Source organism: Thalassophryne amazonica, chromosome 16 (genome assembly GCF_902500255.1).
Source record: "Thalassophryne amazonica chromosome 16, fThaAma1.1, whole genome shotgun sequence".
In the NCBI taxonomy this organism is placed as follows: domain Eukaryota; kingdom Metazoa; phylum Chordata; class Actinopteri; order Batrachoidiformes; family Batrachoididae; genus Thalassophryne; species Thalassophryne amazonica.
Window position 1 is genome coordinate 11,014,943 of NC_047118.1, and position 60,948 is coordinate 11,075,890.

Consider the following 60,948-nt stretch of genomic DNA (forward strand, 5'->3'; position numbering starts at 1 on the left):
ATGTGGGTGCTCCCCTGAGCTGTGACAGATCAATGGGTGGAATGGGCAGATGGTATGCCTGGGTGGTTGCCAATCAAGACCCAGGCCAGTTACCTAGTATGGTGTGGTGCAGTGGTGTGTAGCACCTGAAATGCTCCCAGACCTGTATACATCAACTGCACTCCAATACTGTAGGAGCACCCACATGCACAGAATAATAACTAAATAATAAAAAAAATTACTGAGGTGGTTTAATGACAGAAGAAATTACATCATCCTGGGCTAATTGTAATTTTGTAGGAATGGCATGAATTAGGTCGTCACACACAAGCACTTTAAAACCCAGTGAGTGTAAATTCTTCAGAAGAGGATGATTCATATCCTGTTAGGCAATATTTTCAGAATGTGAAGTGACAACACTATATATGTAAAGGATTAGCCTACCATGTGTCCAACTGTATGTATGTCACTCACAGAATAGGTTGTTGTGTGTGTTTTAATGAAACAGTATGTGTTTGGATCAATAGTGAAGTTGAAGTGGCAGTTTTGGTTTACTGTCACAATCAGTCTTGAACTATTCATGATTTCCAAAGAATACTATTGATATATACGTATATATATTTTTAAATGGTGTTTGGTCATTATTACAAACAGTGCTTATTATTATTATTCAAATTCTCATTGAATAGACCAGTAACATGTGTACTTTCTAATTCAAATGTTTAGGCAAAAGTAATTGTAGTCTATTGTTTTCATTGTCAATTGATGTGTCTATTCATTTTTCATCAATGTTTTTAGCTGCTGAAATGGTGGAAGAACGGAAAATATCTTCTTTTGTCTGAGGAAGATTAAATGAAAAATCTTAAATCTACAATATCAAACATACAGTGCTGTGCAGATGTTTTATACACATTTACTGTGCTCAATTAAAAACTCCCAAAAGTAGCTTAGTACCTAATTAACTCAATTGTTTAACAGTAAACAAAAGTAAAAAACACACAGGCCTTGTGCTTAGTATTGTTACTTCAAAGAAATTAGAAACGTTTTCTGTCTATATTATAGTTTAAAGTTGGGTATTACTGTCAAGAGTATAAGTTGTGGTTTTAACGTAGTACCAAAAAAGAGAACATATATAAAAAAAGAGAAAGTATGTACAAAACTGTGGATATTTCAGTGGCAGTGGATATTGCACATAACTACTGCACTCATTTCAAGTGTGGCATGTGACATGGCTATCTGATTAAAGGGGTCAATGTGTGCAAAATCAGATTTTAATAAACCTTTGAAGGCCCTATCTTAAACCTGGCACAAAGCTGCATATGAGAGGAGGAGTTGCAAGAATGACACACTCACTGTTTCACCTGAACTGGAAGCTGTGATGGACGAATGCTGCTCCTCTAACTGTTGAGTGCTTCAATACTTTGTGCATAGAACGGTTTTCCTTGCCAGAAAACCTCTCCCTTTCCACCATCTAAATAGCAGCACACCGGGTTCCAATACACACCACGTCTAAAAGGCATTGACAGATGACAATATGACTTGTGTAATCCATGTTACACCTCACCTAAAACACCCGCACCCCAACATGATTTTTAGGGGGGCCATTCGGTCAACGACACCGGCAGTGGTTTTTGTTGCCCGGCAGCCCGTGGAGCTTATAATATTGTTGGAAGAAACACTGCAAAATAATTTTCTTAAATAATGGCAACCAAGACATCATTGATCCAGGATGGTCCAACATGACATGCATGAGGGGCGTGGCAAGCAGCAGTTTCCATTAATTTAACACCAGAGAGAACAAGATCTGAAAATTACCACAGCTCACTCTCTCTGAATTATGTGTCCACAAAATTTCAAATTTTTTGCACATAACAACAACAACAACAATGTCAGATTGTACAACTCCTCACTCAGGGGGAGGAGCAGTAACAGGAAGACAGAGGACAGGAAGGAGAGGAACAGTAGTAGCCAGTAAATAGAGCATGACACGGGAGTGGATTTTCACTCCCGTCCCATCCCGCTCCCAGAAAAAAAATCCCATCCTGTCCCAATCCTGGACTGGAGTAAAACAATAAATCCCGTCCCGTCCCACTACTGTAAAGATGACTCCCAATCCCATCCCGCTCCCACTCAAAGTCAGTCCATTCTCATCCCACTCCCGTATGTCTCGCGCCTTGATGATCAATCAGGGACTGAATATGTAGTGATGTGGAGATGTCTGGAGTTTGACTAAAGATGTGAACATGTCCTGTATCTGGTAGCAGCCTGTGAGCAGGACTTATGTCTCTTTTGTCCTTTATTTCACAATTATGACAGAGTTTTTGGAGCGAGCAGCAGCCCCACAGCAAGCAGCGGAGTTTCTTTTTCTTTTTATGTTACGTGCGCGCGCAAGCAAATGGAGATTATTTTACTTATTAACTACACAGATGTATAATAAAACAATGGTGACTGGTTTCTAAACACAATTATGACAGAGTTTTTTGGTGAAGAGCGAGCTGCAGCAAGCAGCGGAGTTTCTTTTTTTTATTGTTTACATGTGCGCGCTTGAATGGGACAGTTGGTCCTCAAGTTGGGTCCTGCAGAGGCGGAAGGACCACTGAAAGCAGCCGTCATCCAGACTCAGCTCCTGCAGCAAATAATGATACTCTCTGTATTGGGAGCTTTTCACAACAACTCGCTCCGTGTGATCAAAGTCCATCATGTTAACTTGACTGACAACTGGAGCCGGCGAGCGGAATGGAAGCTCCTCCTATTTGATGACGCACCGGGGCGAATTTTCGCAGCAAAAGCAGAGCGACACACCGGGCGAAGGAGGCGCGTCCGTCGCCACGCGACCCCCACGAATTTGTAGCGTCTGATTGCACCCGGTGTGAACGCGGCATTAAATAGATGAAAATCATCATCTATTTTTGGCATTCCCGCTCCTGCCCGCTCCCGTTCATTTTTATTCCCGTCCCATCCCAATCACAGGATTGATAAAATTTTGACTCCCATCCCACGGGAATCCCGCAGGAATCACGTGACCCACGGGAATTCCCGAAAATGTCCGCAGCCTCTACCAGTAAACCAGTAGTCATCACTAGGGGAAACCAGGGCACGGTGAATCACGGGGCACAGTGAATCAGTAGATATATCTGCAAAACTACATATATATTTATAGCACTTATGCCATATTTTTATGCATAAAGACATCAACTTTATAAATTAGTGTTTTGTTTTTGGATACATTAAGGGTAAAACTAAGTGGCAAGTGAAGTCAGTTTTCCTATAAAAGTAAATTTTGTGGATGTCAGTGTCTTTGTATTTTTTTCTCACAACAGAGGAAAGGTGGCCCCAAAAAAGTATTAGTTAGAAGACTACCCCGTCCAACTGATGAGCATGTGTTATGTCTTCTCCAGACTATCAGCTATTTGATAACATGACTCATATGTGTCACATGCACCCGGGGCACAGTGAATCGGGGCACACTGAATCAGTCTAGAAAGTGATTTACTAAGGGCCCTGTTCCACTGGCATTTAGGAGGATTTGCGTATGGACTGCGCACAAAATTGGCCCATATTCGCCAAACATCCGCAATATCCATGTAGCATGCCTGTATGAGTCGGCCGTCATCCGAACACGCCCGTGATCATCCGCAGAGGCACACATGTCCGCAGCCAGGATTTTTGAGCTGTTCAAAAATCTGGATGCGGATAACATCCGCCTTACATACGCCATATATACTCAATTCATACACAATACATACTCTTTGTGCTGTATATCTACCGTTAACCGCTGATATCTGCAACTGACGGGGATTTGCAGCTTGTCAGCGGACTGGGACAGTGCGTAAAACAGATATATTGCGTGCCCATTGCGTGTCCACATCACAAACTAAAACATGTTGTACCGAATGCATACAAACTGGCCACGAATAAAGCGTTTTTATTACATCTGCTTTGCGGACAATCTGTGAATGCATAACAAACACGTCACGTAAACCCAAAGTACTATATGTGGCAGAAAGCGACATACCTGCCAGTCAGTGCCGGTCCGGCTGAGTAGATCCACAAAGACGTAATAGCTGCTGCAATCCAGGACTTTTATTTAACACCAACAAAAGACTGCTGTTTAGCCACAACTCACGCTGAAGACTGTTTTCTGTGACACTCTCAAAAAAAAAACAAAACAAAAAAAAACACTGTCTCACACCCAGAGTGGCTTCCCCCCTCCCACTCCCCAAACTCATTAACAGTTAACCCTCGCATGACAAAATGAACATTAACTCTGTGATCAACTTGTCCAAGTCCAGCAAATGCTCCAGAGGCTGTATTGTTGGTGTGAACAGTGATGCCGAAAGGAGCGAGTGCGCTTATTTTATGACCACAATGCAGATGCCATGCACGCGCAACATGTGTGCGATGCATTCATAATACACCCATAATACTGCTGTGATAATCTCAATGTGTCGGATCAGTTTCCTCACTACATGTTATATAACCATGATTGTTCATCATATACTATTCGCTATATATTATTAATATATCCGTAATTCAAACTGGGACATTTGTCACTTTTGGCCATTTTTGTTGTGGACGACAACGAACGCCCGTAATTTGTCTACTCAGTTTATTACTTGTTGAAGCTTATACATTTATTTTTCCATTAATTATTTCTATAATTTGTGTATATAAACAACTGTTTTCATGTTTGAACAAAAATTACGACAGTTGTATTTATAACAGTTTCTAAAGGACTACATCACTATATAAGACCCTCACACATTACATAGCTGGTTTGCTGGATTATATTTTGTATATGCATCAGCATATATTTAATAATCTTGAAGAAATCTTTTTACTGTGCCCCATGAATTAGTGTCCGGGGCACAGTGAATCAAAAAATTTAAAATCGATTTTAAACACCTGTAAATTACACTTGGGGAGACATAAATAACACACCCTTATAAACAATAACTTGCTGTATTAAATCCACAATAGAATGACCTAAACCTATGCATAATGTGTTTATGCTGCCACAAAACAACATTTCTGATCCACTGTGCCCCAGCTTCCCCTATGTCTGATATTTATATCTGTGTATTTATATTGATATTTGCAAACTGTTTTTTTTGTGTGTGTGTGTTTGTTTCACTGTTGATACAACCTCAATTTCCCTGAGGGAGTCTTCCCAAGGGATCAGTAAAGTTCTATCTAATCTAACCTCTAATCTAATGTAACAACTATGATGTTAACAAAGATAATTATTGAATTTCAACAACTAAAATAATCCATCAGTACTAGTACTCCGAATGTCCGAGTTTTACTACTGCAGTGTCACACTAAACTATGGAAGCGTATTGCATTCACTAGATTAAAAAAAAAAAAAAAATTGACCGCTGATGTCGTAATTACAAGATCTCATAATTACGAGAAAAGATCTCATAATTATGACATCAGGATTTTGTAATTATGAGATCAAGCTATTTTTTATTTATTTATTTTGTGTGTGTGTGTGTATAATCGCTTCCGTACAATGTGCTTCCGTACATCCAGTCCCTCGGTAAAAACAAGCGTGAGAATTCCCGAGTCATAATCGAAAATCGGCCAATTTGTAACCTCCGACACTGCACTGTGATCCACACCACAGCGCACACAAAGTGTGGATTTCCCACTAAACTGTTCCTGGATGAATGAAACTCCTCCAGCGAGGCGGGGCACAGCTCAGGCACACAGACTGGCATGTGCCCGGGTGGGAGTGAGCTCCACTGTGTCTCTCAGTGGTCGGTGGGTCTGTGTGAGTGAAAGCTGGAAGTCGCCCCGTGCTCCTCCCTGGACATTCATCCGGGAGCACTTCAGGGGAAAGCGCTTCTTTACTGAGGGACTGGAACTATGGACGTATATACAACCCCTGGCAATAATTATGGAATCACCGGCCTCGGAGGATGTTCATTCAGTTTTTTAATTTTGTAGAAAAAAAGCAGATCACAGACATGAAACAAAACTAAAGTCATTTCAAATGGCAACTTTCTGGCTTTAAGAAACACTATAAGAAATCAGGAAAAAAATTGCGGCAGTCACTAACGGTTACTTTTTAGACCAAGCAGAGGGAAAAAAAATATGGACTCACTCAATTCTGAGGAATAAATTATGGAATCACCCTGTAAATTTTCATCCCCAAAACTAACACCTGCATCAAATCAGATCTGCTCATTAGTCTGCATCTAAAAAGGAGTGATCACACCTTGGAGAGCTGTTGCACCAAGTGGACTGACATGAATCATGGCTCCAACACGAGAGATGTCAATTGAAACAAAGGAGAGGATTATCAAACTCTTAAAAGAGGGTAAATCATCACACAATGTTGCAAAAGACATTGGTTGTTCACAGTCAGCTGTGTCTAAACTCTGGACCAAATACAAACAACATGGGAAGGTTGTTAAAGGCAAACATACTGGTAGACCAAGGAAGACATCAAAGCGTCAAGACAGAAAACTTAAAGCAATATGTCTCAAAAATCGAAAATGCACACCAAACAAATGAGGAACGAATGGGAGGAAACTGGAGTCAACGTCTGTGACCGAACTGTAAGAAACCGCCTAAAGGAAATGGGATTTACATACAGAAAAGCTAAACGAAAGCCATCATTAACACCTAAACAGAAAAAAACAAGGTTACAATGGGCTAAAGAAAAGCAATCGTGGACTGTGGATGACTGGATGAAAGTCATATTCAGTGATGAATCTCGAATCTGCATTGGGTAAGGTGATGATGCTGGAACTTTTGTTTGGTGCCGTTCCAAAGAGATTTATAAAGATGACTGCCTGAAGAGAACATGTAAATTTCCACAGTCATTGATGATATGGGGCTGCATGTCAGGTAAAGGCACTGGGGAGATGGCTGTCATTACATCATCAATAAATGCTCAAGTTTACATTGATATTTGGACACTTTTCTTATCCCATCAATTGAAAGGATGTTTGGGGATGATGAAATCATTTTTCAAGATGATAATGCATCTTGCCATAGAGCAAAAACTGTGAAAACACTCCTTGCAAAAAGACACATAGGGTCAATGTCATGGCCTGCAAATAGTCTGGATCTTAATCCAATTGAAAATCTTTGGTGGAAGTTGAAGAAAATGGTCCATGACAAGGCTCCAACCTGCAAAGCTGATCTGGCAACAGCAATCAGAGAAAGTTGGAGCCAGATTGATGAAGAGTACTGTTTGTCACTCATTAAAAAAGCCAGAGGTGGTGCAACAAAATACTAGTGATGTGTTGGAGCATTCTTTTGTTTTTCATGATTCCATAATTTTTTCCTCAGAATTGAGTGATTCCATATTTTTTCCTCTGCTTGGTCTAAAAACGTAACCGTTACTGACTGCCACAATTTTTTTTCCTGATTTCTTATAGTGTTTCTTAAAGCCAGAAAGTTGCCATTTGAAATGACTTTAGTTTTGTTTCATGTCTGTGATCTGCTTTTTTTCTACAAAATTAAACAACTGAATGAACATCCTCCAAGGCCGGTGATTCCATAATTTTTGCCAGGGGTTGTACATAAAACAATTTAGATACCTGATCTTTTCTCATAATTATGAGATCTTTTCTTATAGCAGGGGTGGTGGCCAAGTGGTTAATGCGCTTGGTTTCAGTTCAGAAGGCTCCAGGTTCAAATCCCACCCCTGCCACATTTCTCCATGTAATGTGGGGTTGCGTCAGGAAGGGCATCCGGCGTAAATCCTGTGCCAATTCAACATGCAGATCCACCTTGGATTTGCTGTGGCAACCCTGAGTGCAAACAAGGGAGCAGCCCAAGGGACTGATGAGCTCTTTTCTCGTAATTACGAGATCAGTGGTCAAATTTTTTTTTATCCAGTGAATGCAATACGCTTCTGTACTAAACAGAACAGATGCTGGAATTTATTTACTTTGCAATTTCACTTTATCAACACCTGACTAGTGTTATTAACTCGGTATAACTGGTCTACTTTAAACTATAACAAATTAAACTTAAGTTATTTACCCTAATGCTTCGCAGCACAAATATGCAGTCAAAATAAAGTCTCAAAAGAAAAAAAACGAGACAGTAAATTAAACTATTTTAATATTTGTCAGCAGGCCCCGAGAGTCAATCCAGAAAGTCTGACGAGGACAGCGTGGACGATACCTGTCAGTCTTATGTTTATTTATTTATTTATTTATTTTGCATGCGTTCTTGCGCCGCAGTGTGCGCCCGATTGCGCCTGTTGCCGCGCTGTACCGTGCGCATGCACCGCCGCAGGTCCGTTATGACAGAATAAAAGAGGACAAACTCACTTTTGACAGCAAGTCAAAATAATCCCAAACAATAAATAAAATAAAATAAAATAAAATAAAAACGCTGCAGGAAAGTCCAACACCGACAGCTTTTTTTTTTTTTTTTTTTGCTGTTGTAAACAAATGCGCGAGCGCAGTGCGCTCGCGCATTTGTTTACAACAGCAACAACAAAAAAGCTGTTGTTTGTGAAACATACGCACACGTACCTCTGAGAAGTCGCTCCAGCAGCTCTCCGTTAGGTTGAAAAATCGAGGAGAGGTCTGCACACAACCAGCAGACGAGTTTACAACACTTTTCCTCTCGCTCTCTCCCTCTCTCTCCCCCCGCCCACTTCCGCCGGTACTTATGACAGCTGTCACAGCTTAGGCCCCGCCTACATGATATCTGTCGCTATTGACCTTATGTTTACGTCATTTAAATATGTTTATGAAGTCTATTAAATTTATTATTATATATTATATATTTTATATTATTATATTATATATTATTATTTATGAATTAATTTGCTTATCAGGTTAGTTTTTGTTTAAACAAAACTTTCCATGAATTTTGTTTTAGTTTTTTTTTTTTTTTTTTTTGCTTTTTAAAAAAGTGCTTTACTGTTACTGCAGACAGGAGCAGATCCAGGATTTTGTGAAGGGGGCGGGGACTTGTGGATGCCCCCAACCCCAGAAAAGTTTGAATTTTTAGGTGCCATTTCATGCATTTTGGTGCATATTTCACCACAACATACAACCACAGAGAAAATATACTTTATAGTCTGTTTATTATTATTATTATTATTATTATTATTATATTGTACAATCTTGAAGGGGATGCTATGATGTTTTATGACAAGAACATTTGAAATGCCTGTGCTTAAAAACGTTAACACCCTTGCTACACCTTGCTGAATCATGGTCTGGTATGAATGTATCTAGCTGACTCGTTGCTGAATAGAGGGTGCAGAAACAGCATTCAGCAGGGATGCTTTTTGCTGTACCTGCCAATAATGGTGTCATCATCAAGTAATCACACTGCAGCATCCAGTTTCTCACACTTACTCATCTTCAACCGCTTACTCCAATTAAGGGTCACGGGGGGGTTGGAGTCTATCTCAGCAATCATAGAGCGTGAGGTGGGATTCACCCTGGACAAGACACCAGTCAGTTGTAGGGCCACATATAGACAAACAATCACGTACACACCCCCATGCACACCTACGGACAATTTAAAGTTTCCATTCCACCTAACCTGCGTGTCTTTGGATGTGGGAGGAAGCCCACACAAACACTGGGAGAACATGCAAACACCACACAGAAAGGCCACAGGTGGAAACTGATCCCATGACCTTCTTGCCATGAGGCAACAGTGCTGACCAATAAGCCACTGTGCTACCACCTCCAGTTTCTTTTCTTTTTTTTTCATAAAATAATTATGCCCCCCAGATCTGTTCCTCAACCAAGAATATGCACAAATATAGATGAGGTACAGTTGTTAAAGATTTTTTTATATATATCACAACCAGAACAACTTATTAAATTATTAGACCTAATTCTACCTGTTTTTACTAGTATGTTATAGACTCTTTTAAGTAAGTTGTTTCAGAATTTTTATGTCCTGAATTTTAGTCAGTGAACATAACAGTTTTATGTATTTTACATCTATTCCCTAACCCTTAATTTGTTTGTTTTCTATCTTGATTTTTCCTTTTTTTTTTTTTTTTGCTTTTTTTTTTTGCCTCTCTCCAGATGATTGCAATGGAAATACATTTTATGCTTTACTGTGCGATCCTCTGCAGTGGTTGTTTTATGCATTTTTATTGCCAAGTAAATTCAATCCTGTCCAATACAGTTTATTAGGTACAAAGCTTTTTGCCTACAGTAAGTGCCTCCATATCGTAGTGTGTTATATTTTGCCATATCATATCATGTCATAATATATCGTGTCATATTGTATCATGTTACATGATATGCAACTGCATCATATTACAACATATATCATATACCACATTATGTCATATAATATCATCATATTCTGTCATGACATACCTTATTGTATAATACTGTATATTATCATATATGAATATTAACAAATGAAAATATACATGGAATTTAATTTTAATCTATTAAGTGCATTTACTCTCGGTTGACCTCCTGCTCCTCAAGATGATGCTTGTTGCTAGCGCATATGTCAAATTCATCTTCAGTTGGATTCGTGTCTAACCTCCAACAAGAACAAACAGGGTTTACAAACATTTTTACCATTAAAACTTATTTTTCAAAAATGTTAGCTGCTTTAAAATGAGCAGAATTAAATTTAGTGGAAGCGGCAAATGGTTGTTGAAGTTAGCCTAAAAGCTAATCCGCTAACAAAAAAGTTACCACCGCATATTAGCTGTCTGCTGACTAGCTGAACTGTTCGCACCAAATACATTTTTCAAAACTCAATAAGAAGTTTTATCATTTAATTAAAGTCAAGCTCACTAAAATAATGTATAAAGTAACAATTTATGACTAAATATGCAAAAAAAAAAAAAAAAAAAGACAAATGTGGAAGTTTAAATCTTAAACAGCATTTTGATCAAACAATATGCGCAGACAATCTATATGTAATAGTAGTACATCTACAAAATGGAAAAACAAAAGGAAACAAAAGACGCTATATTCATATGGAGCCTTTTTTGTAAGATTTGCACCATGTTGTGCAATTTGATGTTGATGTATGTAGACATGTATATATGGGTATAAATTTGTATGACAGTGTGGGTGGGTGAAGATGGGAATAACTTATTTAATAAATAAAAATAAATGATATGATGGTTTGTGCTATGTTAGTCAAAGTTATAACCTACAGAAGACTGTTTGAAATGCACTTTTGCTGGGAAACTACTGACAGTTCGGTAATCAGATTCAATTGCAACCTACAGTTACAATATGTTCTGCAAAGTATACTGGATAAATTATTTTTGCAGCAATATTGTATATATTGTCTGTCAGCAATCAGACCAGTTGTTTAGACTTACAGTAAATATGTTGCACAAGTCAATCTGCTTTCTGCTGTAGCATAGCGCCACCTTGCGGTGTAAGCAACAAAACAAGATTTGTACAAGGAAAAGGTCATTTTTAAGTATCAGAATGACATAAAATAGTGATTATGTCAACTATAACTGTCTTTAATATATATATATATATATATATATATATATATATATATATATATATAAGAACTTATTTTAAACAATTTTGAGTCTAACATTCAGAACAACTGTTTTAACATACTGGCGGCTACATAAGCATTTGGACACGGACCATTTTTGATTAAATGAAACAATCAGGGTGTTCTTGTAGTGTCGACAAAATATATGAGACAGTTTGGAGTTACTGCCATTTTTATACACTGATCAGCTATAACATTGCGACCACCTGCCTAAGATTATGTAAGTCCCCTTTTGGCACCAAAACAGTCCTAACCCATTGAAGTCTGGGCTCCAATAGACTGTAGAAGGTGTGCTGTGGTATCTGGCACCAGGTCTTTAGCAGCAGATCCTTTAAATCGTATAAATTGTGAGGTGGAGACTCAGCATCACGTTTGTTTAGCGCCTCTTACAGATGCTCTATTGGATTTTTCACAGATTTTCATTACTTGGACCACTTTTGGTAGGTACTGACCACTACAGGCTGGGAACATCCCCCAAAAGCAACAGTTTTGGAGATGGTGTGGTCCAGTCATCCATCCATCGCAATGTGACCTTATCAAATTTACCGTACTCAAGTCAAATCGCCATGCGTTAACAATACAACCCGCCCACTGACAGGAGTCATTGCAGCCATAACATTGTGCCCTGTCAGTGGTCACGATGTTATGGCTGATTGGTGAACAGAACCATTCCGTTTTCAGAGTCCATACAAGTAACTGAACAAACTAAATACACTCACCGGCCACTTTGTTAGGTACACCTGTTCAATTGCTTCTTAGCACAATTAGCTAATCAGCCAAAAACATGGCAACAACTCAATGCATTTAAGCATCTAGATGTGCTGAAGATGACTTGGTGAAGTTCAAACCAAGCATCAGAACGGAAATGAAAGTGCATTTAAAGTGACTTTGAACGTGGCATGGTTGTTGGTGTCAGACAGGCTGGTCTGAGTATTTCAGAAACTGCTGATCTACTTGGATTTTCACAAACAAACATCTCTAGGTTTTACAGAGAATGGTCTGAAAAAGAGAAGATATCCAGTGACAGGCAGCTGTGGGGACGAAAATATGAAAAAGGGGGTGTTCACAATAATAGTAGCATCTACTGTTGATGCTACAAACTCAAAACTATTATGTTCAAACTGCTTTTTTAGCAATCCTGTGGCTCACTAAACTAGTATTTATTTGTATAACCAGTTTTTCATGATTTCTTCACATCTGCGAGGCATTAATTTTGTTGGTTTGGAACCAAGATTTTGCTCGTTTACTAGTGTGCTTGTGGTCATTGTCTTGTTGAAACACCCATTTCAAGGGCATGTCCTCTTCAGCATAAGGCAACATGACCTCTTCAAGTATTTTGACATATCCAAACTGATCCATGATACCTGGTATGCGATATATAGGCCCAACACCATAGTAGGAGAAACATGCCCATATCATGATGCTTGCACCACCATGCTTCACTGTCTTCACTGTGAACTGTGGCTTGAATTCAGAGTTTGGGGGTCGTCTCACAAACTGTCTGCGGCCCTTGGACCCAAAAAGAACAATTTTACTCTCATCAGTCCACAGAATATTCCTCCATTTCTCTTTAGGCCAGTTGATGTGTTCTTTGGCAAATTGTAACCTCTTCTGCACATGTCTTTTATTTAACAGAGGGACTTTGCGGGGGATTCTTGCAAATAAATTAGCTTCACACAGGCGTCTTCTAACTGTCACAGCACTTACAGGTAACTCCAGACTGTCTTGGTTCATCCTGGAGCTGATCAATGGGTCAGCCTTTGCCATTCTGGTTATTCTTCTATCCATTTTGATGGTTGTTTTCCATTTTCTTCCACGCGTCTGATTTTTTTTTGACCATTTTAAAGCATTGGAGATCATTGTAGATGAACAGCCTATCATTTTTTGCACCTGCGTATACGTTTTCCCCTCTCCAGTCAACTTTTTAATCAAACTACGCTGTTCTTCTGAACAATGTCTTGAATGTCTCATTTTCCTCAGTCTTTCAAAGAGAAAAGCATGTTCAACAGGTGCTGGCTTCATCTTTAAATAGGGGACACCTGATTCACACCTGTTTGTTCCACAAAATTGACAAACTCACTGACTGAATGCCACACTACTATTATTGTGAACACCCCCTTTTCTACTTTTTTTTTTACTAATAGCCCGATTTCATAGCCTTAAGAGTGTGCATATCATGGATGCTTGGTCTTGTTGGATTTGTGAGAATCTACTGAATCTACTGGTCCCTTGTTTCCCATGTAACAATAAGAAATATACTCAAAACCTGGATTAATCTTTTTAGTCACATAGCACTACTATTATTCTGAACACTACTGTATGTTTATTACTACAAGACAAAAAGAGACTTATGAAAAACATGCTTAATGATTATCCTCGTATTGATGTATCTTTATATGGTGACCACATAGTTTGTGTTGAGCATTGTAAATACTTGGGTGTACAGATTGATAAGCATATGAATTGTAGTAAACACATCAAAGACCTTTGCAAACAACTCTATAGTATGGTATGGACATTTTGTTGACTTAGAAAATGTTTTCCTTTTGATTCATTAATTCAGTTATATAAGAGAATATTGCAACCAAAAGTAGACTATGCCATTACTGTATGGGTTTCCGTACTGGCCAAAATAGTGCTAAGGTACAGAGAATGCAGAATAGGGCTACACAAGCTATTATGAACAATTATGATTATGTAAATTGTAGAGGTATTGATCTTGTAAAGGAATTGAAATTTTTAAATGTTACACAAAGAAGAGATTACTTTATGTCATTGCTGATGTTCAAGAGTATTTATGGACTCGCTCCCCACCATGTTTGTAATGAAATATTAATGGAAATTGAAGTCAATAACAGAATTTTAAGAAATGCAAGCCCAAATTATCTTTTTGTTCCCACAGTAACTAAAGAGGTCAGTAAAAACATATTTTCTTTCCGTGGGCCTACTATTTGGAATTTCAAGCCTGAGAGGTTAAAGGAGTGCACAAACAACAAGTCATTTAAGTATCATGCCAAACTACATTTTCTTACTTGTTAATACTGTTTTATTTGCTGTTGTTGTTTTTACCCATACAGGGCCACATTGTAAAACAGGCGTTACCTGAATTGTGTTAGCCTGTATAAATATATTTTAAATAAATAAATAAATGTTTGTACGTTTCTGCAAACTCTAATCTAAAAGGTCCCGCCTCATTTTGCAGAAAGCAAAGTGTGAGTAACTTCACTTTCTCACAGCCCTGTCAGAAAGTCCAAATTTACAGCAGCAGTTTCACACACAGTCCAGTGAACACACCGCACCCTGCTGGAGCTTCATCAATCTTCCAGGCTGACTGACTGCAGGCCGCAGCTGAAGCATGACAGCTGCTCTTACAGAAAGCTGAGTCAGCAGGTGCTGCACATTTCCTCACCCACTCATCTTAAAACCTGTTCATTTCCTATCAAGAAGACAAACAAGGGCCACAAGACACAGTGAGCGAGTGCGGCAGAGCGAGGCGGAGGCCTGAACACTTCCTCCTTTTACTGCTCTCACATAGTATCTCAGCAGTCACACACAATATATCACTAATGTCACACTGCTGATTGTGCTTTAAATTTTAAATGAATGCAACAACAGGTCAAGCCACCTCTTTGACATGAAACCCATTTATATAATATTGCAAATTCCTTCTCAGTGAGACTCCAGAGGGACAGATGTGCATGCGAATGAGTGGATTCAAAGCAATTCTGCACTAAACTGAATGTGACAGCTTCAGCAGTGTTCTGCATTTTTTCCCTGATCTGGTGATCATGCAGCTTGTTTTTGTCTTTGGTCCAGCCTGATGCATCCAACCTAGGGATATAATCCACATCTAATCCACAGTGGATGCAGGCTGGACGGCACAGTGCCCCCATGTTGAAAGCAGGGGGCACTATAAATTAACATCAAGCATGTGTAACACATCTACTACTATCTATACACATCTATTACTACTATAAGCAACAGGTTTGTTGTCATGTCCCACAGCAGCCTGTACTCAAGGTTCATGAAATGGAGCAATATCTCCACCTGGTGGACATTTACCATTTATGCAGGTACAATACAATTTCACCAAGAGCTCTAGTATGAAATATAGAAGAAAAAAATGTGATATTGTGAACATCAAAAGTACAGCTAGGGGTGGTGGATGCAAAGTTTAACCAGTGTACCACATTCGGTGGGCACAAGCTTCATTTAGAGTTACGTTTGAGTGCAAACAATCAAAGATAACACTGAGCCCCATTCCCAAACAACTAAGGCTCCATGCCACTTAGCGTAACAATAAACCTAAATCAATGAATTTGTTGATACATTTAAGCAATTATTATTTCTGTGACTTATGTGCAGCTCCACCAAGAACTGAACTCAGCTCTACCTTTAGTGCTAGCTTTTTATTTATTTCATTCAAATAATAGATACAACATATTTTACAGAAAATCTGACACGATGTACAGTGAAATCAAAGAAAAGTATTTCATGGTGAGAGACAGATGTATGGTCTACATAGCATGAATTGATTATATCCAGACAGAATTACTTTACTAATCACACTAAACTGTCTACTTTTTCTCAGCATTAAATATGTTTAGGTAACATAAGGAAGGAATATTTTATAGAAGAAATTTGGCCTAGAATTGCTCATACAATGGAGAGGAGGCTAAAAAAAAATGAAATTACATCACAAATTTCAAACAGGATGTGCATTAGATGAAACAAATGACAATATTTCAGGGTGGCGTATCTAACAAAAAAGCTTCAAAGCACCTAAGTTACATCACACAACCATTTACAAAACAAAGACAGATGAGAACAAAACTGATTACAGGGAAGAGAAAAAAAAACACTGTAAGCAAATGTGTTTTATGATCATGTCTGTGTGAACGATATGTCAACCATACCATCGTGGGTCAAAAATAACTACACGTCAGAGTGAAGTATTCGGAACCCTTTGTCTGGTATGAAGTTTACAATATGTATGTATATTTTTGGTGTAGGAACGGAATCAGGAAAGAGGAACGACAATTAGCAGAATGAAAACAGAAACAAGACCACTTTTGTACACACATACAAAAACTGTGGCGTGAAAATCTTTTAAATAGAGACAGAAACATGGGCTGTTCTAAAATCATTTCATAAAATCATTTCAACATACCCAATGCTGGGATTGTTAAATTCCTCACAATGTGCTTAAACAGCACAAGCCTTCATAACAACACATCTCATTTGGCATTACAGCTTTAAAAAGAAAAAATCCTTCAAAAAGGTAGTAATTACAAGTGAATCTCAACTGTGAAATCAACTGATTTACAATGACTGTACGAAACAACATACAGAGTGTCCACAGCGTTAACACATTAACGTAGAACTGAGTTAAAGGGTTTAAAAAGAATAGCACAAAAATAAAATGATCTGAAAAATATAAAGTAGAGGGAGTTGGATTCTGCTTAAAATACAACATGACTGAGTCAATCAACGCTTTACACAATAAGCTACAGGTTAACTGTCAGAGCTAAATGGCTTTGCCTTTTTTTCCTGAAGAAAAGCTTTTAATATCAGTTTTGTATGAAAGACACTGATTTCACATATTCACCATCAAGAAACATCTTACAAATATACTGTACAGTGCAGACTGTGCGCGTAGGCAGAGAAAAACCTGCAAGTCTTCAACCACAGCATAAAGTGGGAACCCCGAAGGAGATGTTTAAGAAAAAAAAGGACCTGTACGTGTCCTTACATAGGAGATGCTACATCCATGTCCAATGTGAGTGAATCTGTGGAAGAAATCCAGATGTAGATGTTAGTTAAGACATTCCAGTGCATTTCAGATTCTGAGCTGCAGAATAAGGATTTTTTTTTTTTTAAAGGTTTAAGGATTAAGGGCCCCATACTTTTGTCACCATCCAGCAGCTGTTACAGCCAGTGCCCACGTCCTTTAAATACCTAAACCATTTGCTCTCCTCTGGGCTTATGGATTTAAAAATGAGGTTTTGTCTGGCGGATAGCTGGTGCATTCATCGTCAGTCATCAAAACGCCCCTTGTGCTTACATCAGCAAAAACCAGGTCTAAACAAAGAGCATGTTGTACCAAGAGGCAACGCTCCAGTGCATTTTAGACAAGAGCCACTGGTGGCGCTGTGGAAGCGCTGCCGCCATCTTGGACTGTTGATGTTAGCGTCAGCAGCGCAGACAGTGTAATTTAACATGCTTATGTTGTCTGGGTGGGTCATTAATGAGATTTCTTTTCATCAGAATGCTGAAGAGGTGACAGTCGGCTGCGGTGAATGGTTACTGGTTAATAGGGTTTTTTCATATAATGCATAGTTATCACGTTAGGGGCTAACATACGTCATATGTCATAGAATCCAGTGGACATCAACCTTGTTTGAACTTTACTTTGGAGACTAAACATTCAACACAATAACAATTATTACATTTATTAATCCTATTAGCGAAACCAATAATTTGCATCACTTTTTTTAATACCAAAATTGGAGCAACTTTAACTTTTTGAGCCCTGTACAAAATGAAATTGACCTTTGTCCTAGTTTTTGCTGTTTTTACTCCGTAACATTCACCCACAGTCTTATTTTAATAATAATGTTTTTATTTTGAAAACTAGCAGCCATGGATGACGTATTGAAAATTCACGATGACACAACATTCAATTTTATTTGGAATGCCTTTGGCTATCTGCGTAGCAAATTTCATGCTTTTATCACAAAAACACAATTATTTTTCTGATGCATTAAAGGAAAACTCTCTAATCGCAGTTATTACATAATGAATTAAAAAAAAAATCAGAGCATGATAATGGTGTCTTTTCAACATGGGCATTTTTTAACAGGATAAGTGCTTTTGGGAAAATGTAAACATTTACATACAGGTTGATATTTATGCATACATAGTTTATTAGAGTGTTTACCCATTCCTGCTCTCACCACGCAGATTTACCTTAGTATGAGTTCGGTAAAGTGCTATTTTTCAAGTATTTCAGCATGAGTGTGCATGGATCTGGCTTACCCAAAGGTCCTGGATTCTGGTCTGGTTCATTGTGTATCAGGGAGTCCAGTGTACGTGGTGACATTGGGAACAGGTCACTGGTGTTTCCAGAGTTTGTGCTGTGGAAACACACAAAAAGACAAGTGATTATTAGACATTATAAAGTGTCACACAGTTGCATGTGCACAGTGAATTCAGGCAAATAAAACAAGGGAAGTCTGTCAAGTAATCCCATATCTGTCATCCCACTCCCAAAACTACAACACGTATGTCAGTGTCTTCACCACAGCATGTCTGCTCCAAGTTCAAGGGGTAATGCATCATTCAATACAAAAACCCCCACCAAAAACAAAACAGTGGTTAATAATTGAAAATACAATTCCATCACGACCATGGGCTGTCCTTGATAATCTAGCCTCATGGATAAAGGAGCAATGCTCATGTTCGTGCCCGTGCAGACCCTGTGCTGAGTGTAGCCATTATGTCACTTGTGTTTTATGTTTCAAAAACCAGAGGGGCAAATAAAGTGGAACGTTTTGAAACAGTTGTTTGAAACAGTTGGTAGAGTCAAGAGGCTAAATTTAGTACAGCACATGATGTCATCTTCCTTTTGATACGGGCTCCAGAACAATGTTCTGAAACATGGGTATTGCAAAGGTTTCAACATCCACGGAAACAGTATTTTGGGGTTTTCACTAATTTGCAATACTGAAAAAATAAAATCAAATAAAATGTTTGCATCATCCCCAGTCACACATTTCACTCATTCTTTATCAATCAATCAATCAATACGTTAGTTGTCACTTTAATTGCAGTTTTACTTTCCTAGACCATTATATGTTTAATCTCTTATCTACCCATGTAGTGGACAGCAAGTTTCTACTCACAGGTGATCGTTTAGTGTATTAGCTCATGCTAATGTGACAGCAGATGGCTGTTACATTCATCTATATATTAACATGGGCAAAAGTAAGTTTTGTTTTCAGTTGATCTGGTGCATCAAAGTTAACCATCTAATGACTTCATCCTCATTATGTGCTCTTTGAATATGGTGACTTACAAGATGATAGCATTCATTGTTTTTGGACTTTTGCTTGGACAAGCTGTGGAATAGCTCAGACACCCACTAATCTAGAGTTTTTTAAATGTGCAAACGCTGTTACCAACACTGGGAACAAGGAACAACGGCCACCTGGACCCTGCAATTAGCAACACAGCTTCATAAGTAAGTTGACAGCCTGTTTTTATTTTCGTTTTCATGTTAAAAAATGTCAACATGCACCAAAATAGTAGGTTCACTGGTTCTCACCTGTATCAGTCAGAACTCAACATTTCAGAGCTGAATATGCAGCATTTGTTAAGTTATGGAAATGTTGCAGACTCCATTGAGCCTATTCTTGCCCAACTAACTGCAGGGAATTTCAATACATATGCAGACAATGCAGATTAAGTGCCTTGTCCAAGGGCACAGGCAGATAGCACGAGTGTGTTTGGAACACAGATCTACATACTGGCAGGCCAGCTCCATATCAGGTCTACACCACACACAAAACATTCATTATCACCACTAAAGAGCTGCCATTTCTGCACCAGGCTTGTCATATTTCAGTCTCTTTGTGGACAAGATAACTGATGCTTTATTATTTTTTTGTTTGTTTTGTTTGGTAGAATTTTGGACTGAAAATATTTAATCAGAATTTGGTAATGATATATTTTCTTCCTCTTGCTTTAACCTCAGCAGAAATATGCACTGCAGTGACAGCCTTTCAACTGTTTACAATGGCAGGAAAGTGACAAAGTTGTTCAGTAAGACATCCAATTAAAAAGATTGAACTAACTGTGAAGCAGCTCTCTCACACCAACGTTTCCCTGAGTAGTAGCTCAGCACAAGTTGTATACAACTCGGTGCGAAACTCTACATATTACTCAAGATAGTTTGGGAAAGGTCTGTCAAGGTCAGTTAAATCTGTACCAGTACTGAACATGGTCAAAATTTCCCGGAACTCTGTCAAACTCCTAACTAACTCGGTTTACCTTTACTCAACTTGGGATACTACAGGCCTAGTTCAAAAATAATGAAGCCAAAGTGTGACATAACCATCAAAATTTAAAAGTGGTATTTTTTGTGAAATGTTATTTTAGGTGTGGTTATATATCAGAGTTTCAATATTTCTATTGGTCTCGGTTCAGTCATTGCTAGAAATTATCAGTGCATATATACTATAATGTGCTAGAGCGTAACGCTTGCGACAACAGTTGGAGGTATCTTCTTTAGTCTGGAGAAGCCTGAAACAAAGAAATTCTTTCCATTAGTTCCTGGTATTATTGAACAAGTAATATAATTATTCTATTGAAGCAGAGTGGGAGATATAGCTAAGGTTCTGACACAAATAAATCAAGGACTTATTCTCAGCGTTACGCTTGCGACAGTTTTACCTTGCTTTAGAAACATGATGTTTGTTCTCGGAAATAACATTTCTACCTTTACAAAAATGTATTACTTTGTGTTAGTATGAAGCACAAACAAACTGACAAAATACAAGGTTATTTCTTTAACATTCAACTTTAAATGACAATGCTAAATATCTGTCACACAAAATTGATGAAAAAAGTGCTATTTTTTAGGGGGTAAATTTCACGCATACCTCTGGAAAAGTGTGGAATTTTTCCATGAAATTTTCACTACCTGTCAAAGAGACTATAGGCAACTCACAGATAAATGTGGATGGTGCTAAATAAAATAATGGCTTGTTCGTAACAAATGCAATGCAAATCAGCAGTTAGGCTTCATTATTTTTGAACTAGGCCTACAGAGTACAGCAAGTTCAGCATAACTCAGCTTCCAATCTTCAGACCGAGCATGTAACAAGTTACCCCGAGTTGGGCACAAGTTGTCCAAAGTTGACAAGGAGCTACGAGTTTGGATGCCGTTCAGGAATTTGAAACAAGTTCATCTGCAGCATACGCAGTTTACCTGAAGTGTACACAGAGTTTGCCAAAGCTGACTACAAGTTAAGCCAAGTTATTTAGGAGTTTGACAGAGTTCCAGACTGTATTTTTATAAACATCTTCAAACTGGTCAGAGTTAAACCAACCTTTTCTGACTTGTATGCTAAAAACTCTGCCGGGTGCAAGACGTGCTCCACGCCCAATTGGGGAAACCGGTCAAGACGCAAAGAGTTGTAATTCAACACAATATGACCCAAATTGACTCCAAATACATCCAACTGTCACAGCTGCTTTAAGGGTGTCAGTTATAACCTACACATAATTTTTGTTGTCTTATAGAATTAAGAATTCTTAGAACAAAAGTAACTACTTTTGTGTGTGTGTGTGTGTGTGTGTGTGTGTGTGGGCACTGAATTCCCTTAATTGCTGAATATATAAATGTATTTATTTGATACCGTTTAATCCATATAAGAATTATAATAAATGAAGTTACAACCAAGAAAAACAAGTGGGAAAGGGAGTGAGACTTTGAGATGCAAACTACAAACAGGAAAAATATGTTTGGGCCATCACACCGCAGTTACTGAAAGTCCCCAAACAAACACACAGACAAAGTGAAAATGTGCACACACAGATCTACATGCCACCTTCCCCCAGCGCCTACCCTGGGAATCGGTTCCCAAACAGCTCACTGTCCGGCAAGTCCATGAACACGGAGGGACACCTACGGAGAAAGGTCAGGTGACTACACCATTAAACCCACACATGGCGTACACTCGTTTGATTTCACTGGATAATATACAACACACCTACAAGCTCAACTCTCGCCCTGACTTACTCTATAAATCTCACATCTACAATGACTATATTTTAAAATAATGCTCTGAAATGCATTTTAATTACATAAAATTTTATTGTAATGTTGTTTAAGCCATTTCAGATATAAAGATGGCGCTCTCTCAGTATTGACCATATTGACAGTGCTCACAATTGTCTTTTGTGTGATTATACCAAAGCCTCATTTATCATTATTCAGAGATGTGATAATAGTAATCGTGGCAAATATTAAGAGGTAATAAGCTGAGCAGAACATACAAAATGCCATAATTACGTACCTCCGCCAAGGAGGTGACGTTATCGGTGCTGTTTGTGTGTTTGTTAGCAGGATTACACAAAAAATACTGAATCAATTTTCTTGAAACTTAGTGGAATGGTGGGGTACAGGCCAAGGTCAGAAACCATTAACTTTTGGAGTGGGTTCCATTAAGGGGGCAGAACCAGGAATTTGATATTTAAACTTTCTTTAACATTAGGAAATAGGATGACTTAACAGATTTTCATTAATTTCTTGGAAGTTCATACACAGCCAATCATAAAAAAACTATTCACATTATGAGACATATCAATCATAAATTTAATTTGGTGAAGGTCCAGATTTTAACCGATCAAAATATGAATTTCCAGGGGGTGCATTTATATTGGGAGAGTGTAAGACAATAAAATGGGCCTGAAACCTGCAACTCTACATTTTCTTAAGTGTGTGTTTGATCCACTGAAATATAAGGAGATGTGTGTCAAAGAAATTGGAAGCCGATTGTCATTAATAGCAGTTCCACGTGAACAGGATGAGTACAGAACCTGGACTTCTACAAATGTTAACACAGTAGGTATGAATAGAGCTTTAACTCAGAGTGAGAAGAGGTGTGTTCTGCTTTTTGTGAAAACATTTGGCAACACTTGTGACAATTTTCTTTTGACAAGAAAAGGAAGTGCACAGAGAAGGAGTTTCTCAGAACAACCAGGAAGAAGTGCCAAAATAAGTGGAGGCTAATAGGTGGCATGAGATCTTCCAGTATACAAGAATGACTAAGCTCAAGAAGGAGGAACACTCACGGGGTAACGCAGATGAACTTTGTCTTCAAATATGGCTGAATAGCTGTGACGGGGAAAAAACAAACAAAACAGAATAAAATAATATCATATTACTAAGCCATATTGGTATTTTTTCCACATGTGCCGTACATGACCAAACAACTTACTGCTTGTTGAGTCACCTCCCATCTCAGGCTCAGGAGCAGCTTCCGGCCTGCAGTATTTCCCAAAGGCCTCCTCTTTGGGAATATCAGGGTACAGATAGACAAGAGGTGACACCAGAATGTTGGTCGCATCCATAATCTTGTAGCCCATGATGATGTCAGCAAAGGACATGCTGTTAAGCTGCTGTTTGGTGTATGGTTCCACTGACTGGATCTGTGTCTTTCCTACAAAAACACGAGGAAGCTCAGTGACACACTGTAACAACTTCAGGTTCCATCTCGCACAACAACACACACACACACACACACACACACACACACACACACACACACACACACAGTCACTTACAGCAAGAAAAACTGAAATAGTGAAAATTTTAAAAATAAATAAAATAAAATACACTCAACAAAAATAGAAACGCAACACTTTTGGTTTTGCTCCCATTTTGTATGAGATGAACTCAAAGATCTAAAACTTTTTCCACATACACAATATCACCATTTCCCTCAAATATTGTTCACAAACCAGTCAAAATCTGTGATAGTGAGCACTTCTCCTTTGCTGAGATAATCCATCCCACCTCACAGGTGTGCCATATCAAGATGCTGATTAGACACCATGATTAGTGCACAGGTGTGCCTTAGACTGCCCACAATAAAAGGCCACTCTGAAAGGTGCAGTTTTGTTTTATTGGGGGGGGGGGGATACCAGTCAGTATCTGGTGTGACCACCATTTGCCTCATGCAGTGCAACACATCTCCTTCGCATAGAGTTGATCAGGTTGTCAATTGTGGCCTGTGGAATGTTGGTCCACTCCTCTTCAATGGCTGTGCGAAGTTGCTGGATATTGGCAGGAACTGGTACGCGCTGTTGTATACACCGGTCCAGAGCATCCCAAACATGCTCAATGGGTGACATGTCCGGTGAGTATGCCGGCCATGCAAGAACTGGGACATTTTCAGCTTCCAAGAATTGTGTACAGATCCTTGCAACATGGGGCCGTGCATTATCCTGCTGCAACATGAGGTGATGTTCTTGGATGGCACAACAATGGGCCTCAGGATCTCGTCACGGTATCTCTGTGCATTCAAAATGCCATCAATAAAATGCACCTGTGTTCTTCATCCATAACAGACGCCTGCCCATACCATAACCCCACCGGTCTCAGACGATCTTGGAGGTGAACATGCTGGATGTGGAGGTCCTGGGCTGGTGTGGTTACACGTGGTCTGCGGTTGTGAGGCTGGTTGGATGTACTGCCAAATTCTTTGAAACGCCTTTGGAGATGGCTTATGGTAGAGAAATGAACATTCAATACACGAGCAACAGCTCTGGTTGACATTCCTGCTGTCAGCATGTCAATTGCACGCTCCCTCAAATCTTGTGACATCTGTGGCATTGTGCTGTGTGATAAAACTGCACCTTTCAGAGTGGCCTTTTATTGTGGGCAGTCTAAGGCACATCTGTGCACTAATCATGGTGTCTAATCAGCATCTTGATATGGCACACTTGTGAGGTGGGATGGATTATCTCAGCAAAGGAGAAGTGCTCACTATCACAGATTTAGACTGGTTTGTGAACAATATTTGAGGGAAATGGTGATATTGTGTATGTGGAAATAGTTTTAGATCTTTGAGTTCATCTCATACAAAATGGGAGCAAAACCAAAAGTGTTGCGTTTATATTTTTGTTGAGTGTAAATAGCTCACCGCTGATATCCTTCTCTACCCATGTGAATGTGATGCCGCCTTCCTTGCTGCTCTCACTGAAGCGTAGCAAAAAGGTTCCTGGAGGTTTTGGGCTCAGAATGGCCCTCTCCCTCTCCTTACTGATAAAGCCCATGATATACCTGCAGAACAACAATGCAATGTAAAAAAAAAAAAAAAAGAAAACACAGAGTATATACCTTGGCCATCACCTATGTTCTCTCCATTAAAGAATGGAGGTGGGCATTTTGTTTTTTGCCTCCTTCCAGCCTTGAATGCACTTGTGGGAGGACTTTAGTGTTGATTTACTGTGAATACCAAATGACAACGTAGTGGAAATGATGATGCAGTCTTCATACACCCACTGTATGTTACTACAGATTACCTCTGTGTGAACACCAATACAATGGAGCGCAGATCAGGAGAGGCACACAGTAGGGCAGTCACAATTATTACAATATTCGCCAATCGCGATTATTTTTCATATTCGTGAATATTGTTCATAATCGCGATTACAGTGAATTATTTATTTTATCAACAAAGTTGCATAAACGACTTGGAATCTGACGTCATCGTGCAGCAGCAGCCGCACGCTGCCTCACTCACTCTGTTTCCTCTTGTCTTGGTCGGATGGTTAGCGAGGCTCGATAATAACATGGAGCGTGAAGAGGTTCTGGTTCCAAAGCCACGCACCGCTGTGGATGCATTTCGGTTTTGTAGGGCTGGCTCGACTAGTCACGACTACGTCGACGATTGAAATTGTTAACAACTAATTTAGTAGTCGACGTGTCGTTTATTTTATTTAAGTCTTTGATTTTTCTCTCAATTCATAGTTTTAGGCAGCGAGCCGTCCTGCCGTCATCAGGACGTTCAAATTTTGAATAAGACGGCCGAATTAAAACAGCAGCCGTCTTGTTCAAAGCCTTTTAAAATGCGCAGTTTACCGAAGGAGCTGTGTGTGTGTGTGTGCGCGCGTGCGGAGTCAACTCGCTGCAGACTGAGGGAGCGAGATTCCTGAACGGAGGCACGAGACATTACGTTCTGCTGTGAACCATCACGTGAGACAGCGAGCACGGAGCAGAGAGAGAAGATTTTAACCCGAGTGAACATATATATAAAATACCAATCCGTGGAGCTGCCTTTACTCTCTGTACTTTCTCTACCGGTGCGGTTCTGACGGCACAGTCCTGTTCACACCATGTGCGCGTTGTATACTGAATTTATGAGATCATGAGATGAAATAAATGGTCAAATATCCTTTAAAAAATCCTTAAAAAATGAGAATATATAAATGAACTGAGCAAAAATTACAGAAAAGCTGTGCAGTGATGTTCAGAGGCACAGATCACAAAAAGCTGAACTTTAACAGCTGTTATTTTCCAAAGGTATGTATTAAGCACAAAACGTGACTGATGAGAAAAAAAGGATGACTTCATGACACTAAAATGAACTGGAGTCAGAATAAAAATATAAGCTGCTGATTTCTGTTATTTTTCAAAGTTATTAAGCCGTAGCTATGTTTTATTCATTCTGATTTATTTATACAAAAAAAAAAAAACATGGGGAGTCTAATCAGCCTGCATTGTTCTGTTAAGTTTATATCAGTTTTCCTGCATGTCCAGGTATTTTTTCCTTCTTTATAAGAGTTTGGTGTTTGCGTTTGCTCCACAAAGTTTTAAAACACAATAAAATGTTCACACTTTTCTTTATAGCAGTTCTGTAATTTCAGAAATGCAACAGAAACAACCAGAAATCAGAAAAAGTTGGGACTGTATGTAAAATGAAGATAAAAATTAAAATGCTGCACTATTCCCAGTTTCTCCACTCAGAGAAGCCAAACATTCTTCCAGAGTTGTGTAATCATACTACGATAGTAGAATATAAAGAAGGGAAAAAAGAAAAAAAAAGACAATATAATCGTCAATCGCAATTATTTGCCTGACAATTAATCGTCTCCAGAAATTCCTAATCGTGACAGCCCTAGCACTCGGTAGAGTGTCTTTCATCGCCAAGACATGTGAGGGCTTTCTGTCACATACCAGTGGTGGCCTATACATTTGAGAATCAGCCATGTGGGGATTTCAGTTGGGCTGGGCAACTAACTGAAAATAGGAGGTGGTGGCCAAGTGGTTAATGCGCTTGGTTTCAGTGCAGAAGGCTCTGGGTTCAAATCCCACCCCTGCCACATTTCTCCATGTAATGTGGAGTTGCGTCAGGAAGGGCATCCAGTGTAAAACCTGTGCCAATTCAACATGCAGATCCACCTTGGATTTGCTGTAGTGACCCCGAGTGCAAACAAGGGAGCAGCCGAAGGGACTTACTGGACAGCTAACTGAAAATGTGTCAACACTGACACAACAGCTTCATGTTTAACTTGGTTAATACTAGAGGGATCTCAACAGGTGTTTGATGTTAGCATATGATGTATACTCTACAGATTTTGATGTCTAACAACAAAAAAAGTACTCCATCACACCACCCATTCCACCGATCAATAAATAAGCAACCCTACACCTCCCAGAATAAATTTTTGCACTACAGATGTCTTTTATCATGAAATGCTCCCTCATCAATCATGTGCCATCCAGTGCCACTGACCAAACACCAACCATTTAGGCGCCGAAACAAAATGTCACTCAATGTTTGTGAGTTTTTAATTTTACCAGGAACTAATACACGAACTGTATTCAATAAAATCCATCCAATATGGACGGCAGCAAAGAGGAACAGTATATTGTCAGGGGTGTAACATCAGTTACATCCCAGTGCACAAGCCAACGAACGATCTGACTGTAACAGGATATGACCTCTCACCCTTCATTCCACAGTGCCAGGATAAACTTCTTCACCAGGTCAATGATGTTGTCGAGCCACACCCAAAAGGAAAAACCTTTGCCGGCCATGTTTTCCTACAAGGAGAAAGAAATACTGACTTAACAAAAGATGGTGAGATAATGAAAGCAATCACAGCCGTGTGGACAGGTTAAGTACCTTACAGAACTTGGCCCAGGTGATCTGACAGCCAGAATAGTTGACACAAGGCCCTGGTTGCAAAATGAAAGGATAAAACATTATGAAATCAATTAGTGAGAGAGTATAAAGTCACATAAATATAGGTTCAGGTACATCATCTCACCAAGTAATTTCTCAGCCAGTGTGGTAAGCTGTTCGATGGTTAGGCCTCTCTTGGTGGTGGAGGAGAACTGCCAGCTTAGCACCTCAGCTACCTGATCCCATGTGCCTACTGGAGGCTTGGTGAAGAAGTTCACATTCTGCAGATATAGCATAACAAACAGTTAGTGAAATATGTCAACTTTTTACACACTTTATTTGATTATAAGAGTTCAGCTTCATTCCACCACAGGGTGTGTTCTTACCTTTGGGTGGTTGGTAAGCATGTTGTACCACAGGATGGAGGCCCAAGCATTGGGCATCTGGCAGATGTTCGAAATGACCACCACAGGCAATGAGTGAGTCTACACAAGCAGAGAAAATGCATGATTTGTGTATAGTCAATATTGATCTCCCCACCCCCCAAACTGTGTTTCTATCTTCACTGCAGCATGTTTATATCGTTCCAATGTAACTAAATGATTGTGCAAATAGCTACTTTCTTATTCCTGTAAACAGTCCTTCCTCTTTCCCAATAATTCTCTTACAGAGAAAACAAATTACTGTTCTTCACACCACACAAGCCCTTGTTCTACTTCCAAGCTCGCCGTGTCGATAATCGCCGTGTCGATAATCGCAAGATCAGTGTAATTAATTACTTATTAATACTAATACAGACGGCATGGAGCCATTATACAATATCATTCCTGGCATGGAAGCACTGTATATGATCAGCCTGGCAAAAGAAACTGGTCTTTTGGTACGTAAGGTATCTTAAACACTATACACTATCTTAACACTAGTGGACATGTTATGTTTCTGTACTCAGAATGTACCCATTTTTCATACGGGGCAGCATAAGACTTTTTTTTTTTTGCTTGACATCTTTAACCCATATTTGTACAGGTTCAAAGTGAAAAAGTACACCAAGGTTGAGCAGTGTTGTTCAAAGACATTTTTATACTCCACCACAATCGTGTCAAACCTGCCAATGTTTCTGGTTCATGAACAACCTGCTCTACAGGTACTGGTACATGACAAAGTGTTACATTTTTTTTCCCAAGACGTCAATGTTGTGCAGAGAGCACTGTCCACATGTTAATTTTATTAATAGAAAAATAATTGTAACTGCAAAGGTATGTTGCAACACTAGTACTATTAAGGAGGAACAGATGGAGGGTATCTTGAACAGTTTCATGTGTGCTTCCTCTAGGAGGTGGTGGGCTGACATTCTCAGGAAGACAAACATGATAGTGACGCATGGTGACTGTCCTGTCAGATCAGAAAAGGTTTTTTTTGTTTGTTTTTTAGGTTTTCACTTCATAATGTGTTGAAAAGTGCTTGACTGACTTCTAGAGTAGGCATAGTTAAAGTGAGAATACAGAAACTCGTCAGTGACAAGATACTCACCTCCAGGTCAATTTTCAGACCTTGGTGATACACTTCTGTCTCAAAAGTGATAAGATGAAGCTCCTCTGTGACGATCAAAGATGCCTAGAGGAAACAGAACTTGATCAAAATCCGACTGTAAAATAAACTACATCTGCCGTTCATGTTTGACACACCAGAAAACTCAGCTTTCACACACAGAATAACCTTCAAATTGCACGTTCAGAAGCACTAAACAGAGCTTACATCACTATTGGTCCTGCCCCCATTACCACACCTCTGCTCTTTCAGGGTCTGTAATAAACAGGAAGTCAGAACCCATTAGCTCTTATTTATGAGATACTTGAGGATTTTTACATTTGCTGCTGTAACTCACCAAATGTTTAAACTCTGCTGACAAGCTGCCATTGTTGGATTCCTCCATATTCATAACTTTTGTGTTGGTACCAAGAATGTTAAACTTTCTGGATCTAATAGTAAAAACATAAAGCAAATTATGAGTTAATGGAGAGCATTTTTTTTTAACAACAATCCAAGTACAGGGTGGAAATACTAACAAAAAGAAAAAAATGAAAACATTCTATAAATTTTACCCTCGAATTGCCGCCACATCCCCAGATTCTCTGAAAAATAAAAATAAAAATTATAACGTTAAAATCTGTGACATCAGTCACACTAATGCCTTACTGGCATTTCTTTCAAATGTTAGAACTCTTAGAAATTAACTCACTTGTCAATGTAAACTTTAATTTTCAGCTGGTAATTGAGTTCAGGAAATTTCACCAGCAACCTAGAAATGCAGTGAAACTGATCAGTACATAAAATAAGTAAAATCAGTATGATGGAAACTTTGTGCCGTTCTGTGTCACGGAAATACTAACCGGATTGCCTTAAATAAATAAACAAACAAACAAACAACCTAACGCATTTGATTGCCAATTCTTAATAAAGTTTCATGTTTGCATCATACCGGACTTTATTTGTGAACTGCACTCCTGTTTTGATGACCAGCGGTCTGTCTGGATGCATGGGCATGCAAGGCTGCCTTTCAACCACAAACGCACTGTGACAGAGAGTAACATTCTTATTCCATCGCCAGAAAGTACAGAATCACAAACTATTTGCTGAATATTTAATATAGAGAAACTCAGAACTCATGACTTTACCTCTTCATAAGGTTTCTGAATAAGTCCACAATTTTCTCCTCCAGGGCTGGTCGGTGCTGGATGATGGGGTCTCCTTTGTAAGAGACCTTCTGCTGCAATTCCTCCAGCTTTTTGATCTGCTGACGAATTTGGAGCTGAGACTCAGCTAATGAGGTGATCCTGCGTAAAGAGCCATGTCAATTTAAATTCAACCTGGACTTGACCCGAAACGTGTACATAACCATTATTTTCATCATAACAGACACTTAGAATTAGTTTTTTGGTATATTTGCAGCAGACAGCACAGCACTAGATTGATCCCTTTGGCTAGCGCAAGCACTGGAAACCTATTTACATGTATCCATGTGACCAGCTGGGCTAGCACTGTTCACAGTGCATTCCTCATTACCAGGTTTCAAGGCGGTCCAAGCAGATGTTGGGTGGCCCTCCAATACAGGCAATTTGCTGTCTTCGTTTCCACTCTGCCAGTTCGTCATCTGTCAGGTTCTTCTGTACATAATCCATAGCGGTTAGCAATCCTCCCATCTCTGTCACGATTTGCTAGAAGACAAGGAGTCCAACATACTTTATGTTATTCACAAGTACTTCTCATTCCCTTTTCTTTATAAATCCCTTCAGTATACACTAAGATTCCCATTACTGTTACTCCCAAACAATGAGACACGGCCCAGCATGTTACTTCAACTGTGATTATCGGATAACTTTAGTTTCAATATACCACTGTGAAATAAGTGAATATAATCACTGCTAAAGTAACAATGGCTGACAAAGTTGTTATTTTTACTATTCTGTAGTGCTGTGGTAATTTCTGACAAACGCCCACTCTCTCTGTTTGCAAAGCTGCGGCACTCAGTACTATCTGTCCTGCCAATGATAAGACCACTGCCTTATATTTTACTGCACAAAGCAAACCAACAATTTCACAAATAACCCTGCACTAATGTTGGATGCACTGATGCAGGATGCCCGAGATAAACAGCCTATGTTGTTCCACTTGTTTCTAAATGCTGTAATATTTCTTTGTGGCTGCTACCTGTAGCACATAAGCATAAACATTATTTCAATCAGACAATTCACATTTGAGAATATTTATTGCAACAGCAGCCCACAGCCGGAGTTTGGCATTGAGTCATCAATCCCCAAAGTTTATTACTTGTGATACTGGGTCATCACTCGCCAGTCATACCCAGAGGTGGATGCTGGGGAAGAGACGGGGCTGACAGCAGGCAGAGACATAGAGGAAGCAGGGGCGTTCACAAGCAAAGGGGAGAACGGGGAAATCTGCGTCTCAAATAGCCCACCCAATTTTGAGGGAGTGTTTAGTAGAATGTGTGCAGAGTGTGTGGAGTATGAGGCATGTTAAGTGTATGTGTAGAGAAGCAGCTCAATTTGCCTGCGGGTTCTCTCCATTTCTCCAGCATTCTTGCAGTCTTTGACTTTTATTTCATCTTTACTCCCCAAAATATGTAAAAAAAAAAAAAAAAAAAAAATAGTTTTTCAAATGTAAATAAACCAAACTTCTCTTTTATTTCGTGTACTTCGATTTAAGGTTCTTTTAAGCCTAATGTGAAAAGGTTTAGACACTCACCCTCCTGAGCTGGTCCAGGGCACTGAGCATGTGCTCCAGCTGAGCCATTTTCTGTCTGGCAGCAGATGCCTGGCTATTTCCGTTTAGGTCCTGAGACAGTTCTGAACACAGAAAGGGTATGTAGTGTGTCAGAAAGCACAGTCAATATTGCATATGTTTCATACAGTTCATTCAGAAGGTATTCACAGCACTTCACTTTTTCCACATTTTGTTGTGGATGAAATTCTCCCCCCACCCCCACCCCAAACTTTTACACACAATACCCCATAAAGACAATGTGAAAAATTTTTTTTTATTTTTTTTTGGAAATTTATATACGAGGTCTGTGAGAAAAGTAACGGACCTTTTTATTTTTTCAAAAACTATATGGATTTGATTCATATGTTTTTACGTCAGCCAAGCTTGAACCTTTGTGCGCATGCGTGAGTTTTTGCACGCCTGTCGGTTGCATCATTCGCCTGTGAGCACACCTTGTGGGAGGAGTGGTCCAGCCCCCTCGTCGGATTTTCATTGTCAGGAAATAGTGGAATGATTTGGGCTTTTTTTCCATCAGAATTTTTTCAGAAACTGTTAGAGACAAGCATCTGGAAACCATTCGAAAAATTTATCTGGCTTTCGGTGAAAATTTTACAGGCTTCACAGAGAATAAGGACTGTTACTACAGCTTTAAGGACACCCCACAATGGCGCACGGCGCGCCGCGCTCCGAGCCGCCATCGAGAGGCAGAAACCACCACATCATTTTTAAACGGGACCATTGTGAGCAATTTCTCTGATTATCACAAGAGCTGGACAACAGCCATTTTCCGTCAGATTTCACTTTTAACAAGAGATTTTGTCATGGAAAGCCGCGCAGAGGCTTCGCGCGTCACAACCGATTTGCTGATCGAGCGAGACAAAGGAACACGTCCGTTTCGGAGTGCCAGGGGACAAGTTGGGACATGCCTATCTCGGCTTTCAATGCTTACCAGTCGAGTGAGTATAAGAGAAATTGTGGAGAGCTGGGAATGTCCCAACTTGTCCCCTGGCACTCCGAAACGGCGGTGTTCCTTTGTCTCGCTCGATCAGCGAATCGGTTGTGACGCGCGAAGCCTCCGCGCGGCTTTCCATGTCAAAATCTCTTGTTAAAAGTGAAATCTGCTGGAAAATGGCTGATGTCCAGCTCTTGTGATAACCAGAGAAACTGCTCACGACAGTCCCAGCTCCACACAGCCATCCGTTTAGAAATGATGTGGTGGTTTCTGCCTCTCGATGGCGGCTCGTGCCATTGTGGGGCATCCTTAAAGCTGTAGTAACAGTCCTTATTCTCTGTGAAGCCCGTAAAATTTTCACCGAAAGCCAGATAAATTTTTCTAATGGTTTCCAGCTGCCTGTCTCTAACAGTTTCTGAAAAAATTCTGATGGAAAAAAAGCCCAAATCATTCCGCCATTTCCTCGCAATGAAACAACGACGAGAGGGGTGGAGCAGTGCTCACTCAAAGCCTGCCCATAGGCGAATGACGCAACCGACAGGCGTGGAAAAACACGCATGCGCACGAAGGTTCAAGCTTGGCTGACGTAAAAACATATGAATCAAATCCATATATTTTTTGAAAAAAATAAAAAGGTATGATACTTTTCTCACAGACCTTGTACACAAAAACAAACAAACAAACAACTAAGAAATCACATGTACAGAAGTGTTCACAGCCTTTATCATGAAGCTCAAAATTAAGCTCAGGTGCAAGAGCCTTAGTCAGGGAGGTGACCAAGAATCCGATGGTCACTCTTTCAGAGCTCCAGCATTCCTCTCTGCAGAGAGGAGAACCTTCCAAAAGGTCAACCATCTCTGCAGCAATCCACCAATCAGGCCTGTATGGTAGAGTGGCCAGACAGAAGCCACTCCTTAGTAAAAGGCAAATGGCAGCCCACCTGGAGCCAAAAAGCACCTGAGGGACTCTCAGACCATGAGAAACAAAATCCTCTGGTCAGATGAGACAAAGATTGAACTCTTTGGCATGAATGCCAGACGTCATGTTTTGAGGAAAGCGGGGACCATCCCTACAGTGAAGCATGGTGGTGGCAGCATCATACTGTGGGGATGTTTTTCAGCAGCAGGAACTGGGAGACTAGTCAGGATTGAGGGAAAGATGAATGCAGCAATGTGCAGTTATCATTACAGGGTGTTGTGAGTAGAATTTGGAGGGAAAAAAATAACTTTATTTCATTTTGGAATAAGGCTGTAACGTAACAAAATGTGGAAAAAGTGAAGCACTGTGAATACTTTCTGGATGCACTGCATATTGGTCAAGATAACCTTTTTTGACCAGGAATATTTGCAGTCACCTCAATTGCATTTAACCAAGCATATTTATTTGGGCTGTAAATCTTCAACTTAATCAGATTTTATTAGGTCTGTTCCGTCTTTTAATAAACCAGTTTCTTTAATAAAATCTACAAAATTCTCAAATAATTTTCTTAAAAAAAAAAAAAAATTAATATGAAAATTTCAAATGTTGCCTTAGATACTAATATTGGGAGGCGTGTAAAAACTACATTTATATAAAAATTCCCAGGTGTTAAACAATTTTGAACTGTGTGGTACTTTCCACAGATGATGACACCATTTGTTGTAACCAGGCAATTTTGAAAGTGATGCATTTACAAAAATATTTATCACAAATAAATGTAGTAATTAACTAAATGTTATCTTGAACATCTATATAACATTAACCTTTAACTGTAAAATGTGATAATATGGCAAAGTAAACCACACTCTGCATCCATAACTTAAATATACTTTAAAAGTGATTACTTCTATCCTTTCACACTACCATCACCGTCAAATACAAAATGTTATGCATTTTCCTTTATTTATTTTCACCCGCACAATGGACTACAATAATCAGTATTATGTTATTATGGGTAACAGTTGCATTTCATCCACAGAATTTCAGACCCGTGTATTTGCCCAGATTTCCACCAGGAGATGATGAAATCTGTTTGTCATCCTTGTGTATTCTTGCTCCAGAGTTCAACTTTGACATGCAAATAGCAAAAGTACAATTTTATATAAACTGTGCCTCACTAAAGTATCTCTACTCTACCAGTAACCCGTAGCATCTTAGCGTGCTGTGGCTGATCAATCAATCAATCAATTTTTTTATATAGCGCCAAATCACAACAAACAGTTGCCCCAAGGCGCTTTATATTGTAAGGCAAGGCCATACAATAATTATGTACCACCCCAACGGTCAAAACGACCCCCTGTGAGCAAGACATGCTGTGGAGGGGAGCAGAGATCAATCACTAATGATTAAATGCAGAATGATGCATACAGAGCAAAAAGAGAAAGAAACACTCAGTGCATCATGGGAACCCCCCAGCAGTCTAAGTCTATAGCAGCATAACTAAGGGATGGTTCAGGGTCACCTGATCCAGCCCTAACTATAAGCTTTAGCAAAAAGGAAAGTTTTAAGCCTAATCTTAAAAGTAGAGAGGGTGTCTGTCTCCCTGATCTGAATTGGGAGCTGGTTCCACAGGAGAGGAGCCTGAAGCTGAAGGCTCTGCCTCCCATTCTACTCTTACAAACCCTAGGAACTACAAGTAAGCCTGCAGTCTGAGAGCGAAGCGCTCTATTGGGGTGATATGGTACTACGAGGTCCCTAAGATAAGATGGGACCTGATTATTCAAAACCTTATAAGTAAGAAGAAGAATTTTAAATTCTATTCTAGAATTAACAGGAAGCCAATGAAGAGAGGCCAATATGGGTGAGATATGCTCTCTCCTTCTAGTCCCCGTTAGTACTCTAGCTGCAGCATTTTGAATTAACTGAAGGCTTTTTAGGGAACTTTTAGGACAACCTGATAATATGAATTACAATAGTCCAGCCTAGAGGAAATAAATGCATGAATTAGTTTTTCAGCATCACTCTGAGACAAGACCTTTCTGATTTTAGAGATACTGCGTAAATGCAAAAAAGCAGTCCTACATATTTGTTTAATATGCGCTTTGAATGACATATCCTGATCAAAATGACTCCAAGATTTCTCACAGTATTACTAGAGGTCAGGGTAATGCCATCCAGAGTAAGGATCTGGTTAGACACCATGTTTCTAAGATTTGTGGGGCCAAGTACAATAACTTCAGTTTTATCTGAGTTTAAAAGCAGGAAATTAGAGGTCATCCATGTCTTTATGTCTGTAAGACAATCCTGCAGTTTAGCTAATTGGTGTGTGTCCTCTGGCTTCATGGATAGATAAAGCTGGGTATCATCTGCGTAACAATGAAAATTTAAGCAATACCGTCTAATAATACTGCCTAAGGGAAGCATGTATAAAGTGAATAAAATTGGTCCTAGCACAGAACCTTGTGGAACCTTGTTGAACAGCCAGTGATTTCAACTGTTAAGATAGCAACAGTCAGACATTACTGGATAACACAAATGCTTTCCTTTTCATAATTCTTAATATTACCATGATCAAGGTAATGGCCATGCTGCAGGGGATCTTTTCTTGGCAAACAGCATATCAACATTTTGTAAGTATAATATTCATAAAACTAATCAATACAACACATCCCCTGCCATGCATTTCAAAATAAGAACTTTATTTGGAAATGGTTAAGGATTCTAAAAAAAACCTTACGTTATTAACTGAATTTAAATGGATATGACCACATACGTATATATTGTTGAGGTATCATATAAATTCAGTGAAAGTAAAATGTGTTTGTGTGTGTCAGGTGCTAAATGTGCAGCATCGTAGCTGGAACCTGCTGAATTATAATTGTTTTATTTGTGTTTATGGCATTTTTGCTTGCTTGGTGGATGTATAAGTAAATGTGGCTAACTGCTGTGACTTTTCTCGTGTGTCTTTGGTAATGACAATGATTTGGGATTCATGCAATGTTTATTTGTTGATGCTACATCCTGTCATACTGCATCTTATTGCGGGAGGATAGCTCTGGAGGCTTGGGTATAAAATGCACGACATGATAATGGGACTGTTACCTTGGCAATACGATTTGCTTGTAGCTGTTGAACTTGTTTATGTGTTGAATGGTATGAAAAACAATGAATATTCCAGCTGGAATACAGAGTGAAAATTGTTAATTATGCTATGCAGTACCTCCTTGGCTTTTCAAGGTCTTGTAATTAAAGTCAAAGTCATCCTGAAGGTTCTCGAGCATTTTCATCTTCTGCTCCATATCCTGAGGGGAAGATTATAAGAGATTTGAAGGAAATATTACAGAGGCAAAGACTCTCTACCCCCATGGAACCACAGCTGCCCCAAGCTGGTGCAACAGAGATCAAACAGCAAGCACCATGTTACTGGATGAGTCACCTCATTCATGTATGCACAAACATGCCTACCCCCCCCCCCCCCCCCCCCCCCCACCCACCCATCCAATATCGGATCTGCTGTGGTGACTTTAAGCAAAAGTCAAGAGAAGCTGAAATACTTACTCCGCATTTCTCATGATTAAAATGCTGTTATATTCACATAGACAAGATACATGTTCACAGCCATTATACTGCACATTCAAACACTTATTCAGTGAGACTCAAACAAACCTGCACTCGTTTTCTGATGTCTTGAAGGTTGTGCTCCAGCATCTGCTGCTTCTCTGTCACCACTGTTCCAGTAGAGTGTGCAGCCTGGCCATCCTGAAGGACAAATGACAAATGCAGATGTGAGAGTAGGTATGAAATGTAGATTTAACCACATCAAGACAGCTGATTTCATAGGAACTACACAGCTGTGCGTCCATACTGTCTACCTGTGCAGCAGAGGTGGCAGTCTGCAACAGCCTTTGCTCCTCCCACAGACAGCGAGCGACAATGCGTGCAATCTCCATTGGCTTCTCCAAGTACTTGCTCTGGAGATGCTGTTTAATTCTTCGTAGATTGTGTTGATATAGTACATTATTCTCCTGAAGGAAGCGGCTATACTGCTGGTCGATTTCTCCCAACAGGTTGTGAAACACCAGAGTAGCATGTGACTCTTTACTGGCAGCATAAGCCCTGGTAGGGGGAAAAAAAAAAAAAAAAGCCATCAGTACATAATGATTTCTATTTACATTTTTTAAAGAACGGGGGGGGGGGGGGGGGGGGGCCTTACAGATTTCCATCTATGGTTGAAGCAAACTGCCTAACTGCTTCATGAATGCACATCAACTGGATAATCAACCACATCATTAGTCATGCATTCCAGACACCACACAAGTCTTGTCGCAAAAAAAAAAATCTCCAAATTCCTGGTTGAGTTCAAGCCGTCCCTTCGAGATATGACCTTCCAGTTTCCCAAATGTCATTTTTATCCTATATATATATATATATATATATATAGGATAAAAAATGGACATAGGGGAATACTGGTAACCATGCACAAAGACCATAGGGCATGTCGTCCTCTGTCACACCAACCACCTGCATGTCCTCCCTCAGCAAATCAAAGTCCTGACCCTCACTTTCACCCTTCTATTTTTTCTCTTCTGCTGCTGTGTGTGGACACATTCTCCTCCTCTTCTTCTTCTTCGCCCAGCAGTAGCCCAATTTCTGCTGGCACCCTGTTGGGCAACAGCACCGGTCATTGTTAACCCGGGTCTGAACCGATTTGGTTAAATTTTAAATCTGTATGGTTGGGTTGACTTGTTTTACACCGGATGCCCTTTGTGACGCAACCCTACTTATTTATCCGAGTTTGGGACTGGCACTCAGATTGTACTGGCTGCACATCCCATGTGGCTGAGATTTGACAAACTTTAAGGTTAATGCCCTGCCTCCTTCTAACCTCCTTATTTATCCGGGCTTGGCACCAGCACTCAGAATGTACTGGTTGCACACCCCATGTGGCTGAGTTCATCAGCACATTTCCATCTGTATTTTTTATCACCTTAACTTGCTGCACATCCTTTCCAGCTCGGCCCCTTTGTCTTGCCAATCAGAACAAGGTGGTTTCTCCTTTCTTTGTGTTCCACTTCACATACAGCTCACTATATGCTCTTTCCTGAGCCTTTGCCAACATAATCCATCACACCTCATAGGTGTGGCATATTAAGATGCTGAATTAGACAGCCATGATTGTTGCACAGATGTGCTTTTAGACTGGCCACAATAAAAGGCAACTCTGAAATGTTCAGTTATCTGAGATGGTATTTAACTTTTCTATCAGTAGCAACAGAGACAGAGAGGTCCCAACAGCTTTTTCTTGACTTTTGATCTTAAATCAGCATTCTGGTAAAAGAGGGTATGTGGTGAAAGAAAGAAAATGCAGCTCATTAACCAGGTGGTTAAAGAAAACTGTGTATGTGCATTATTTACATTTAGTTCAATTATTTTGACCATTGGTTAGGCTCTCACATCTCTCAGTGCACCACTACAGCACCTTTCACACCGGGGGTGCTCCCGGTTGCGCCGTGCATCATTATGACAACGCCGCATGGAAGCAACTCAGTGCTGAGACGATGCAGCTTGGCGCCACAACAGCGCGAGGGTGCAAAGGAGGAAGCAAGTCGGGCACCGAAAAATTAAACCTGTTTAATTTTTTTGGCGTCCTGTGCTCGACGCAGAAAGGAAGTGGTTCCAGCGCAAGTTGGGGCAAAGAGGCGTTACCTGGCATGACTCGAAGCAAATTTATGATTCCTGCTGTGTTCCATTGTTCCCGCAGTATAAATCACACAGGATTGTTTTTATACCGTGTACTTAATGCAGTAAAAACTACACGCTGAAGAAAAAAAAAAATGCAGACTGATTGCCAGAAACATCCAGTAAAATGTCAGGACATCTCTAGTCCACTCATGGACGTTCTTTCACGCGCGCACATGTGAACAATTAAAAGAAAAGTCTGACTGCAGGCATTAGTTCCTTGTTCTCTGATCAAACGCTCACATCCCAGTTAAAAAAAAAGGACAAAAAAGGACATAAGTCCTGAGACAGGACATGTGAACATCAAGTAGAACTCCAGACATCTCCACATTTGCTTGACAGTCCATTCGCGTGCGTGCATCTCACGGTCAAAGGAGGAAAGAAAAGAAAAACAAATTGTCTGCAGGCAGTTCCTTTCTCTGCTCAGACTCTCTCATCACAGTTAAAAAAGGACCTAAGTGTTATGTGTCGGACGCGGGCGGAGAACCGACCCAGCATTTGACAGGACCCAGCATAAAAGAAGCACAGCACGGTTCAAAGGAAAACAAGTTTTAATTAACATAGTGTATTAAGTGATAACCCAAAAGTCAACGGTCTGGCGAGGTGGAAAAACGGCGCGCTCCCAGCAGCGCAAAAGGACCGGAGCCACAGCAATTCTGGACCCAAGGACCCCGCCGACACCCCCCAGGTGGCCACGACAAACCGAGTCTGTGAAAGAAGAAACCGTAAGGTGAGTCCAACACTCTCCACACAGAGAGACAGCTCAAAGGTGCACACAATCAGCAAAACACTTCCTGGCCTAAATGTAAAATCAGCTTCTCTCCCCGCAGGCACGGAACAACTCAGTTCAAAACTCCACTGCAGTAGAAGCTGATTTAGACGATTAGCATAGCATAACAGCTCGATATAACAAGGTGTGAGGGACACCAAATTTACTGACTTTACTTCATGAAAGTCACAAAAACCAAAATACCTCAGGAAGTGTGAAGAAGAGCGTGAGACCTCACCCAATCCTCTTTCACAGACCGTGGCGTCAAACCTGGAGCGGTCTCTGCGTCCGTAGTGGTGAGATTGTTCTCCCAACGTCGATCTCACACGTCTGGTCACAAAGTCGAGTCTCTGGCAAATACACACTGTGTATTCCAGGTTTAAATGCAACATGCCCTGATCAAGACAGATGCACCACAGCTGTGAGTCCTGATGAACTGCACGTGATAACAAACCACAGGTGATCAGGGTGAGGTCCTCAAACTCAGCCCCAAACGCATACCACCTGGTGGGAGAAACAGAAAACAAAAACAAAGCCAGCCAAACACCCCAGCCCACAACACTAAGTCCAGGACATGTCAACATCAAGTAGAACTCCAGACAGCTCCACATTTGCTTGACAGTCCATTCGTGCGCGTGCATCTCGCGGTCAAAGGAGGAAAGAAAAGAAAAACAAATTGTCTGCAGGCAGTTAGTTCCTTTCTCTGCTCAGACTCTCTCATCCACAGTTAAAAAAGGACCTAAGTCCAGGACATGTCAACATCAAGTAGAACTCCAGACATCTCCACAGTTGCTTAAGGATGGTCCATGCGCGCATCTCACGGTCAAGGGAGGAAAGATAAACTATAACAGAACTCAGAGCGCAGCCCTGCAGCTCAGCACAACAACAAGTAGAAGAAAAGTCAGAGTGCACAGTCTGTCTACAGCCAAACCTGCAGCCTCTGCTCCCTGCTGCGTGCACCTGACGCAGAAATTCCTGCGTCGTCATGATGCCACAGGGAGCAACTGGGAGCAGCCCCGGTGTGAAAGGGGCTTAACATGGCACCAAAATGAGACACCACAATAGGAGTTCTAATCTGCTCTGGCAGATACCAGTGACACACTGGAACCAGGTTTCATGCCAAACTCGACAAGCAGTCCATGGACTATATTTTTTCTCAATACTCACCAGTCCTGGCTCTCAATCCAGTGGGCAAGGAACTGTCGTAGCTCCATAGGGAAGCTGTCGCTGTACAGATGGTAAAGTTGCTCCAGATACCTGGTCTCCAGCTGCTGTAACTGGTCCCACTGGGCCATCTTGACTCAGTCTTCCACAAACTTAACAAAAAAGGAGAGCAATAACAAGAACAGTGAGTACTGTCCAACTTGAGCAAAAATAACTACCACTCCCCTGTGTTTATTAAAAGCCCAAATCAGAAAATGTTGGAATAACAAGGAAAATGATAAAACAAGCGAAGATGAAGTTATCCTTACATTAATTTAGACTTCTATTTCATTGCGGACAGAATGAACCCAAAATACTTCATGGTTTGTGTGGTCAATTCAGTAATTTCATTTGCGAATACGCATCTATTTCTGCATTTCAGGCCTGCAACATATTGCCCCCCAAAATTGGGAGGCTAAAGAATTAAACACCTTGCCATAGGGAAGGAAATCTGTAGGCATCTCATGATTCAGTCAAGATTCAAAGGGCTGCAGTGCACTTTTACAATGATTATCAATGCATCATTTTTTTAAATACAGGATTGGTGTTAAATGTGTCAGGTGTTACTTTGTCCTATTCTTCCTGCAATCATGTCTTAAGGTGTGCAACAATGAGGAGTGATCAGTGCATTTTTTTAGGGAAAAAAAAAAAGAAAGAAAAGAATATGCACACATTCTGTATTAGGGATTGGTCAGGATGGCAGGCAGGCCAGTCCAGTATACGTATCCACTTCCTCTGAAGCAATGCCTTTGGAAAGCGTGCAGAATGTGGTTTTACAATGAGTTACTGCAAAAAAAAAATTGCATGGACAATCCTAGAAAATGTGTTCTTAAAGGCAGCACACGTTGCTCTAAAATCTCAAAGTACTTTTCTGTATCAATACTACCATCACGGAAGTGTAAGTTACCTTTGCCAATGGCACAGCCCCATCCCATGACATATCCTGGCCTTTGGACTTGTTGCTGATAACAATCTGGACGGTCCGTTTTGCCTTTAGTTTGGAGCACATGGTATCCATTTCTTTCAAGAAAGAATCTGGAATACTAATTCGTCTGACTACATTTCACATTTTCACTATGTGATGGTTCAACCCAGATGAATGCCGATGCTATGAGCCAAACATTAACATAAGGCTCACCCCACCCCCATACAACTTTAAGTGACATTTGTGAATGTAACTCTGTATTGTAGTACTCGACACAGATTTCTGAATTCAGTCTTTAGCCAGCTGGTTATATCAGCTATTGATGAATGACAGTTCCTGATGCAGTGCCATCTCACACATCTCATGAGTGTTCAACTTAGACTTGTGCCTTGCCCTTTGCTTTACACACTGAAATTCTTCCAGAGTCTTTGAATCATTTGATGATATCATTCAATGTAGAGGCAGCATGGTGGCTTGGTGGTTAGCACTGTTGCCTCACAGCAAAAAGGTTGTGGGATCAATTCCCACATGGGACCTTTCTGTGTGGAGTTTGCATGTTCCCCTGTGTTTGTGTGATTTCCCTCCGAGTGCCCCAACTTCCTCCCACAACCAAAGACATGTGGGTTAGGTGAAATGGAAACTTTAAATTGTCCGTAGGTGTGTGTGCGGGTGTAAATGTGTTTATCGGTCTATACGAGGTCTGTTAGAAAAGTATCCGGCCTTTTTATTTTTTGCAAAAACCTGATGGATTTGAATCACATGTGCTTGCATGAGCCAACCTTGAACCTTCGTGTGTATGCTGTGACATGCTAACCTCTTCCACAATTTCTTGGATAGTCACACAACTGAAAAGCCACCGAAAGCCGTCTGAATCTTCCGAATGGTGGAAGAGGTGGGCATCATTTTTTCGGAGTCCAGCATGTCCTGTGAGACTTCAACACGGAGGTGCTTTTGCTCCGCCATCAGCAGCTTTGTGCCGAAGCCTTCGGCACGAATTTCACCGCCACTCTTTTCATGCCCAAATCTTCCGTCACAGTGGAATGTGCCGAAAAAGTGCTGATGTCCACCTCTTCCGCAATTTCTCAGACAGTCACACGACGGTCCTGCATCACCACAGCGTTCACTTTGGAAATGATCTGGTCATTTTGGCATGTTGATGGCCGACCGGACCGTGGCTCTCTCTCCACCGTTGTGCAGACGTATTTAAACCGGTTGTACCGCTCCTTAATCTGTGTGATGCCCATAGGATCGTCACCGAAAGCCGTCTGAATCTTCCGAATGGTTTCCACCTGGCTGTTGCCCAGTTTCTGGCAAAATTTGATGCAGTAGCGCTGCTCCAGTCGTTCCGCCATTTTCCTTGCGATAAAAATCCGACAAGAGCACAACACATGTCCTCACACAAAGGCTGCTTGCCAGCAAATGACGCAATCGACAGGCGTGAAAAAATTCACGCATGCGCACGAAGGTTCAAGGTTAGTTCATGCAAGCACACATGATTCAAATGCATCAGGTTTTTGCAAAAAATAAAAAGGTCGGATACTTTTCTAACAGACCTCGTATGCGGTTCTCCGACAGACTGGCACCCTGTCCAGGATGTACCTTGTCTTACGCTCTATGACTGGAATAGGCTCCAGCCACTGCCCCCCCCCCCCCACCCCCTCCATGACCCTTAATTGGAGTAAGTGGATATAGGGAATGCATTGATGGACTCAGTGTAGTGGGAAAAATATGCAAATCCCTTCCATTCCTTCTTGGAGGAACACTGATTTTAACATACATACACATCTTTCCTCCTCAAAAACTCAGCTTTTTGTTGACACTGCTTTTGTTCCATGTCATGATTACAATTACATATTGATATCACCTGTTTATTTTTAACCTCATTACTAGCAATAAATTGCATTGTCCCAACTTTGTTCGGAATATGTTTCAGGCCTTAAATATAAGAAAGGATATATATATTAACAATGAAATGGAGTTGACCCCACAAAACAAGAGCTATTCTCTCTACAATGAAGCAGAACTCAAAGTAAATGTAAGGATCACTGTGCTTTTGTTTTTTTTTTTTTTTTTTAATTTACCACACCATCCCAACACTTTCTTGTTTGGGGTTGGAGAACAACACTGACACTGGTCAAAGAAAATAAGCTGAACGGCAGGTTTTCCCTCCTTCAGAAGCTGAGAAAGGTAAAATGATGACAGGCCACTGCAAGGCCTACTCAGCACAGTCATTTCCTGTTCAGTGAAACACTATGCCTTCACCAACAATATAGCCCAACATAAATGTGTCTTACCTCATGTTTATCCTCAGCTGGGGAATAATAACAACAGGGAATAACAACAACATAATAATAATAATAATAATAATAATAATAATAATAATAATAATATCGACTGGAGTTTTTGATTGGAAACCAGTGAAGCTCCCTGCTCACAATACCAATATGTTGTTTTATTTTTTAGTCTTGGGAGCACAATGGAACTTTAATAATATGCTGAAATCTCACCTTATCCCTGGGGTTAGACTATTCTGTGGCGGTCTCTAGATTGTCCTCTAACAATAGCCCGACAGTAAGGACAACCAAAAAAAAAAAAAAAAATCACCCACTGAACACCCATATCATATGATCCAATCAAACTGTTTAAATGAAGTCTTTATGACTTTTTTTAAACAGCTTCTACATAACCCTTTGATAATGTAATATTCCATTAATGTCAAATCTTGAATTACACAATTCACAATTGCACTCCGTCTTGGATGGAATAAAAGAAGCTTCCATGGCTGTGACACGATCAAACATGAAACTAGACTGTGCTTTAAAACATGTACCAAAGATAATGCTGACAACGGTGTTAAGAGCGCAATTTACCACATGCATGATGCCAAATGGTTGCCTACCTAGAGAAATATTTACTAACTTATCTGAAATTGAAACTGGAATAAAGCTACAGTAAAACTTGTCTAAACAGTCATCGTATAAACTGGATATTCGCACTGACTGGACAAAAGCAAAGTTCCAAAGCTTCTGTATCGTTTTTCCATGTAATAACAAATCATCTCACCCCACTGTAATGTATTCCATTAAAAACCCCCTCGCAGTCTGGATGTGCCCAATAACAGAAGTACTAAATGAAGTTGGAACTGACACTTGCCGATTCGAGGAAAGTGGGTACTGTATTTCCATGATTAAATCAGTGAAATCACCTGCTGGAGTCAGGGGCTGCCAAAGAAAACCTGCACCCTCTTGGCCCTTTCTGGAACGGAACACTTTGGACACCACTGCTGCTCTACAGAATCAGCATCTGTAGTAATTTTTGCGTACATGTAGAGGACTCACTGGCAAGACAGGCAGAACTCGTAGCGCCCAAAGTTGTGAAAAAACCATGGAACTTTTTTCAGTTTAATGTGAGAAGGGCACAAGGCGCATGCCCTTCCCAATATTGAATTGAATTTATTTACTTGGCACACAAACTCAACAATAACAAAAAAAACTGATACACAAGACAATTCCACAGTGACGTGACCAAAAATATACTGTGCATCTGAAAAGTATTCACACCGCTTCACCTTTTTGACATTTTGTTATGTTACAGCCTTATTCCAAAATGACAACATGACAAAAAGTTTTAGAAATTTTCACAAATTTATTAAAAATAAAAAAAGAAATCACATGTACATAAGTATTCACACCCTTTGATTAATACTTTTTTGATGCACCTTTGCAGAAATTACAGTCTCAAGTTTTCTTGAATAAGATGCCACAAGCTTGGCCACACCTGTCTTTGGGCATTTTGCAGCACCTCTATCAGGTTGGATGGGGAGCGTCAGTGCACAGCCATTTTCAGATTGCTCCAGAGATGTTCAATCAGATTCAGCTCTGAACTCTGGCTGGGCCACTCAAGGACATTCACAATGTTGTCCTGAAGCCACATAAGGCCATTGTCCTGCTGAAAGATGAACTGTCACCCCCAGTATGAGGTCAAGAGCGCTCTGGAGCAGGTTTTCATCCAGGATGTCTCTGTACATTGCTGCATTCATCTTTCCCTCAATCCTGCTAGTCTCCCAGTTCCTGCTGCTGAAAACATCCCTACAGCATGATGCTGCCACCACCATGCTTCACTGTAGGGATGGGCCTGGTTTCCTCCAAACATGACAACTGGCATCACACCAAGAGTTCATCTTTGTCTCATCAGACCAGAGAATTTGTTTCTCATGGTCTGAAAGTCCTTCAGGTGCTTTTTGACAAAACTCCAGGCGTGGCCTGCCATGTGCCTTTTACTAAGGAGTAGCTTCTATATGGCCAGTCTCCATACAGGCCTGATTGGTGGTATGCTGCAGAGATGGTTGTCCTTCTGGAAGGTTCTCCTCTCTCTACAGAGGAATGCTGGAGCTCTGACAGAGGGACCATCAGGTTCTTGGTCACCTCTGTGACTAAGACCTTTTTCTCCCGATCACTCAGTTTAGACGGGCGGCCAGCTCTAGAAAGAGTCCTGGTGGATCAGAACTTCTTCAATTTACAGGTAATGGAGGCCACTGTCTCATTGGGACCTTCAAGCAGCAGAAATGTTTCTGTACCCTTCCCCACATTTGTGCCTTGAAACATCCTGTCTCTGAGGTTTACAGAAAATTCCTTTGACTTCATGCTTGGTTTGTGCTCTGACTTGCACTGCCAACTGTGGGACCTTATATGTAGACAGGTGGGTGTCTTTCCAAATCATGCCCAATCAACTGAATCTACCTCAGGTGGACTCCAATTAAGCTGTTGAAATATCTCAAGGATGATCAGTGGAAACAAGATGCACCTGAGTTCAATTTTTGAGCTCATGAGAAAGGCTGTGAATACTTACGTACAGGTGATTTCTTTCTTTCTTTAATTTTCAATAAATTTGCAAAAAATCTAAAAGTTTTTTCCACAGTGTCATTATGGAGTATTGTGTGTACAATTTTTGAGGGAAAAAAAAAAATTATTCCATCCATTTCGGAATAAGGCTTTAACATAAAACAGATCGAAAAGTGAAGCGCTTGTGAACTTTCCAGATGCACTGTTATTCAAAACTAAAAAAAAAAAACAAAAAAACAAAGATGGCCTGATTTTCTTTTTTAGCATCTGCTGTCTAATTGCATTAAAAGCTGTCAGATGTAATAACTTAGTGAGCCATCGTGCCTGGATCCACGTCCCCTGCAGCACTAAAAGCCTTGCAGACTTTATGAATATTGTGAACAACCAGCATGAGAACAGTCCATTGTGCTGGACTGAATTACACTGCATGTGTGAAACTATGATGCACTCATTATGTCGAACAGCTTATCTAGATCACCAGGAAATGAAAGATTTGAGAAGTATCAAACACACAATGTCAGTGACCCAAAGAACGTGTACGTTTTCAGTTAGAACAATCGTTCTCACACCACACAGGGCTAAGCATGTCAGGCAGCACACAAGACAAATCCACCCACAGATGTCTTTTCAGAAGAGCCAACTTGCTCTTTCAAAGACAATGTCTTAGAATATCTAACAAAGAAGTCTGTCTGCGAAATGAGTCATTATTCATGTGCAGACACTTATTTTCTTCATCGTCTATTTAAGGTTCCTACTTGTACCTGCTCCTGTTGTTGAATTCTGATGCCATTTGCATCAATAATAGTTCACCCCCCCAAAAAAACAAACAACTCACTGCCTTCTTAAGCAATGAAATTCAGCAATACAGTGCAGCCCATGAGACACATCCATTCTCTCCCTCTTATAATTAGGATATACTTAGCTGTTTTGCATCATAGCCTGCATCTTGCTTCTATTAGACATATGCCCAACGGGGAGGATTCAGTCTCATCTAACAAATTCTTGGGGAGTGTCAGAGTATATGGATCTTCTACTCGCAAGCATATTTGCATAATAACTGCTTATTGTTAAACTGATGTTCACAAGGATTTGTCTCATAATTTCTGTTATGATCTCTGCTCGAGATTCCGATTTGGTGTTTGCCCTAATGTCTCTCTTGGCTCATCTATTTTTGGACTGCATTTAAAAAATGTGACATCATTCTGAATGGATGCTGTGAATTGAAAACCCACACTTTAAAGGGACCAGGTGTGGGAGGGCTGGAGGTTTGGACCAAACCCATGACTAAACATGCACCAACGTTGTGTTACATGGTGCTACATGGATCACATGTGGTTTGATGTGGATCATATGCGGTGACAGTCATTCGAGGTTGGTCGTGGCTCACTAGAGACTGATACCTGGCACATGTGAGGTACATAGAGGCGCCTTAGTAGCTGATACATGATAGCTTAAAACGTGGATCATTCTTTGAATAATCGCTGACACACCCATGCGTGGCTCATTATTCATGGCTTATTATTCGGTGGGACTGAAGCTTTACATACAGAAGGTTGGCTGTTAGGAATAGGTGGTTTAAACGCCAGACGACAAACGATCTAAAGCCGCCCAACAGCAGGGAGTTTGTTGCTTGTTCATGATAACATAACTCAAATCCAAAGTGAGAACCATGAAGCTTTATTTGGAAAAATGGCTGAGTCCAGAACACATGGAGGAGGAGCTCATGAAAAAGATCAGCACAGTGTCCAATATGGACACAGTTTGGATTTAAGGAGTAGAAAAATATAATATACCTGGGAACACTGAATGCAAAGACAAGAAATAAGAGCAACCTCTTCTTCAGTTTCAATTCAATTTATTTCAATATATAGGTTTATAAAGAAAAGCTCCCTCTTATGGTATTGAGGAAGAAACCTCAAGAAGACCAGACAAAGAGGTGTTTAGGCCATTCTGACAATTACAAGGTTCAGGGATGAAAGTGGTGAATTCTAGAAGCTCTGAAATGCAACTTAGGGCTATTCCAGACAATAAAATTGCAGTGAGTGCAGCATCCAGTTTGGTGAGAAAAAACTAACTTTCCTAATTCAAAATCACTTCTCTAGTAGTACTCTGTCATACTAGGATGCAGAGGCTTTCTAGCTTGGCAGATAGTTTGGAGGAAATGCTGGAGGAAATCACTGAATAAATGAACAAACTGAAAATATGGTTTTAACGAAACAAATTGTCATTAAACTTAAAACAAAACTAATGTTATTTGTGAACTGCAGAATGAATGAGCAAGTACAAATACAGATAGATGGGGTGTCAACTGAAAGGGTTAATGAAAATCAGTTGGAAACCAAACCAAATTATCAAGAAGCATTTCAGTGTTAAAAAAGCAAAACATGTTCTGGATCACAAATCACTCTGGACTAGGGCTGAAACTCAGGCTGATTAGTCGAGTAATTCAAATAATTCAATTACAAAAATGTTCGAGGCAAAGTCTGTGCCTCGAAGCTTCATTTAACGATGTAGGACATATGCCAGGCCTGTGTGTGGCACTGTAATGTCCCCAGAAAAACAAACAGAAGCTGAGCAAGCGCTAATCAAATTAGCACAAAAGCTACAGCTTTCCAACGCGACAGAGTGAAATAAAGCCTTTTAGGAAAAAGACGGTCTATGCTGATCATTTGAAATAGCTTACTGTGCATTTAAAATGAAGCAGTGTGTTTGTGTGTGAAATAAGTCTGGAGTCCGGACTTATTTCTTTTGTTATGTTTCAAAGTAACCTTCAAATAAATAGTTCAACAGTAAACATCCAGGAGTCACCAGGTAAGTTTGAGATGTTTACTGTGAGGATCACTGTGAAACTACAATATATAAATAAAATAAATGAAAAAATATTATAATTTGTAATGCACTCGACTCTTTTACGTCAACAAACACCGAGTCATTAATGATTATACCAGTGGTTTTCAAACTGTGATTCCCCAGAGTTCTTCGGGGCCAGAAGGCGCCAGAGGATAGGGATAGGTATCATGAACCGGTTCTTTTCAAGAACCATGAACCGGTTCTTTTCGAGAATCATTAAGAAATGATTCAATCCACCGACATCAATAGCCTTTTTGCTTAACGAGTCCCTTATCGGTCCTTCAGAGCAGCCGTTGTTTTTGAGGGTGTTTTATCGGGAAAATTATTGTTTCTTTACACTGATTGCAGACCCGCTGCAGGGTCTGCAATCAACTGCTTCTGTAACGGCTCCGCTTTGAAGCTTGAAACGACGAAGGAGTGCTCCGATCCGCTGCTTTGTTGGTTCACTGCTTCGCTGCTTTTCAGAAGCGACAAGTCCACTTCTTAACCCCTCTGAAAGCCATTTAAAGATGTCAATCATGAGTCACCGTTGTCACTTTTCAGTCTGTACATGAAGTTCATGCACAGCATCACGGACTACATCATCACAATCGTTTTTGAATGATCTGACTGTTTTTGGAAGTTGACAGAACAATTTTGGACTCCCATTTAAAGTTTGTGTTGGACTGTTTGGAACCTGTTGACGTCAAAGGACCAGTGATGCACACCAAAATGTAAGTCCATTTTTTGTTGTTTATAAATTAATAAATATCAAATGGCAAGATCTATTTTAGCCGTTATATAAAGCATATAATGAATGTTTTTTCATTCAATCGCTGTTTCACAGTTGTGAATCTTGCTCCATCTCATGGTCTGTGACTCACGCGAGAGGTCGGTTTCAGCAGAGTTCTGGTTTAGGGCACAATGTAAACACACCTCGGCACCATCTGCACCATCCACATCCTCGCTAGCCATTGTGTGCATGGCTTTGAAATGCCGCACCTTTGCTGCTGCAACAGTGCATTCTGGGAAGCGCAGGGGAGTTATGGGAAATGTTAAAGGACTGAATGTTTCATTCGGTGAAAGATGGAGCATACCATTCAACAAAGCGAACATTGCATCTTTAACCAAATGAAATATTCGTTCCATTGAACTCATAACATTCATTATTTGTATAATATATCCTCAACACTGCTACAAATTATACCACAATATGAATTTTAGACTATACTACCATCAAGCCCTATATGGAGTGACTGAACAGGACTTTCTAGATCTAATTTTGGCATGACAATGATTATTAGCATAACAACTGAATTTAGGATTTCAAATAGATGTGGGATGAGCCAACTGTTATCTCATGTTTGAGCAGTTGGGAGCTTACATTGAAATATATGCAAGGATATATTGGAACTTTTGAACTTGGGATGTCACTTAGCTACATGAAAGGCATCTTGAGGAAAGATTGGAGGTGCATATGGGTTGGTGTGAAACTCTCCTGCCTCAATGACTGACTCACATTCACTGGGATACAAATCTACACCCTTTTCAAGTATTCTATCATTGTGAACACTGGACTACATATGGTTACAACATTTCTGTCACTGCATGTTCTGATAATCTTGTGTTGTACTTTTTGTTGTCTTCTTAGAATGGCCATAGCAGATGGTTATCCGAGTCTGGTCTGCTTAAGGTTTCTCCCTATAACCAAAAAACTCAGAAAGATTTTCCTTACCACTGTTACCAATGTGCTTGCTCATGGGGTCACTAAACCCTTGACTCTAGACCTTTCTTGTATATAACACTTTGATGTAATTATATTATGATTTGTAGGGATGGGTATCGAGAACCGGTTCCTTTTGGGTATCGTTAAGAAATGATTCGATCCACCGACATCAATAAGCTTTGTGCTTAACGATTCTGTTATTGGTCCTACAGAGTGGCCGTTGTTTTTGGCGGGTGTTTGTCAGGAAAATGATCATTTCTCTACATTGATTACAGACCCTGCAGCGGGTCCTTAATCAACTTACAGCAGCGCAGCTTTACTTGAACCTTGAACCAATTGAAGCGTGGTTCGCAGATTGAAGCAATGCTTCGGTCGATTGCTTCGTTTATTTATTTCTTTCGCTTAATTTTCCCCCGCTAAAACCCTAAGAGCATACGTCTGTGAGTATTATTTACCTTTTCTATGTTAAACGACCTGTTATGGTCTTCTGAAACAGTTGATACATGTATTTTATAACTTAAAAACGGGAGTGATGCTAACGCGTTAGCATGTCTATGGCATTTTCCAATGTTAAAAGTTAGCATTTAGCAATTGCAGCCGTCATCACGTTCAGGTGCATTGTTTTCAAATTGTAATATTCCTTAAATTTATTTTTGCTTATATATTAATAATCTAATGATTATTATATACAATTTTAGAGAAAGAGACAAAAACAACCTGAATAGAAACACAACAGAAAATATATAATAGCAACTAACATAAATAAATAAATACATACAGAAATAAATGTTTCCTGTGAACACCTAGTGACTCTCACACCTCCATTTCATCCCTGTCTATTTAAGTTTGATCTCCTCTAGAACTATCTGCCAAACTAGAAACTGCTGCATCCTAGTTGTTGTTGTGTTGGCAGTTTCCTCGCTTGCGAGGATAGTGGGAAGGCCTTTTTTTTTTTTTTTTAAGTTTATTTTCTACAAGCCTTCTGGTGGCTGAAAAGTCTGATGCGGGATGCACAAGACCTGTTACACTTGGGGCAAATGAACACTTGAGTAGGCTGGGCTTGTGCTGCTGCCCGCTCTTTCTGTCTTTGATGCTTCTGGCGTGAGGCCTCACTTCTTTCTGCCTCAAACTTCAGGTTGGCGGATTTGATGCTGGAACGCCAGCCAGGTCTATCTGTAGCTAGATGCTGCCATGACTGATGCTGAATGCCTGCAAGGCATCATCATCATCATCATCATCAAGACATCAAAATGCCTGCATCCTAGTAAGAGCAGAATACTACTGGAATGAATTTGAATAAGGAAAGATGTATTTTTTTTTTCCTCACCTAAATGGATTCAGCACTCACTCCAGTTCATTGTCTGGAATAGTCCCAGATTGCATTTCAGAGCTTCTAGAATTCAAACATTTTCATGCAGGTGGTGTTGGGGGGTAATTTTGGGTTTCAGCTTTTTTTGTTTTTCACCACTTTCATCCCTGAATATGAGTTGTGATTCACTTTTGTGCGGATTAAAGTTACTAACAGGGACTCCTGTCTTGTTGCGAGAAAGAAACGCGAATCATCCTCTGTTCTGTTCACACAGCTCCAAAACGTTGCGCGGCTCTCTGACAAGTCAAGATAGAATGATAGAATTCAGTCTGAATTAATAACTTCAAAGCGAAATGCCGTTTGTTTATTTTTATTTATGTCCCGAGATCAAGGATATAGTGACTAATTTCATATTTATTTACTTTAAGACTCAAGGAAATACATAGAAAACCTGTAAAGCCTACTTTAGTACAAAATTCATGAGGTATCGATAAGGGAATCGATAAGGAATCGGATCGAATAATGGCATCGATATCGATAAAACCTTATCAATTACCATCCCTAATGATTTGGCACTGTAAAAATAAAGTGAAGAGACTCCTTAAATTTCATCACCTGGCAACCTATCACTTTTCCTACAACTGCCTTCAGTACCTTTTACGTAAGGACAGTTCAATTTAGAAACCCAACACATCATCTGAGATGACAGGATCCAGACTGCACAAGTTAGTTTTTTAAACACAGTAGTTTAATATGTATTTGTGAGTTATTTATTCTGTTTCTGTTTCTAAATAATAATTACAATAGTTCAGGCAATCATTGTGCACACAAAGTGATTTTCAAGTATACTTTCTGTCATATAGCTTATAGTTAGGGCGGATCAGGTGACCCTGAAACCTCCCTTAGTTATGCTGCTATAGACTTAGACTGCTGGGGGGTTCCCATGATGCACTGTTTCTTTCTCTTTTTGCTCTGTATGCACCACTCTGCATTTAATCAGTAGTGATCGATCTCTGCTCCCCTCCACAGCATGTCTTTTTTCCTGGTTCTCTCCCTCAGCCCCAACCAGTCCCAGCAGAAGACTGCCCCTCCCTGAGCCTGGTTCTGCTGGAGGTTTCTTCCTGTTAAAAGGGAGTTTTTCCTTCCCACTGTAGCCAAGTGCTTGCTCACAGGGGGGTCGTTTTGACCGTTGGGGTTTTACATAATTATTGTATGGCCTTGCCTTACAATATAAAGCGCCTTGGGGCAACTGTTTGTTGTGATTTGGCGCTATATAAAAAAAAATTGATTGATTGATTGATTGATTGATATAGCTTAGAAATTAACTTTATGTATACTATAACCATGGGAGCTGTTTTAGAGGTAAGTGGTGGTTAGATTGGGATTTCCCGAAAGGCCTTGGTCAGGAATGACTGATGAAATTATTTAATCAGTCAACAGTTATTTTGGTAGCTGACAATCATTCATGTCATTTGTCAGACAGAAATGCCATTCATATCGTGTTGTTCTAGATGTAGGTACATGAATAAGTTAGTCATCAAATGACAGAACAAATCATTTTGGTAATAAATGAATTATTTTCAGTCATTACTGAAATGAATAATGCCAAATTGTATTCCCCATTTGTTTTATGCAAGATAAACTTTTACAACAAGGACACAAAGGTTGAAGGTGGTTTTAAGCCCCCCCCCAAAGTGTTCTGAGCTGATTTTAAGTCAGATGTTGTACAGCATCCAATAAGATGTACAGGAGGCAACTGACCAATTTCAAGCTCAAAACTTCACAGCGTGACATTGATAGTTTACAGAACAATGGATGCTGTACTAATAACAATGTGTGGTTCACGTACAGTACCCTATCAATAGCACCAGCCTACTTTATTTTGCATGGCTTTTAAACCATTATAATCCAATGGAAAAAATGACTTGTCCTATTGTGACCTAATTAGAGATCCTCTGGATTCAAACTACTCTATACATGAAAAAGCTTTATATGTCTTTTAAACAGATTTAAGCTGGTTTTCAACTGAATTTAGTTTGAAACAGGCCAGTTTGTGATTAGCTGTTTTTTTTAATCGCAATTTTATTTATTCATTGGTCATTCTCATTCATTTGCAGGACCATATGCTGATTTATATAAATATGTCAACAAAACGGATAATTTAAAGATGTTGGTGTGAGCTCTGGCGAAGTGCAGTCGACACTTTTCATCAACTATGAGATTTTTAAAGATCAAATACCAGACCAGAAGAAGAAGAGATTATCAGAAAATGGTTCATCTGTATGGGTTAGACAGAGAATATTAAAACCACAACTTCTTGAGGCTTCCAGTGAACACGACTCATGTGTCACTAACACTCAGGTACAAAAGGGATTCCTTATATAATTTCCAGGCAGGGGTGGCGAGCATTTCCTTGTAGAAACAAAGAAGCAGAAGCCACCACCAAGCGTCCATATTTATGAGTATTATAAAATCAGCTGGGAACAAATGTATTCTCATGCATGTTTCAGCAATGTCACGTGACACTGATTACTTTAAGTCATTCCTACCTCCAACTTGTAGGTTGCATCAGTAACTACACTGCTATAAAGGCTACTATTTTGAACAATGCGGCTAACTAATGTATATTTTATGAACATTTTTGGACCTTTTGATAAATCAAAGCTGTGATATAACCAATTCCAGGTCAGACGTCAGACATGCAGCAGGATGGAAATGGGCGTGACAACCCGAAGGCACAGCAATGACCCCAATTTAACACTTAACTCATATTGAGCGGCCAAGTCCTTTTCAAACCACACTTCTCATGTGTTTCTCACAGATATAAAATGATATGAAACCTCTTCAGGTGGAAGACAATGAAGACGCAGTGAAGCATAAACCAGGAAAACTTATGTAACACTGAGGGGACGGACACACACACACACACACACACACACACACACACACACACACACACACACACACACACCACACACACACACCACACACACACACACACACCACACACACACACACACACACACACACACACAATGGCTCCCACAGCACACAACGTACTGCTCCTTTACCACAACAAAACTAACATATACCACCATACGTCTGACGGATTTTACGTTTTTAAGTGAAGGTAAAGGCATATAAAGTTATTTTAATAAACACGCGTGGCTTACCTGACTCGTAGACGCTCACTTGGAAAGTTTCAGCAACACAACACTGTCAGTGAGAACTTTTTCCAAAATATTAAATACTCCAAACAGCCGGCAAGGGAGTTGGGAAACCGAAAAAAACAAAAACCCCACACACACACCAAATGTCGCTTTTATTGCCAAGAACACGGGAAACACTCCTCCAACATACACGATCGTTTTCTTTCTTTCCCCCAGCCAGCCAACCAACCAAACCCAATCCTCTGCACTGCAGTCACCGCAGCCACACAGACCCAGCAACGACCAGATTGACGTTTGTGGCAACCAATCGTCGTGGGATAGCTGTGCAGCATCCAATCAGGAAAGCCCTTTAGTTTCAAAAAGAGGCGGCGCACAGAGCATAGTAGGTTGCGCGCGTCGTGTTTACAGCCGCTCCAGTGAGGCTGTTCTGCTTGATCAACCCTCCCTGCGCGTGAGGCAGAGAGAGAAGGCCGCACGGAGGGAAGGAGTGCGCTTTGACGGAACAGCGAGCCTGGAAGTCATCTGAGTTACTGGCAGTGTTGACGTCATCACCATGCTGTTCATTATTGACCTCTGCTCGCAGTACCCTCACCCTCATCATATATATATATATATATATATATATATATATATATATATATATATATATATATATATATATATATATATATATATATATATATATAATATATATATATATATATATATATATATATATATGTTGTGTGTGTGTGTGTGTGTGTGTGTGTGCAGTATTTAGTGCAAAGCATGAAACTGGATGATGTAATTCTACCTCCTGGAACACCAGGTAACCCCCTGAGAAGTGAGTATACTGAAACTATGGGATTTTCCCTTTGAACACTGTATTGTATGATGGGGCTGTGGAGTGAAAGTGCATCTGTGTGTGTGTGTGTGTTCAGCGTAAGAATTGTGTCCAAACTTCAAACTGCGCTCACTCCTGTGTTGTCTGTTGTGATGTCGCCAGTCATCATCACAAAGCTGATGGGAGGTGTCATCCACAAAGGATTTGTCCATCACTTTCTTGCCCATAATTGGCTCAAGACCTCGTATGTCCAATCCAATCCCGGATCACATTACTGAGTGAACTTACCTGGATCTGGTTCTTTTTGCAACCATGTGATTTTTTTTTTTTTCCTCTGGATGCATCAGTACTCAGTTGATCTGACCATTTACACAGCAGTCACATTGAAAGACATGAGATTAAAAATCAGATCTAAATCAGTTCCCTCAGTGGCAAAAGTACCTTGATCCAGCATTGTTCCATGTTGAAAATGGACATTAAATCAACACTGGATTTGAAAATTGTATCAAACTTGCTAACGTTGATGCAACATAAATATTCATGGTAGATATCTACTACTGTATAAGCAACAGGTCCATCATCGTGTCCTACAGCAGCCTGCCCTCTAGATTCTTGAAATGGAGCAATATCTCTACCTGGTGGACATTTGCTATTAATGCAAGTACAATAGAATTTCATCAAGAGCTCTTGTTCAACAGAATATTCTGCTATTGTAATAAATCCTTAATTCAACAAGTAACACATCTGCTGTTTTGTGTAAATAAGTAAATACATTTTCCTATGGATTTCTGACAGAAATTAAAAAAAGATTAAAATTCACATGGGGAACCTAACCACATTTCAACATTGCATTGCTATATTCTGGCACTGGGATGCTGGCACTGGAGCAACATTGATATCTCTTTCACTGATGTCAAAATGTAATACGAGGTCTGTTAGAAAACTATCCGACCTTTTTATTTTTTGCAAAAACCGTATGGATTTGAATCACGTGTGATTGCATCAGCCAAGCTTGAACCTTTTTCACGCCTGTCAGTTGCATCATTCGCCTGTGAGCACGCTTTGTGGGAGGAGTGGTCCAGCCCCCTCGGCAGATTTTCATTGTCAGGAAAATGACTGAGCGACTGTCGCTTTGCTGCATCCAAATTTTTTCAGAAACTGTGAGAGACAGCCAGGTGGAACCATTCGGAAAATTCAGATGGCTTTCGGTGAAGATCTTATGGGCATCACGCAGATTAAGGAGCATTACAACCGGATTAAAGACGGCCCACAGCGGCTGAAACAACAAGATCATTTCAAAGTGAAGGCTGTGTTGATCCGCGACGTCGTCTGACTACCAGAGAAATGGCAAGAGAGGTGGACATAGCACTTTTTCGGCACATTACACTGTTACAGGAGATTTTGTAATGAAAGACGTGCGGCGGAATTCGCACGTCAGGACGGAGCCGCGTAATGGCGCAGAACAAAAAGCACCTCCGTGTTGGAAGTCTCACGGGACATGCCCAGCTCTTCACCATTCGGAAGATTCAGACGGCTTTGGGTGGCTTTTCAGTCGAGTGAGTATCCGAGAAATTGTCGAAGAGCTGGGCATGTCACAACATGTCCTGTGAGACCAACACGGAGGTGCTTTCGTTCCGCACCATTAGCGGCTCCGTGGCGAATTCCTCCGCTCCTGTTTTCATGACAAAATCTCCTTTAACAGTGGAATGTACCGGAAAAGTGCTGATGTCCACCTTTTCTGCCATTTCTCTGGTAGTCAGACGACGTCCCAGATCAACACAGCATTCAGTTTGGAAATGATCTGGTCGTTTCAGCCGCTGTGGGCCGTCTTTAATCCGGTTGTAATGCTCCTTAATCTGCGTGATGCCCATAAGATCTTCACCGAAAGCCATCTGAATTTTCCGAATGGTTTCCACCAGCCTGTCGATCGCTGCTCGGAGTGCGGCGCGCCCTCCGCCATTGTGCGCCGTCTTTAAACCGGCTGTAACACTCCTTAATCTGTGTGATACCCATAAAATCGTCCCTGAACACCATCTGAATTTTTTCCGAATGGTGTCCACCTGGCTGTCTCTCACAGTTTCTGGAAAAATTTGATGCAGCGCTGCTCCAGCCGTTCAGACATTTTCCTCACAATGAAAATTCGACGAGGGGGGAGGACCGGTGCTCACTCAAAGCCTGCTCACAGGCGAATGACGCAACCGACAGGCGTGAAAAAACTCACTCATGTGCATGAAGGTTCAAGCTTGGCTGATGCAATCACACGTGATTCAAATCCATATGGTTTTTGCAAAAAATAAAAAGGTCGGATACTTTTCTAACAGACCTCGTACTACTTTCCCAAAAATTCATGCTGTGGCTGAACAACTTTATGCCTCTGTAGTTACTGCAGCACTGCACATCAGCTATTGGATATCTGACTTTCCCTTTGGGGATAAATAAAAGTATCTATCTATCTATCTATCTATCTATCTATCTATCTATCTATCTATCTATCTATCTATCTATCTATCTATCTATCTATCTATCTATCTATCTATCTATCTATCTATCTATCTATCTATCTATCTACCTACCTACCTACCTACCTACCTACCTACCTACCTACCTACCTACCTACCTACCTACCTACCTACAGTGAGGAAAATCAGTATTTGAACACCTGCGGTTTTGCAAGTTCTCCCACTTAGAAATCATGGAGGGGTCTCAAATTTTCATCTTAGGTGCATGTCCACTGTGAGAGACAATCTAAAAAAAAAAAAAAAAAAAAAAAAAAATCCGGAAATCACAATGTATGATTTTTTAATAATTTATTTGTATGTTACTGCTGCAAATAAGTATTTGAACACCTACCAACCAGCAAGAATTCTGTCTCTCACAGACCTGTTAATTTTTCTTTAAGAAGCCCTTTTATTCTGCACTCTTTACCTGTATTAACTGCACCTGTTTGAACTTGTTACCTGTATAAAAGACACCTGTTCACACACTCAATCAATCACACTCCAACCTGTCCACCATAGCCAAGACCAAAGACCTGTCTAAGGACACCAGGGACAAAACTGTAGACCTGCACAAGGCTGGGATGGACTACAGGACAACAGGCAAGCAGCTTGGTAGAAGACAACAACTGTTATGATTATTTATTAGAAAGTGGAAGAAACACAAGATGACTGTCAATCTCCCTCGGTCTGGGATTCCATGCAAGATCTCACTTTGTGGGGTAAGGATGATTCTGAGAAAGCTCAGAACTACACAGGAGGACCTGGTCAATGACCTGAAGACAGCTGGGAC

General features: G+C 40.2%; 1 protein-coding gene and 1 long non-coding RNA gene across 3 annotated transcripts; one reads left to right on the forward strand and one right to left on the reverse strand.

The window, feature by feature from the left end:
* Positions 1-15,863: 15,863 nt before the first annotated feature.
* stat3 (signal transducer and activator of transcription 3 (acute-phase response factor)) lies at positions 15,864-57,043 on the reverse strand. 2 transcript variants are annotated; one of them, XM_034190506.1, is made up of 24 exons: positions 56,841-57,042; positions 42,002-42,151; positions 38,199-38,442; positions 37,993-38,085; positions 37,547-37,628; positions 32,439-32,539; positions 31,239-31,390; positions 30,851-31,009; positions 30,655-30,747; positions 30,415-30,474; positions 30,278-30,307; positions 30,061-30,154; positions 29,931-29,978; positions 29,706-29,789; positions 28,562-28,660; positions 28,321-28,456; positions 28,176-28,228; positions 27,999-28,093; positions 25,188-25,327; positions 23,481-23,702; positions 23,335-23,377; positions 22,106-22,165; positions 18,514-18,611; positions 15,864-17,264 (listed from the first exon to the last, which is right to left on the reverse strand). In XM_034190506.1, the coding sequence occupies exons 2-24, from the start codon at positions 42,127-42,129 to the stop codon at positions 17,224-17,226; spliced, it is 2,355 nt and encodes a 784-aa protein (XP_034046397.1). In that variant the 5' UTR covers positions 42,130-42,151; positions 56,841-57,042; the 3' UTR covers positions 15,864-17,223. The 2 variants fall into 2 exon arrangements, with proteins under 2 accessions (XP_034046397.1, XP_034046398.1); XM_034190507.1 differs by lacking the exon at positions 22,106-22,165 and having other exon boundaries at positions 56,841-57,043.
* On the forward strand, positions 24,007-39,562 carry LOC117527989. Its single transcript, XR_004565650.1, has 2 exons — positions 24,007-24,065; positions 39,465-39,562. It is a non-coding gene; the product is annotated as an uncharacterized LOC117527989 (long non-coding RNA).
* Positions 57,044-60,948: the final 3,905 nt, after the last annotated feature.

What these genes read in the sequence shown, in the direction of transcription:
- stat3 (XM_034190506.1), bottom strand. Translation starts at nt 42,129, where the DNA reads ATGGCCCAGTGGGACCAGTTACAGCAGCTGGAGACCAGGTATCTGGAG. An exon ending in TGGATTGAGAGCCAGGACTG is followed by an intron (nt 38,443 to 42,001) that starts GTGAGTATTGAG and finishes TCCCCCTACCAG; the next exon opens with GGCTTATGCTGCCAGTAAAG. An exon ending in AAGTTCATCTGCGTTACCCC is followed by an intron (nt 22,166 to 23,334) that starts GTGAGTGTTCCT and finishes CTTTCTCCGTAG; the next exon opens with GTGTCCCTCCGTGTTCATGG.